The 60,095-nt window shown below is 43.2% G+C and overlaps 2 protein-coding genes across 3 annotated transcripts; one reads left to right on the plus strand and one right to left on the minus strand.

Moving 5' to 3' along the window:
* Positions 1-1,608: 1,608 nt before the first annotated feature.
* Positions 1,609-16,577, plus strand: LOC121580632 (presenilins-associated rhomboid-like protein, mitochondrial). Of its 2 annotated transcripts, none has more exons than XM_041895610.2 (10): positions 1,609-1,724; positions 7,160-7,388; positions 7,665-7,769; positions 10,309-10,441; positions 11,023-11,118; positions 11,427-11,576; positions 13,329-13,435; positions 13,722-13,823; positions 14,099-14,196; positions 15,336-16,577. In XM_041895610.2, the coding sequence occupies exons 1-10, from the start codon at positions 1,645-1,647 to the stop codon at positions 15,481-15,483; spliced, it is 1,248 nt and encodes a 415-aa protein (XP_041751544.2). In that variant the 5' UTR covers positions 1,609-1,644; the 3' UTR covers positions 15,484-16,577. The 2 variants fall into 2 exon arrangements, with proteins under 2 accessions (XP_041751544.2, XP_041751545.2); XM_041895611.2 differs by having other exon boundaries at positions 13,365-13,435.
* Positions 16,578-43,342: 26,765 nt separating this feature from the next.
* On the minus strand, positions 43,343-50,749 carry LOC123492367 (presenilins-associated rhomboid-like protein, mitochondrial). Its single transcript, XM_045224877.1, has 8 exons — positions 50,524-50,749; positions 50,145-50,249; positions 46,804-46,936; positions 46,130-46,225; positions 45,672-45,821; positions 44,122-44,192; positions 43,734-43,835; positions 43,343-43,459 (listed from the first exon to the last, which is right to left on the minus strand). The coding sequence occupies exons 1-8, from the start codon at positions 50,536-50,538 to the stop codon at positions 43,358-43,360; spliced, it is 774 nt and encodes a 257-aa protein (XP_045080812.1). The 5' UTR covers positions 50,539-50,749; the 3' UTR covers positions 43,343-43,357.
* Between the last annotated feature and the right edge of the window lie 9,346 nt (positions 50,750-60,095).

A 60,095-nucleotide genomic window follows, 5' to 3' on the forward strand; every position in this document is an offset into this window, starting at 1 on the left:
TCTCTCTCTCTCTCTGGCAAAGTCACTCTCTCTCTCTCTGGCAAAGTCACTCTCTCTCTCTCCATCGCTTTTCAGTTTTTCATTTTCCTCTCTCACTATCTCTGTCCTAAAGTTTCTCCCGTTCTCTTTTGTATCTGTCCAATTAGTTTCCAACGTCAACTCCTCTCGTCTTTCTTTCCTGTGTCTTTCCCCCTCTTAGATGTCCCGTGTAGCTCAGTTGGTAGAGCATGGCGCTTGCAACGCCAGGGTTGTGGGTTCGATTCCCACAGGGGACCAGTATGAAAACGTATGCACTCACTAACTGTAAGTCGCTCTGGATAAGAGCGTCTGCTAAATGACTAAAATGTCAAAAAATGTACATGTAATTGCCTCGTTTGTTCTTGTTCAACCCAGTCTCTCATTAATTATGTACTATATGTACAAATTAGCACAATGTTTTTATGTACTAATAGCACAAACACACCCTATTCTCTTTCCTGTCCACAACCAACTCATACTAAATGGGGTACATTAAAATAACTCATACTAAATGGGGTTCATTAAAGTAACTAATACTAAATGGGGTACATTAAAGGTTAGCAGAGTGAAAGGATGAAATGTACAGTTAGTTACAGGTAGCAAGCTCTGAACAAGTCATGCATGTGATGTGCAAGTTGTGGGGAAGCACAATTGTGTGGGGCAGTTCCTTTTTCAAAGACTGCAGTGCAGCTAGCCCAGAGGTAAACTCCACCTTCTTTAGCCTACCTATTTCTGGGATCATTGGCAAGCTTTGTGAAAATTTAGTGGAGTCTGTCCAGTTGCCAATAATCAAGCCCAGGGCGGTCGATACTCTTAACCTCGTCCCAGTCGAGTCAACACTCCTCTCCTGGTGGTCCTATGAATAAAGCCTATACCTTTCCCCTCGCTCGACCAACTTCCATATTCTCACATCTCTTTGGTCCTCAGCCAGATGTTGCACGGTTGTTAGAACATATCCCACTAGGGGGCAGTAAAACATGATAAATATCACTAACACGATACTGTGGTTAGACTGTTTACTCTCAGTTCTGTTTTCCTATGTTTTGGGGGGAATGCACAAAGATTACACTGAACATGTCTGATGTCTACACGCGGAAAATGAATTATACTGTAAAGTGTAGCTGCTTGTTCAAGATAGACCTATTTTACGCTGCTGCTACTCTCTGTTTATTATCTATGCATAGTCACTTTAATAACTCTACCTACATGTACATATTACCTGTACCCCATGTATATAGCCTAGCTATTGTTATTTTTGCTGCTGCTCTTTAATTATTTGTTACTTTTATTTCGTATTATTTGATATTGTATTTTTGTGTGTGATTTTTGGGGGTATTCTTTCTTAAAACTGCATTGTTGGTTAAGGGCTTGTAAGTAAGCATTTCACTGTAAGGTCTACACTTGTTGTATTCGGCGCATTTGACAAATAACATGTGATTTGATTTGATTTGACCTACTTACTCAGCACCGAATCCGAATGAAGATGTTCTAGAATTCTTAGATAACCTACCCTTCTCCACTCCGGTCGAATGTAGGCTACAGACTGTGTCTGTAATCTCGGTAAGCATAGGATCTTTGTGCCAACCCGGCAGTGACCGTTGTGGGACTTCGGTTGGGGTCATAAACATGGCGTGGAGAGGATGTTTTGTAAAATGGACCAAAACAGAATGTATCAATTCTGTCTCCCCAGTTTCAAGAGGTAGCAGGTGAGCAATGGAGACCCGGGGTGCGCGATATATTGACGTTGCAACATTGTTGCGAACAACGACGAAGTTACGACATAGGTGGTTATGTTACACTGGTTACCTAACCATCTTCTGACTTGTCATTTTAGATAACTTTACCGCATTAATTGCGGTAGTTAAGTGTTTAAACACTATTGCTACAATTGTAGCTTTGTTCAATATCAAATGCTGTACGGTTGTGTCGTTGTCATTTATTTAGATTGACATTGGCCGTGTTCGAGAGCATCCAATCCATGATGCATTGTGGGTAAATGGTCACTAACTGACTGACCTGCAAATAATAATGAGTAGTTATTTATGATGCAAGGTAATTTGTAGATCAGTCAGTCGGCAGTCTCCAACACTGTCAGCTGCGAGGTCGAAGAAGGCCAATGACAGTCGCATTCAAATCTATTCAACATAAAGACACTTCACTGCATTGTATTTGGCATGGAAGGTTTGGCTATTGCTTTGCAAAATAGGCCTAGTCCGTGACAACGCTGTTATTATCTATCCACGCTTTTTGAGGAATAAATTAATGGCAAACCGCAAAGAAATATCTGCAACATAGACTAGGGAAAGATCTCAATTGCATACACCTCGCGTCCTCGCTCCTCGTCTCCTTCTCAAAACCCATTGGATGAGAAAGCCAGAGATCCCGCCTCTCTGACGTTCTCCTCCAATGGGTTTTGAGAAGGAGACAATTATGCAATATAGTGGCGAGGAGGAGGCGTCTCTGAGTTTATGGTGCGAGAGAGGCAGGTTGAGGTTTGCAGAAGTTGTCGTATGCTGAGGCAGTGAAAGAAAGTAGAGGAAGATAGGTCAAGGGGGAGGAGTGGTGAGAGTAGTAGATCTGTACCAGTACAGAGGGATATAGGCCAACAAGTGATATATGTTTCAGTAAGATTGGATTTTTGGCATTTATAGCAATGGTTATCAACTGTACTGCAGGGATGGAACGAAAGTCGCAGAAAATAGAGGTTGTGGTGGCAGCTGCAGAGAGGTATTTGGGTGTGCGTGACTTGACGTCAGAAGAGTTACAGGGTGTGTTAAGTGGCGGTGTCCCATCCTTTCAGGCTGTTGGCCTGAAGTAGGAAGAAATAGATTTAAATAGTGGAGTATGGTAGTTATTTGTTCTCAATCATGATCAATGATGTATACTCTCAGGTACAGCCGGATATAGGGAGGTGGTTATTTGCAGATGATGGTGCCTTATGGAAGAGGGGAAGAAATGTGCCATACATAGTCAGGAAGGTGCAGGAAGCAATTGATGAGGTAGAGCGGTGGGCATTAATGTGGGGATTCAGGTTCTCTGTAGAGAAAACTCAAACAGTGTTCTTTACCAGGAGGAAGGTGGGAGATGAGGTATGCTTGAGGTTATATGGGAGAAACTTGGAGAGGGTGGGGGCCTTCAGGTTCCTTGGGGTATACTTTGATACTAGACTGACCTGGACAGAACACATTGAGAGAGTGGTGGGAAAGTGTAAGAAGGTGCTAAATGTGATGTGCTGTCTGACGGGGAAGGAGTGGGGGGGCTGGGCGTTCCTCATTGAAGACCATGTATGTTGCATTGATCCGATCTGTAATAGACTATGGCAGTATAGCATATGGTTCGGCAGGCCGGACCTCACTGGAAAGGCTAGATGTCATACAGGGGCAAAGACTCAGAATATGTAGTGGGGCATTTCGGACGTCCCCAGTGGCTGCATTACAGGTGGAGATGGGGGATACGTCGTTGCAGATGAGGAGACAGCAGCTGGCTATTAATTACTGGGTCGTCCTACAAGGACATGGGGTGTCTCATCCTGCGAAAGGGATTTCACAGGCATGCTGGGAACGTTAGCGAAGACAGAACACGAGCTTTGGGTGGGTGGGTAATACCCAGGCGAAGGAGATGGGACTGTATGGAAGGGAGTTTAGTCCAACGGTAGTTATTCCTGTAAATCCACCATGGCTACTCCCGTCTCCAGTAGTTGATCTAGAAGTGTTGGAGAGACTACAGAAAGACAGGGAGGGTGTTGATCCATCTGATTTCTTTAAGAGACTTCTGGAAACGGTATCAGGATCTTGTGGCCATTTACACAGATGGTTTAAAAGATCCAAGGACAGGACGTACTGGGTCAGCATTTGTAGTGTAGGAATGTGGGGTGGAAGTCAGGAAACGTATTACAGATCATCTGGCTGTATATACGGCAGAGCTGATGGCCATACTGTTGGCCTTGCAGTGGGTGGAGGAAGTTAAGCCAGACAGAGTAGTTATTTGCTCTGATTCATGTGCAGTGTTAATGAGTCTCCAGTCCTATAGCTCACGTAGCAGACAAGACCTGCTTTATGAGGTGCTACAAACCCATGGCAGGATTAAACAGATGGGTATTCAGATAAGATTTACTTGGGTTCCAGCCCATGTGGGGCTAGCATGTGGGCTAGCACTTAGTAGTGGCGATGTTGAAGTGTCAATGAGCAAGGCAGAGGCAAAAAGACTGTATACAGTGATGGTGCAGAGATGGCAGGAGCAGTGGAATAGAAATAATAAGGGAAGGCATTTATTTCAGGTACAGCGGAAGTCGGGGAGAGAGGACGGCAGGAAGGGGCAGAAGAGAGGAGGATATTGTTACAAGATTAAGGGTGGAACACAGCCACTTGAATAAGATATTAAACGGCAGGTAGCTTAGTGGTTAAGAGCGTTGTGCCAGTAACTGAAAGGTCGCTCGTTCTAATCCCCGAGCCAACTAGGTGAAAAATCTGTCGATGTGCCCTTGAGCAAGGCACTTAACCCTAATTGCTCCTGTAAGTCGCTCTGGATAAGAGCGTCTGCTAAATGACAAATGTAAATGTACAATAAACATGATAGGAAAGCATCCATCAGGAAAGTGTGATTATTGTCAGGAAATAGAGACCGTGGAGCATGTATTGCTACAGTGTGGGCAGTATCAGAGGGAAAGAGAGAGGCTGAGATCTAGTATGAGGGTGAAGGTGATACAGGAAATTAGTTTAAAGAGTATATTGAGTAGAGCGTCATTAGATATAGTCTCAAATATTTTGTTATCTTTTTAAGAGAAACAGGGTTGGCAGGTAGGATTTAGTTTCTCCTTGTCTCTGGCCCACACTCCAGTACGGTAGGTGGCGGTAATGCACCATAACGTTGGATGCCAACCGCCGATAAACCCCACTGAAGAAGAAGTATGGTAGTTATTATTATTTTGTGTGAGTGTAGTATTAGATGGTAGGGTATTTGTTGTATTTTTTAAAGCAAAGTATAAGGGAGTTATACTCCAGTCAAGTAGGTGTCGGTAATGCAACATTTATTGGATGCCAACTGCCGTTAAACCTCAACAAAGAAGAAGAAGTCTCCGTGTTTTACTATTGACAGTTACAGCTGATTTCGGGATTGTATATGGATTTGCTCTCCTTAAATAATTATTCTGAGTTATTCGTTTCAGTGTCTGAATTGTTTAATCAAACTTTTCGCCGCCAGCTCCTGATATCAGGCCATAAAAACTACAATCCATCTCCGTCTGAATTTGAGGTAGGGAAGGTTGGAGAAGGCGGAAGCAGAAGTATCGTTTGAAGCTGAAAGCACATCGAGATAGATGAGTGGACAACAGTGAAGTCCAAGAATGGAACAAAAATCAAGTGATCTGGAGACACTTATTGTGAAGAAGGTGGATTTTGTAGCATTTATAGCCACGGTTATTAATTGTACTGCACAAGAGTCGAAGAAACTGGACATCATTATATCGGCAGCCGAGAAGTTTTTGGGCCTCCAAGACTTCACAGGCAGAAGCACTGCAAGGATGGACTACTGTCGCCAGGAAATGTCCCGCCATCACAGGATCCTTCTGAGCCTGTGTAGTGACCTGATTAGAACAGAAAAGCAGGCTGATTTTAATTTCGTTATTGATAATTTGTATGGATTAAAAATATAAATATTATTATATATATATAAAAAAAAAATTACACCGCATTTTTTCTTTTGGGATCTTTATTATCCACTTGTACAGTAGGTGGCGGAATACACATACAATTGTTGGGAATGCCATTATACAGAAGAAGACTATCCATCTTCTGAATTAGCCTAACCCAGCTGGTGCACATGCGCAGTAGGCCTGAGCTCGTTTTCCCTGGCTAAGCTAGCTGGCTAAACTAGCTGGCTAAACAAGGTGGCTAAGCTAGCTGGCTAAACAAGCTGGCTAAACTAGCTGGCTAAACTAGCTGGCTAAACTAGCTGGCTAAACAAGCTGGCTAAACTAGCTGGCTAGCTGAACTATGCTAGTTTTCGTCCTCATTGCCAAACTTCATAAATACTGCACCCTCAACTTCAAAACTATTTTGCTAGTTATACAATCCTCCTCACCACTCTGGCGAACGTGCATAAAAATGACAGAATTAAAGATATGGTGTCCTTGTTTTAGCACTATCCACTGAGCTTTTAAACTATGGCGCGCGACATTGGTTTTTCAAATTGCTGGCGTCTTGAAGCTAAAATTGGGGTCATGTATACTCTGCTAATGAACATACAAAAGAAGAGTAACGGAGAGCAATGTACAATATGACGAACTTGGCAAAACAAGGAATTAGTGGTAAGTGTATGTGGGCCGCCATCTTTATGCACCTCCGCTATAGAGCTCACCAGCTTGAAGTCCTAAAACCCGGTAATTAGTTACCTCTGGGTCGTTCAGCCATCCCTATGGGGGAAAATGTTTTGGGATAAACGCTGAAAAAAAGGTTGGAGGTTAACACAGGCTTAGGAGATGTTATGCGTTTTGTTCTATGATATATCAGTCAGTTAACATGACCTTTATGAATTATGAAGAATTTGTGCTTTATGTGCTTGTTTTCATTACATAAATGCTTCAGAATTCACAAAAAGTGATATTAGCTGATGAAGATTGTCATAGAACAAAACGCATTACTCTCCTAAGCCTGTGTCTACCACAGACATTACTCGTTTTACCACAGACATTATTCTCAGTGTTTATCCAAAAACCCCTCAAAAAACGCCATTCATTTCTCCATAGGCTTTGTCCAACGAACCATGGCAGAGTTATTAGTGCCTACAAAAAGACGCCATTACTATTTCTCTCTCTTGAAATCTTCCCTAGGTCTTGACGTACATCGCATTGTGGCTGCCAGGAACTTACTAAACAGGGGGGCGTGGCCAGTGTTAAGGTCAAGGGTGCATCTATAGTAGAGACCTGAAGTACAATGAGAGATAGTATTCCTGCAAAACCCATTTCCTCAACGTTCAATCAGCTGTGCAAATTAGCTCTGCATTTACATCAGAGCTAACTCTCCAATGACCTACTCATCTGGATGAAACCAAGGAAAAGATTCATGAAAACATCCGCAATTATCTGGAGATCTACATGTGTCATCTGTTTCCAACCAAAGCTGTCTTCCTGTGTGCCCTTCTATAGGTTCACCCTCCACCCCCAGCAGAGGTGTGGTTTCCGTAAGGAAGCGAGGAAACCGGAGACATGGAGGAGGGACCGGGGCTCCCCGGGAGAAACAGGCCCTCCGCCCTCTGAGGCTGGCGACGCGGTGGTGGCTCGGAAAGCGGTGACCCCTAAAACAGGACCCCCACCCCCTGGCGCGGCCCCCAGGCGTACAGGGAAGCTGTTCAAACCCCTTATGTTCACAATAGGGGTAGGTTCTACCAAGAAAGCTTTTTTTTTTTTTATTCCCAAAACATTGCGATATGGGAAGTCACCGTTCTATAGTGCTTTTCATGCGTTTATTCATATGTATTCATTGTGTATTCATTGTGTATTCATAGTTCATATTCAGCATAGCGAAACCTATATAACATGCAACTCAATGTCTTTAAAGAGTAACTTACAAGTACATGTTCATCCAGTGGACAAAGCTGCACGGTGGGCAGTCCAAGGAAAAGGAAGGTAAGCTTGTCTGACTCCATGTTAGTTTACAGGGTGCTCCTTTAGTGCGGCGGCCATCTTGCAATACGAGTCTTTGAAGTCACGAGTGCAGACGGCCAGGGACGAGGCTGAGGTGGAGAAAAACGGAAAGGTAAGGGTATGATGGAGATGTTTCTTTTTTTTTTTGTCATCTGTATGTCTCTTTCCTTATTTTATTGCGTTTATCATTAAGTGAAATACATCTTGATAGGCAGGAGGGCTCATCACTGTATGACAATACACCCCATTATTAACACTACAAGTACTCCATAGAGGCTGATAGAGACATGCTTCCATCTCGCTAAGAGTGACAGATTGCAGGGTTTGCACAAGGTGCTTGAATTTGGCACTCTGAAATTCAAGTACTGGAATACCTTGAAAATCTGACATTTTCTCAAGTTGGTACTTGAAAAGTACTTGAATTAAAAGAGGAGAACAGAAAATGATCAAATATGTTAATATGAAAAATATTAGGAAAAATGTAGTGGTTTTGCAAATTAATTTCCAGGCAGACTACTGAGTTTTATTTCCTCACGTGTTTCGCACTCTGGTTGGGTTGCCAGGCGAGCTCGCTCATTCCACCCACCCACACTGCCATTCAACCAGGCAGGTACAGAACTGACTGATTAGGTGCCGCCAAACATCACATCGATAGCTAAACTGCCGGGCAAATGTAGATTCAATCCTGCCTGGCAGGATATTGATGTTTATGAATGGGTTTTGCCAGACCCATCCAGGGATGTAGTGGAGGGTAAACGTCGTTTACTCACCTTTTGTTAACCTCTACTGGATCGGTGTCCCGTCTCACGGGACGGTTGAGCTAACGCGGCGCTAATGTGATTAGCATGACTGTTGTAAGTAACAGCAAACTTTCCAGGACATAGACATGTCTTATATGGGCAGAAAGCTTAAATTCTTGTTAATCTAACTTGACTGTCCAATTTTACAGTAGCTATCTGTAATGATGAGTTTCTGGTATTGAGAAGTTCAAGATGCAAGAATTTACTTAGACACTGTGTGGAGATTTTATACCAAGTATTTATTGGATCACGAGCTTGTGGGTTCATCTAACAAACGGACATAGCTCTGCCCTTTGTCAGTTGAACTGCCCACACACACAAATCTCACCTCCTTTATACTCTTGGTTATCCTTCCTTTCACATACATCTGGCAACCATCATAGCACTCCCTTTCTCTGTTGTTATTACCCTTTGCCCCAGGTCATTATATCATGTCCATCAATCATACTACCATAAACATCACTAATCTCCTTTGACATAAGGAATGTAGACTTCATGGCCCCAAACCAATTATCTCGTAACTCTACCTCAGTCCTCACAATACTATGACATGACATCATTACAAAAATACCATACTATTTGTTTGAGGAGAGTGCACAACAACAAAACTGGTTTGATACATTCACCTCTGAAGGTAAATAATGTACTTACATTCAGTAATCTTGCTCTGATTTGTCATCCTAAGGGTCCCAGAGATAAATTGTAGTGTAGTTTTGTTTGATAAAATCCATTTTTATATTCAAATGTAGGAACTGGGTTCTACAATTTGAACTCCTGCTGTCTCTGGCTCCACACCCACCCCTCCCGGCCATCTAGATGTGTGAAAGTTAGTGTATAAGCTAATGATCCATCATGTATGACATTCCTTGGAGTGTGTAAACTTACATTGTGTATTACCATAATATTTTGGTATGTTCTCTATAGTTATGTACTTGAAAATGTATCAATTGAACAGTTCGGCACATTTGGGTAGACTTGATACAAAATAGTCAATCTGAAACTTTGCACACACCCTGCTGCCATCTAGTGGCCAAAATCTAAATTGTGCCTAAACTGCAGTATTATATTGTGGCCTTTCTCTTGCATTTCAAAGATGATGAAAAAATAAATTAAATAAAAAACGCATGTTTTTTTGTTTGTATTATCTTTTACCAGATCTAATGTGTTATATTCTTCTACATTAATTTCACATTTCCACAAACTTCAAAGTGTTTTAATGCTTAGCAGGACAGGAAAATTGTCCAATTCACACACTAATCAAGAGAACTTCCCTTCTGCCTCTGATCTGGTGGACTCCCTGAACACATGCTTCGTTTGTAAATGATGTCTGAGTGTTGGAGTGTGCCCCTGGCTATCTGTAAATTTAAAAAACAAGAAAATCGTGCAGTCTGATTTGCATAATATAAGGAATTTTAAATTATTTATACTTTGACTTTTGATAAGTATAATTTTGCAATTACATTTAATTTTGATACTTAAGTATATGTAAAACCAAATACTTTTACTCAAGTAGTATTTTACAGGGTGACTTTCACTTTTACTTGAGTCATTTTCTGTTAAGGTATCTAACAATTGGGTACGTTTTCCACCACTGTTATTGAGTAGAACTTGTATGGTAGTGATGAATAGTAGGTTCTAAAAAAATAAAATGTATATGAGGTTGTGGCGATATACTGCCATCTGTTGGCGACTAGAAACAATTGCATAATCGGAACTATTACAAATTGATGGTCCTTGAAAATAAATATTAGTGCTCAAAACAGTATTTGAAAGTCCTTGAATTTGACTTGCCACTGTCTGTACGAACACTGAAAATGACACCTGTGTGTCTCCTCTGTATTTGGATCCTAGGCATCACAAGACATGACATACTGGCACAACTGGTGGAACCAGCTAACAGACTTCCAGAAACAGGTCATCCTGCTCATGTCGTTTGTGGATGATTTCTGGAACAGCCTGACCGAGGGTCAGCAGATGGCCACTGGTAAGGTATCCCCGAAAGGGTGATGGATGACGGGGAGGAATGGGCAACTATGGCCCGGAAGGACCACAGTGTGCTTCAGATGTTGTTCCAGCCAAGCTCTAACATGCCTCATTTTAAAGTGGTCTATTGTGGAAATTTAAAGGCCATGATTAGTTGATTTGTAGTGTGTTAGAGCTGGGATGGAACAAAAGCTTGCACAACGAATTGAGAGGGTATTACGGTCAACGAGATAGAGAGGCTGCCTTACGACCAGCAAAGGCATAAAATGTTCAAAGCTTGAGTTGAGAATTAGTTGCATCATACCATGGAATTAAAGTTGTGTTCATTAGGGTCACGGCTTAGAACGAAAAAATGATAATGAGCGTTTCTTATTAGACATGTTCAGATAATAAACGTTGGACATCGTTTTCTTACATTTCATGCCTACCAAACATGACCCTATGCTTGCATTATACAGTCTGTACTAGCTATATCTGTAAGTGTTCTCTCTGTCCAGATGTGGTCCTTTCTCTGTTAGCTACCTTCTTAATATCCTCTCCTTCTAACCCTTTGTTCCCATCTCTCCATCTCTCTTGTCATAGGGATCATAGCGGTCAATGCTGTGGTGCTCTGCTGTTGGCGAATACCCTCTATGCAACGATCCATGCTCAAGTACTTTACTGCCAACCCAGCCTCCAGTAAGTACTGTATCTCTTTGTGAGTGTGGTGGTGGTCCGTAGGGTCATTTCAATGACGCTGAATAATGTAGTTATTTTTGGTCGGTTAGAAATCCCTCCCAACTCTACATTAATTTGTTTTAATAGTCACACTCCCTCCTCCGTATAGTTCCCCCGTGATGCTGTCTAAAACCCTGCATTATCAACACAAGTCAAGGGCCACATTTTCCTGGAGAGATAGAGCAGATCTGAGCAGAAAATACAGTTAACCTCCATTTTCATTTTGCTCAATGGTAAGACTCACGCTTGTCCCTTCCTATTCCTCCCAGAGACGCGGTGCCTTCCCATGCTCCTCTCCACCTTCAGCCATTACTCTATAATCCACATGGCAGCCAACATGTACGTCCTGTGGACCTTCTCCTCCAGCATCGTCTCTCTCCTGGGGAAGGAGCAGTTCCTCGCTGTCTACCTCTCTGCTGGTACCAGCCTACATAGTGTGTGTGTGTGTGTGTGTGTTTGTGGCTGGGGTGTGTGTGTGTGTGGCTGGGGTGTGTGTGTGTGATGTGATGTCAATTTGCGTGCGTGTGTGTGTGTGTGCCTTGTGTTTGAGTGTATACAGTGGTGTGAATAAGTGTTTGCCCCCTTCCTGATTTGTTTGCATGTTTGTCACACTTAAATGTTTCAGATCATCAAACAAATTTAAATATTAGTCAAAGATAACACAAGTAAACACAAAATGCAGTTTTGAAATGAAGGTTGTTATTATTAAGGGAAAACAAAATCCAAACCTACATGGCCCTGTGTGAAAAAGTGTTTGCCCCCCCTGTTATAACACAACTCAACTGTGGTTTATCACACCTGAGTTCAATTCCTCTAGCCACACCCAGGACTGATTACTGCCACACCTGTTCTCAATCAAGGAATCACTTAAATAGGACCTGCCTGACAAAGTGAAGTAGACCAATAGATCCTCACAAGCTAGACATCATGCAGAGATCCAAAGAAATTCAGGAACAAATGAGAAAGAAAGTAATTGAGATCCATCAGTCTGAAAAAGGTTATAAAGCCATTTCTAAAGCATTGGGACTCCAGCGAACCACAGTGAGAGCCATTATCCACAAATGGCGAAAACATGGAACAGTGGTGAACCTTCCCAGGAGTGGCCGGCCGACCAAAATTACCCCAAGAGCGCAGCGACGACTCATCCAAGAGGTCACAAAAGACCCCACAACAACATCCAAAGAGCTGCAGGCCTCACTTGCCTCAGTTAAGGTCAGTGTTCATGACTCCACCATAAGAAAGAGACTGTGCAAAAATGGTCTGCATGGCAGAGTTCCAAGACGAAAACCACTGCTGAGCAAAAATAACATTAAGGCTTGTCTCATTTTTGCCAGAAAACATCTTGATGATCCCCAAGACCTTTGGGAAAATACTCTGTGGACTGACGAGACAAAAGTTGAACTTTTTGGAAGGTGTGTGTCCCATTACATCTGCCGTAAAAGTAACACTGCATTTCAGAAAAAGAACATCATACCAACAGTAAAATATGGTGGTGGTAGTGTGATGGTCTGGGCCTGTTTTGCTGCTTCAGGACCTGGAAGACTTTGTGTGATAAATGGAACCATTCATTCTGCTGTCTACCAAAAAATCCCGAAGGAGAATGTCCGGCCATATGTTCGAGACCTCAAGCTGAAGCGAACTTGGGTTCTGCAGCAGGACAATGATCCAAAACACACCAGCAAGTCCACTTCTGAATGGCTGAAGAAAAACAAAATGAAGACTTTGGAGTGGCCTAGTCAAAGTCCTGACCTGAATCCTATTGAGATGCTGTGGCATGACCTTAAAAAGGCAGTTCATGCTCGAAAACCCTCCAATGTGGCTGAATTACAACAATTCTGCAAAGATGAGTGGGCCAAAATTCCTCCACAGCGCTGTAAAAGACTCATTGCAAGTTATTGCAAACGCTTGATTGCAGTTGTTGCTGCTAAGGGTGGCCCAACCAGTTATTAGGTTGTAGGGGGCAATCACTTTTTCACACAGGGACATGTGGGTTTGGATTTTGTTTTCCCTTAATAATAACAACCATTTCAAAACTGCATTTTGTGTTTACTTGTTATCTTTGACTAATATTTAAATTCGTTTGATCTGAAACATTTAAGTGTGACAAATAAGAAATCAGGAAGGGGGCCAAACACTTTTTCACACCACTGTATGTGTTTGGTTATTTTAAGAGACTGCTGCTGACCCTCATCTCTCTACATTGTCAGGCGTGATCTCCACTATGGTGAGCTACGTGTGTAAGACCGCCACGGGACGCCTGCATCCCTCGCTTGGGGCGGTAAGAGTCCTCACACCCCATTGTGGTACACTTTACTTTACAATACTGTCCACTTGTTCATTACTGTAGGACCAAAGAATATCATACTGTGATTTCTTTAAACCAGGAAACATACACACATTATTACATTATTGTTATGATTATTGCATGACAAAATAGGAGTTGGTGGTTAAGTGACGATCAGCATTACTCACGTCTCCTCTGTTTTATTACTGTGGTCGGTCCTGGCTCTGATGTCACTTCCTGATCCTGGCTGTGATATCACTTCCTGTGATTTGACTTCCAGTCAGGGGCCATCATGACGGTCCTGGCGGCGGTCTGCACCAAAATGCCAGAGGCCAAACTGGGCATCATCCTCCTGCCCATGGTCAGCTTCACTGCAGGCAACGTGAGTGATGTGATGTGTGTGTTTGTGGCATGGGTGCCTGTGTACGAACACCTCAAGCCAAGCAGTGGTAACAACATTCCATTCATATTCACTGAGGGAAACAGGAGACCAATAAAGTGTCTGTATGAAAGACCAGGGGGGTAACAACAGAGCGTAGAGTTCATCTGCACTCAACACGTCTATTCATTGTAATTTAATGTGTGTATAAACATATGTTGTGTGTCGTCTGTATGGTTGTGGGATGCAGCGTCTTACCGCCCATTGCTCTTTTCTAGGCCTTGAAAGCTATCGTTGCCATGGATGCAGCGGGGCTCATTATGGGATGGAGGCTGTTTGATCATGCGGCTCACCTTGGAGGAGCCCTCTTCGGAGTGTGAGTAATCTGATCACTGCAAAAATGGGCGACTGGACTCACCAGAGCCCAAATGGCGCATCTGTGGCGTATCTGTAAAGCAACTGATTTCATGTATCATGCATAGCCGTATCCCCAAGCCAATATTAGTGAGGTGATTCATATCCACAAGTGAGAGATGGGGGAAAATGTGACTTCTGTTTGACTGTGAAATTACATTTTGTATCCTTTTTTAATTATGACAACAGTTTCCATAAATACTTGAACATTCAAAGACTGTTAAGACAGTGATTTCTGGACCTTTCAGGGCATAGAGCTGGTCAAAGTAGAAATAGTCTTATAATACCATAATTCCCCTATATCTCCATATTATCATCCATGATTAGACTAGTTGTTTTGCATTCATTTAAAGCCATCTTCATTAGACTAAATGTCACTGGATATAACACATTTATAATAGTAATGAATTCAAATACAATAGTGGTCCTATTTTAGTTTAGTAGTAAGTTATTAAAGTAATATTGTTGTCCTGTATGGCTCAGTTGGAACTTGCAACGTCAATATTGTGGGTTCGATTCCCAGGGCCACCCAAAAGTAAAAGGTTGCTTTGGTTAAAAGCATATGCTAAGGGCCTCCCGAGTGGCGCAGCGATCTAAGGCGTCACTACAGACCCGGGTTCGATCCCAGGCTGTGTCATAGCTGGCCGTGACCAGGAGACCCATGAGGCGACGCACAATTGGCCCAGCGTCGTCCGGGTTTGGGGAGGGTTTGGCCGGCCGGGATGTCCTTGTCCCATCGTGCTCTAGCGACTCCTTGTGGCGGCCTGGGCGCCTGCAAGCTGACTTCGGTTGCCAGTTGTGCAGCGTTTCCTCCGACACATTGATGCGGCTGGCTTCCGGGTTAAGCATGCAGTGTGTCAAGAAGCAGTGCGGCTTGGCAGGGTCGTGTTTCGGAGGACGCATGGCTCTCGACCTTCGCCTCTTCCGAGTCTGTAGGGAGTTGCAGCGATGGGACAAAACTGTAACTACCAATTGGATATCACAAAATTGGGGAGGAAAAGGGGTAAAAAACTAACAAAAAAAGCTTCTGCTAAATGGTATATGTTGTTATTATTAAATAATATTGATAAATCAATATAATACATACTGTCTGTCCTGCAGGTGGTATGTAGCATACGGCCACAAGCTCATGTGGAGGAAACGAGAGCCACTGGTCAAGGCATGGCACAGCATGAGATCTCAGGCCCCTGGTGGACGGGGCAGGCCAGGGGGTTCGGGCAGCGACGGGGGCAGACCTGGTCCTGTGTAGGACCCCAACATGGCACCCTGTGAAGTTGGCCCATAACCACTGATCACGGGTCAGATATTCTTCATCCCCCGATTGGTTAGGATTGGCTATAGGGGTATCTGATACTATATCTATGGTTAGGGGGAATCTTCTACCTCAAGAAGCCTTTTTTTGGTACTTTTGCCTGGTGACCGCTGTGGAGGGTGGGACCCAGCACTCCAAACCTCTGTTCTTCTAATTGGCACGTTCCTCTGCCCAGGCGTTGCTGACGCATGCCAGATCTTACAACGTCTGGATAGGTATTTTAAGTATCAGCCAACCACATCATGTTATAGAGCCCGACGGCACAGTCAATGACGTGGCACGCAACTAATGGTTGACGCATGCAACGTCTGTGCAGGGGAACGCAACCAATCTCATCAGGGACAGCAGACATATGTGACTAAGACAGCAGCCATTTTGAAAAACGAGACGTTCGGAATGTGCACATATATTAAGAGACTGTATAAATGCACCTTGTGTTCATGTTGTGTGAGTGAGTCAGGGTTTGTGTGTGAGTGAGATTGTTCATGTTGTGTGAGTGTGCTACCTATGCAGACATGATGTCTTGTTTTAGCAGGATTTCAAGACAGTACTCTATTGTAACTAAGTCCTAAGGGATGATGAATTTGGTTTGATAACAGTGACTGTACTCTAGTACAGATGATGATGATGTTGGCTTTATCATTATGGGGTAGTTTCTATGAGAATGAAGATGTGAGATGTTACCATAGAGATATTGTATTACATAATTTATTCATATTCTATGTCTATGGATGATACAGAGACTGCTTCCTGTTCTCTAATCCTCACTTCCTGTTTGTAAGGAAGTGGTTAACGGAGAATGACCATCCTGGACTAAAACAACAAACTTCCTCATTGACCATAAGAACTTCAGCTTCCTAGTAGTTTGTAGGTGGGCCGGCGCTGCCAGAGGTTTCTGAAAGGTTGAGGTGCTTATCTGGGTAAAACATGTGTAAATCCTGAGCCTTACAAAAAAGGTAGGTAACAACACCTCCAAAAATGTCCTCAACACTGCGGTACTCATTTCATTAAAAAGGTCACCTTAATCTTCAGTACATTTGGGTTTAAAGGGATACTTCAGGATTTTGTCAATGAAGCCCTTTATCTACTTCCCCAGAGTCAAGATTAACTCATGGATATCATTTTTATATCTCTGCATGCAGTACAGGTAGTTTTGCTGCACGCAGCACTGGTGCAATGCAGTTTCTCTGGACCCCTGTAAGGTTGGAGTTCGCCCCCCCTCCCCTCCTTAAAATAGAAATTGAATGCGACAGATTTCTGTCTGTGGTGCTGAAATTGTGACATGTCTATGCAGGGGGCTGATCGAATCAACCTGGTCTCAGAGTATTTCATATTATTCTGTAAATCCAAGACACTCCATTTTAGTATGATATGTTACCAATTACAATTCGTATTATATGTTACGAATTTGCAGAACGTACAATGTTACGAATTTGCAAAACGGATATGTTACGAATTTGCAAAACATGATATGTTATGAATTCTAGCTAGGTGGCTAACGTTAGTTAGCTCTTTAACATTAGCTAGGCTAGAGGTTAGGGGAAGGGTTAGCTAACATGCTAAGTAGTTGCAAAGTAGCTAAAAAGTAGTAAGTAGTTAAAGTTTCTAAAATACTGAAGTTCTCCGTGATGAGATTCGAACTCGCAACCTTTGGGTTGCTAGACGTTCGCGTTGTACGCCCAACCAACCACCCTACTTTCTTTTTTACCTTAAGTAACCATCTATCTTATGTAACCATACGAAACGTAACATATCATACTAAATGGAGTATCCCAGATTTACATACAGAATAATAAGAAATTCTCTGAGACCAGGCTGATCGAATTGATAGGCTTTCTGTGGTGCCAGGGCATGTAGCCTATAGCTTTGCTTTAGCTAATGGATCATGTTTATTGGTAGAAATAACTATTTGGTCTTCATTTTCTCATGTTAAGCCTAACATTTCACTAAGCTATACACTGTGTCGCAAGGCTGCCATGATTTAGACTGCTGGTTGGCGACGATAATATAATTACTTGTTCTCTGTAATTAATGTTGGAAATTCAAACATTGCAGATTGGTCAAATACATTTTCGGTACAACAGAATACTAATCGGCAACCAATAGATACATAAAAATAAAAATAAATTGTCCAGTATAGCTTACCTGAACCTGCATGACATGAGCCGTCCTCGCACTCTCTCCCAACTTGGATAGAAAGTTGCTGTGTGTAAAACCAGTCTATTCATGCCAAATAATACAGTCAGTTCACCCTCAAAACACTAGCTTACTATGTTTCATTAAGCAGTGTAGCCTACTAGCTATAGCTATATACAGTATTTAGCTGCTATTTATAAACTCTTTATAAAAATTACACATCAAATAGCCTAACAATGAGGAAAAATCCTTGGCTTGGGATACATTTTACCACTATTTATTGTTGAACTTAAACAAATGGGCTACAATCAAGGTAAATTAAATTAAATCCAATTTGAGACTCCCATGGGCTTCTGAGACATTGTGCATTATACAGTGGGGAAAAAAAGTATTTAGTCAACCACCAATTGTGCAAGTTCTCCCACTTAAAAAGATGAGAGAGGCCTGTAATTTTCATCATAGATACACGTCAACTATGACAGACAAATTGAGAAAAGAAAATCCAGAAAATCACATTGTAGGATTTTTAATGAATTTATTTGCAAATTATGGTGGAAAATAAGTATTTGGTCACCTACAAACAAGCAAGATTTCTGGCTCTCACAGACCTGTAACTTCTTCTTTAAGAGGCTCCTCTGTCCTCCACTCGTTACCTGTATTAATGGCACCTGTTTGAACTTGTTATCAGTATAAAATACACCTGTCCACAACCTCAAACAGTCACACTCCAAACTCCACTAAGGCCAAGACCAAAGAGCTGTCAAAGGACACCAGAAACAAAACTGTAGACCTGCACCAGGCTGGGAAGACTGAATCTGCAATAGGTAAGCAGCTTGGTTTGAAGAAATCAACTGTGGGAGCAATTATTAGGAAATGGAAGACATACAAGACCACTGATAATCTCCCCTCGATCTGGGGCTCCACGCAAGATCTCACCCCGTGGGGTCAAAATGATCACAAGAACGGTGAGCAAAAATCCCAGAACCACACAGGGGGACCTAGTGAATGACCTGCTGAGAGCTGGGACCAAAGTAACAAAGCCTACCATCAGTAACACACTACGCCGCCAGGGACTCAAATCCTGCAGTGCCAGACGTGTCCCCCTGCTTAAGGCAGTACATGTCCAGGCCCGTCTGAAGTTTGATAGAGTGCATTTGGATGATCCAGAAGAGGATTGGGAGAATGTCATATGGTCAGATGAAACCAAAATATAATTTTTTGGTAAAAACTCAACTCGTCGTGTTTGGAGGACAAAGAATGCTGAGTTGCATCCAAAGAACACCATACCTACTGTGAAGCATGGGGGTGGAAACATCATGCTTTGGGGCAGTTTTTCTGCAAAGGGACCAGGACGACTGATCCGTGTAAAGGAAAGAATGAATGGGGCCATGTATCGTGAGATTTTGAGTGAAAACCTCCTTCCATCAGCAAGGGCATTGAAGATGAAACGTGGCTGGGTCTTTCAGCATGACAATGATCCCAAACACACCGCCTGGGCAACGAAGGAGTGGCTTCGTAAGAAGCATTTCAAGGTCCTGGAGTGGCCTAGCCAGTCTCCAGATCTCAACCCCATAGAAAATCTTTGGAGGGAGTTGAAAGTCCGTGTTGCCCAGTGACAGCCCCAAAACATCACTGCTCTAGGGGAGATCTGCATGGAGGAATGGGCCAAAATACCAGCAACAGTGTGTGAAAACCTTGTGAAGACTTACAGAAAACGTTTGACCTGTGTCATTGCCAACAACAGGTATATAACAAAGTATTGAAAAACTTTTGTTATTGACCAAATACTTATTTTCCACCATAATTTGCAAATAAATTCATTAAAAATCCTACAATGTGATTTTCTGGATTTTTTTTTCTCATTTTGTCTGTCATAGTTGACGTGTACCTATGATGAAAATTACAGGCCTCTCTCATCTTTTTAAGTGGGAGAACTTGCACAATTGGTGGCTGACTAAATACTTTTTTCCCCCACTGTATGTCCATTGCGCTGCACACAATTTATACTTAGTCTTGAATGATGCATGCTAAGATATACCAGAGATAATGGACTGTTGATATTGCAACCACACAACTCAAACGCCGGTTCAACAGTAGCCGCTAAAGATGATAATCTGTTTGCATCTGCCAATTTATTGGCTGTCCAGTATCCAGACGACCTGTCCCCAGAGCTTCCTATACAGTTCATCTCTTTCCGGCAATTAAAGAGAATGAGAGGCTCATGTAAAGGTGCTGCAGAACTGCTGTATTTGAATCACCACTCCCTTCTGTTGCTATGGCAATCAAGCTGTTTTTAACCATTCCTGTAACTGTCGCTTCTGCGGAGAGATAGTTTTCTAAACTAAAACTCATAAAGAACTACTTAAGCATTAGGGTCTCAGTCTGATATGCGCTTTTGAACACCTGCCCATTTGTCAAAACCTGGTTGAAAAGACGTCAGTATGACGTCTATTTATGACTGCTTATTCTGGTCGCAAACTGGTTGGAAAATGATGGTTTTTTTTAAACGTATTTGCCTGACCACCATACGACCAGTTGGTCATAATTCTGTAGCATGCTGGTCATAGTTAAGACCATCATAACCTGGTAATGACCACCTGACCACAGCTTATTACCTACTGTAAAAAGTATTGCAGAGAATAAATGTGGATATTGAAAACAGTGTTCATTACATTTCTATTTGTTTCCATTGTCACCAATTTAAAGTTTAAATCTGCAAAATATTCTTACAGTTTTAAAATAGATCAAGCAATAGCAAAAACAAATCTACATCACCATTTTTTGTACATCTTCATACAGTAATTGTTTCATAATTCACCCACAGACATTACATGCATAGAAAGACTGGGACACAGAGTGTATAAGAGTGGTGTGATGGGGTAGGTCCTCATCAAGGACCTCTGAGCACAAAAGGCGATCTGGAGCGTAGTGGCCCTCTTGAAGAGTGGTGTGATGGGTCAGATCTGAAGTGAAGAGATTTTTAAAGAAAACATTCATTAAGAAACTTTGTGGACTCAGCTGGCTATAAGTATTTCCATGGTACTAGTTGAAGACATTTGTGGCAGTTATAGCTTAGAGATGTCTTTAAAAAAAGAGCAACTTGCTCATATACATACGTTGCGTCCTCCTCCACCACGGCGATCAGGGGCATATTTTAGGACTTTCCAGTGGGCCCGCAACACATCAACCTCCTGAGTTTTCTGGATTTTCGTGACACTTTAAGCATAACAAGAGAAGAAAATAAATGAAGGATTGGCATAATGTGGGCATGGAGGACACGACAGAACAGTAACGCACAGTAAAATATCTTTAACAGTCAGAATCTACTAAAAATGTCTGATTGTCTATGTCAAATGTCTCAACTGCTCACGTTTACTTAGCAACTACAATGGAGCACACCCAAATGGTAACAAAGGCATGTTGTCTCCTCTGTCCCTTCATGTTGAAGTGGGACAGTAATTCATTGGTCATCAATCTGAAACATTTTAAGAGGATATCAAAATTAGACAGTAGTTGGATAATGATAATTTTCTACGCATTTCTAAATTGTAAAGTTTTGCTTAATCCTAATACATGTAATATTCAAAACAACTTTTTATAAACACACCGCTCCATAATCCTGAGGACATTGTCCCGGACAGAGGTTCCCCCATTTGATGACAGCTTGGCAGTCTTAAAAAAAGAAAAGTATGTGTAAAGAGGCAATAAAGAGACAAAAAATATATATTTTTCAAAAGATGTGTCTGTCAAATAATTCCTGCAACAAACATTGTTAGAAATTGATGTAATTGGCAAATCTCTTCCTCTTCTCTGCAACTGCACAAGTGTGAGTTTGACTGACAGGGAGAATGAGCAAGAAAGGAATGGGAGAGTTAAAATATATATATTTTTGCTTTAGAAACGTATATTATTAGAAGCGGTGCTATTTCAACTGGATCTACTTCCACTACACTCATAGAATAAAGGGTTCCAAAAGGGGTCTTTGGCTCTCCCCATAGGAGAACCCTTTTGGGTTCCAGGTAGAACCCTTTTGGGTTCCATGTAGAATCCCTTTGTGACATACAGTGGGGGGAAAAAGTATTTAGTCAGCCACCAATTGTGCAAGTTCTCCCACTTAAAAAGATGAGAGAGGCCTGTAATTTTCATCATAGGTACACGTCAACTATGACAGACAAATTGAGAAAAAAAAATCCAGAAAATCCCATTGTAGGATTTTTAATGAATTTATTTGCAAATTATGGTGGAAAATAAGTATTTGGTCACCTACAAACAAGCAAGATTTCTGGCTCTCACAGACCTGTAACTTCTTCTTTAAGAGGCTCCTCTGTCCTCCACTCGTTACCTGTATTAATGGCACCTGTTTGAACTTGTTATCAGTATAAAAGACACCTGTCCACAACCTCAAACAGTCACACTCCAAACTCCACAATGGCCAAGACCAAAGAGCTGTCAAAGGACACCAAAAACAAAATTGTAGACCTGCACCAGGCTGGGAAGACTGAATCTGCAATAGGTAAGCAGCTTGGTTTGAAGAAATCAACTGTGGGAGCAATTATTAGGAAATGGAAGACATACAAGACCACTGATAATCTCCCTCGATCTGGGGCTCCACGCAAGATCTCACCCCGTGGGGTCAAAATGATCACAAGAACGGTGAGCAAAAATCCCAGAACCACACGGGGGGACCTAGTGAATGACCTGCAGAGAGCTGGGACCAAAGTAACAAAGCCTACCATCAGTAACACACTACGCCGCCAGGGACTCAAATCCTGCAGTGCCAGACGTGTCCCCCTGCTTAAGCCAGTACATGTCCAGGCCCGTCTGAAGTGCATTTGGATGATCCAGAAGAGGATTGGGAGAATGTCATATGGTCAGATGAAACCAAAATATAACTTTTTGGTAAAAACTCAACTCGTCATGTCTGGAGGACAAAGAATGCTGAGTTGCATCCAAAGAACACCATACCTACTGTGAAGCATGGGGTTGGAAACATCATGCTTTGGGGCTGTTTTTCTGCAAAGGGACCAGGACGACTGATCCGTGTAAAGGAAAGAATGAATGGGGCCATGCATCGTGAGATTTTGAGTGAACACCTCCTTCATTCAGCAAGGGCATTGAAGATGAAACGTGGCTGGGTCTTTCAGCATGACAATGATCCCAAACACACCGCCCGGGCAACGAAGGAGTGGCTTCGTAAGAAGCATTTCAAGGTCCTGGAGTGGCCTAGCCAGTCTCCAGATCTCAACCCCATAGAAAATCTTTGGAGGGAGTTGAAAGTCTGTGTTGCCCAGCGACAGCCCCAAAACATCACTGCTCTAGAGGAGATCTGCATGGAGGAATGGGCCAAAATACCAGCAACAGTGTGTGAAAACCTTGTGAAGACTTACAGAAAACGTTTGACCTGTGTCATTGCCAACAAAGGGTATATAACAAAGTATTGAGAAACTTTTGTTATTGACCAAATACTTATTTTCCACCATCATATGCCAATAAATTCATAAAAAATCCTACAATGTGATTTTCTGGATTTTTTTTTCTCATTTTGTCTGTCATAGTTGACGTGTACCTATGATGAAAATTACAGGCCTCTCTCATCTTTTTAAGTGGGAGAACTTGCACAATTGGTGGCTGACTAAATACTTTTTTTCCCCACTGTAAGCTAAACATCTAGCTGGCTAGCTCATCATGTCTCAGTCTAAACTGTACACTCAAAAATACAGAAAGGAGAGGGAATCAAACCCTGAATTCAAAGGCTGGTTGAAGCCGTTTATTGGAGATGATACACGGGCATACTGCCTGTATTGTGAGGCTGATTTCTACGCCAAACTTAGTGATGTAAAAAAACACATGACAACTCAAAAACATACTCAAAAGGCAAAGCCTTATAACAGTTCCACCCAAAACAAGCTGCCATTTATGGTTAAAAATTGACTGCAAAAAAGGCTGAAGCCACCATGGCATTAGCTATCGCTGAACACTGTTCCATGCTGGCATGTGATCACATTGGAGAAGCATGTAGAGCTGCTTTCTCAGACTCCACTGCTGCTACCCACTTCAAAATGCACAGGACAAAGTGCACAGAAATGATTAATGGTGTTCTAGCACCATACTTTCTGAAAAAGTTGGTCGTATATGTGGGTGACCAGCGTTTCAGCCTCCTCGATGAGTCCACGGATGTAAGTGTTTCTAAGTACCTGGGGGTTGTGATAAGGTACTTTAGTGACACCAAGCAAACAATTGTATCAACATTTCTGGGGCTTGTTGAGTTGGAGGGAGGAGATGCCAAATCTATAGCCCGTGCTGTTGTGGCTTTCCTCGAGAAGTGTTGTCTTAAAAAAGAGAAACTCCTGGGGATATGGACTGACAATGCCTCTGTTATGACGGGGATTAACAATGGGGCCCATAAAGTGCTGAAGGAAGAGTATGGCCTCAAAGATCTGGTTCTTATTCGCTGTGTGTGCCACTCTCTGCAGCTTGCTGTTAAGTCATGCTTCCAATGACACCATCCCCCATAATGTGGAGTACTTGGTACGAGAGACTTATAACTGGTTTTCAGTGTCTCCAAAGCGCAAGGAGGCCTACAAGGCCATATATGAGACCAACTGTGGGGAGAAACCTTTACAGATAACCAAGGTGTGTGCCACACGTTGGCTCTCCATTGAATCCGCAGTTTCACGCATTTTGGACCAGTGGAAGGAGCTTAGGCTGCATTTCGCAGTCACCAAGTCCAGTGAACACTGCTACATGGCTGAGGTTTTATACTCCATGTACAGTGATCCTCAAAACATATTGTATCTGACTTTTTTGAAGTCAGTGCTGTGTGAGGTACAGTTGGCCATCATGTCTTTTGAGGGAGATCAAGTAGATCCTCTTAAGCTACTTGACAGCTTGGTTAGCCTGATCAAGTCTGTGAGCAGCAGGGTGCTGAATCCACTGGCAAATGTTGATGTACTCAAAGGGCCAATAGATGGATACATCAGTTCCAAACCATACCTTGGTTACCTTTTTGAGTCAAAGGCAGCTGAGCTCCACCTTGCGCCTGAGGATGAAAACAATGTCCAAAAGCGGTGTGTAGCCTTCACCATCTCCCTCACTAATGGGTTGAGGGTGAGACTGCCGGACAACATCGAAGCATTGCAGTACATGTCAGTTTTCAATGTGGAGAAAACTGGAGAAATATTAAAAAAATAGCCAAGCTCCTTGGCTACTCCCCTGCAGAGATAGACAAGATTGTCCAGCAATGGCGTGCCATCCATCTTAGTAAAAGGAATGAGACTAAAAACACACTGGGCTTCTGGAGTGAGATCTGGAAGTTCAGGGATGCAGCTGATATCAACCAGTTTCAAGAACTTGCCATGGCTGCTGTGTCTGTGTTGTCCTTGCCACACTCGAATGCTGAACTCGAGAGAGTATTCAGCCAGATGAGTGTGGTAAAAAGCAAACTTAGAATCGGATGTCCTTGCAGACCCTTAACTCCATCCTGTACATTCGATATGGACTGAAGCTGTCTGGTGAGGCTTGCTATGAGCACCAGCTGCCTGATAATGTTTTGCAGCTTTTTGGCACATCAGCTGCTTCCTCATTTAAGTCAGCTCCCTCAGTTGCTGAACCTGCCATAGAGAGCCTTGACCAAAATGACGATGACACACACTTTCTGTGAGCCAGCTCAGCCTGTGTGTGTGTGGAGGGGGGTCAAAAAATAAATAAAAAATTACCTGAATTAGGGCCAGACAAGTTACCATCATTTTCTCACATTGCCATTGACAGTTTTTTCTATTGTCTCTTTTTGGTCCATTTAGATGGTTAATGTAGATTGTATACAAAAAAATGTAAAAAAATCTTATGGTTAAAAATGTTAATGTTTTACTGTGACTTGTTGTAGGCTCCTAAGTGGACCATAAGGTTAAAAACCAAACTTAAGAAAAATTAAATAAAAAATAAACAAACAAAAAATTAAATAAAATAAAAAATTAAATAAAAAACTAAGTAACTCCGCCAGAGTGTCTCTTTTGTGTCACTTTTGCCAGTCCCAAGCCCGGATAAAGGAGGAGGGTTGGAATTGTGACATAAAAAAAACAAGAATCGACAGAAGAAAGTTCATTTGTAGTTCTAAACATATTTAGGGTGTTTTTTTACTCACTTTTTGTCTCTCCCACAACGTTATTCCTCTCTCCTACAGCGTCCATCACAATTACATGCACATGGCCAATTATGCAAATTAGGCGATGACGTCATTTAGCGACTTCCATCGACTTTTAGGACAGCCAATAGCTACTTTCCTTACTGAGGAGTTGGCAACACTGACATGGGTTTCTAATACGATTAGGATAAACCCTTTGGCTGCTAGACAACGCATAATGAGTAAGTCTTTATAAAAAATAATTGCCTCCACGTTTCTATGGTGGGATTTTGGCTATAGACTACTTCGAAGCAAGGTAAGCCATGCCTCATAATATGAAAAAAATAAAAAAATAAAAAAATAAAAATATATGAAGTAAAACGTCCAGGTTTCAAACAATTAAGGACCAGGAAAAATAGAGATGCTAATGATAGTCCTAACTGTCTTCTGGTAGATGGAAAGGCTTTCCCCAAAACCTTCTCTATTAAATGGTATCTAGCTACAAAGTAGCCTATGCCTACCTGTCAGAATGATTTCATGATTATTTGCACCAATCCAGTGGCCATTTCTTTTGCAAATTCCATCTCATATGCTACAGAAACACAGCTAATCAAACAATAGTGCTAGGTGCCTGCACACAAATTAAAGGGTAACTACTCTACCCACATGTACATATTACTTCAACTACCTCAACTAGCCGGTGCCCCCGCACATTGACTCTGCACCGGTACCCCCCTGTATATATACAGTGGGGAAAAAAAGTATTTAGTCAGCCACCAATTGTGCAAGTTCTCCCACTTAAAAAGATGAGAGAGGCCTGTAATTTTCATCATAGGTACACGTCAACTATGACAGACAAAATTAGATTTTTTTTCTCCAGAAAATCATATTGTAGGATTTTTTAGGAATTTATTTGCAAATTATGGTGGAAAATAAGTATTTGGTCACTTACAAACAAGCAAGATTTCTGGCTCTCACAGACCTGTAACTTCTTCTTTAAGAGGCTCCTCTGTCCTCCACTCGTTACCTGTATTAATGGCACCTGTTTGAACTTGTTATCAGTATAAAAGACACCTGTCCAGAACCTCAAACAGTCACACTCCAAACTCCACTATGGCCAAGACCAAAGAGCTGTCAAAGGACACCAGAAACAAAATGGTAGACCTGCACCAGGCTGGGAAGATTGAATCTGCAATAGGTAAGCAGCTTGGTTTGAAGAAATCAACTGTGGGAGCAATTATTAGGAAATGGAAGACATACAAGACCACTGATAATCTCCCTCGATCTGGGGCTCCACGCAAGATCTCACCCCGTGGGGTCAAAATGATCACAAGAACGGTGAGCAAAAATCCCAGAACCACACAGGGGGACCTAGTGAATGACCTGCAGAGAGCTGGGACCAAAGTAACAAAGCCTACCATCAGTAACACACTACGCCGCCAGGGACTCAAATCCTGCAGTGCCAGACGTGTCCCCCTGCTTAAGCCAGTACATCTCCAGGCCCTTCTGAAGTTTGCTGTGCATTTGGATGATCCATAAGAGGATTGGGAGAATGTCATATGGTCAGATGAAACCAAAATATAACTTTTTGGTAAAAACTCAACTCGTCGTGTTTGGAGGACAAAGAATGCTGAGTTGCATCCAAAGAACACCATACCTACTGTGAAGCATGGGGGTGGAAACATCATGCTTTGGGGCTGTTTTTCTGCAAAGGGACCAGGACGACTGATCCGTGTAAAGGAAAGAATGAATGGGGCCATGTATCGTGAGATTTTGAGTGAAAACCTCCTTCCATCAGCAAGGGCATTGAAGATGAAACGTGGCTGGGTCTTTCAGCATGACAATGATCCCAAACACACCGCCTGGGCAACGAAGGAGTGGCTTCGTAAGAAGCATTTCAAGGTCCTGGAGTGGCCTAGCCAGTCTCCAGATCTCAACCCCATAGAAAATCTTTGGAGGGAGTTGAAAGTCCGTGTTGCCCAGCGACAGCCCCAAAACATCACTGCTCTAGAGGAGATCTGCATGGAGGAATGGGCCAAAATACCAGCAACAGTGTGTGAAAACCTTGTGAAGACTTACAGAAAACGTTTGACCTGTGTCATTGCCAACAAAGGGTATATAACAAAGTATTGAGAAACTTTTGTTATTGACCAAATACTTATTTTCCACCATAATTTGCAAATAAATTCATAAAAAATCCTACAATGTGATTTTCTGGATATTTTTTTCTCATTTTGTCTGTCATAGTTGACGTGTACCTATGATGAAAATTACAGGCCTCTCTCATCTTTTTAAGTGGGAGAACTTGCACAATTGGTGGCTGACTAATTACTTTTTTTCCCCACTGTAGCCTCCCTACTGTTATTTTATTTTACTTCTGCTCTTTTTTTTCTCAACACTTTTTTTGTTGTTTTATTTTGTACTTTTTTTGTTAAACATAAATGCACTGTTGGTTAAGGGCTGTAAGTAAGCATTTCACTGTAATGTCTGCACCTGTTGTATTCGGCGCATGTGACCAATACAATTTGATTTGATTTGATACTCTCAACAACAACAACAAATCTTAGATTTTTCACAGACCTCAAAAGTGGTCTCCTGATGTGGTTTAAGCATTGTTATGGACTTAGAACATACCATTTTGTTGTTTTTCTATTAACAAACCTGGAAAAATCTGCAACCTGTGAATTTCTGACTAAGTTTATCTGTTTCAATAGTAGGCCTACTAATAGCCTACTGCACAGTACAGCTTGAGTTGGCCTGACTGTGAAAGACCAATATGGGATTTATTATTTTAGGTCATTCAGAGTGTATGTCACTGTTTCTCATGGAAATGTTCACACAGGGTCCCTTTGGATTTTTTTGTGCAAAATTAGAGTATACCCACTTCATCTCTGCCACAGAAAGTCAGGACTGCCGTTTAACGTCCCATCCGAAAGATGGCACCCTACACAAGGCAATGTCCCCAATCACTGCCCTGGGGTATTGGGATATTATTTTTTTTGACCAGAGGAAAGAGTGCCTCCTACACCACTTCCAGCAGCACCTGGTCTCCCATCCAGGGACCGACCAGGACCAACCCTGCTTAGCTTCAGAGGCAAGCCAGCAGTGGGATGCAGGGTGGTATGCTGCTGGCTTGTAATGAGGAATTGATAAAAAATAAACAATCAAAGGGAAAACAATTCACAGAATGAAACAATGAATGCGCAAGAATTGGTGGGAGACAGCTGAGTGCATTCTGGAGAGAGACACGCCATATCTTCGCCACACACCCCTGCCCTTCGTCTTGTTGCAAGATTTTTATTATACTCAAGACACATTATCTTCACACACATTTTAGATGCTTTTCACTGACAGCCACAACTCAATCAGCTAGACATATTGCAACAGGAGCTGCCCAAATTGCAGACTTCCCAAATAGGCATAGGGTGGCTGGAGTCTTTGACAATTTTTAGGGCCTTCCTCTGACACCGCCTGGTATTGAATTCCTGGATGGCAGGAAGCTTGGCCGCAATGATGTACTGGGCCGTACACACTACCCTCTATAGTGCCTTGCGGTCGGAGGCCGAGCAGTTGCCATACCAGGCAGTGATGCAACCAGTCAGGATGCTCTCGATGGTGCGGCTGTAGAACTTTTTGAGGATCTGAGGACCCGTGCCAAATCTTTTCAGTCTCTTGAGGGGTATTAGGCTTTGTCGTGCCCTCTTCACGACTGTCTTGGTGTGTTTGGACCATGATAGTTTGTTGGTGATGTGGACACCAAAGAACTTGAAGCTCTCAACCTGCTCCACTACAGCCCCGTCGATGAGAATGGGAGCGTGCTCTGTCCTCTTTTTCCTGTAGTCCACAATCATCTCCTTAGTCTTGATCACGTTGAGGGAGAGGTTGTTATCCTGGCACCACATGGCCAGGTTTCTGACCTCCTCCCTATAGGCTGTCTCTTCGTTGTTGGTGATCAGGCCTACCACTGTTGTGTCGTCGGCAAACTTAATAATGGTGTTGGAGTCGTGCCTGGCCATGCAGTCATGGGTGAACAGGGAGTACAGGAGGGGACTGAGCATGTACCCCTGAGGGGCCCCCGTGTTGAGAATTAGCGTGGCAGATGTGTTGTTACCTACCCTTACCACCTGGGGGCGGCCCGTCAGGAAGTCCAGGATCCAGTTGCAGAGTCAGGTGTTTAGTCCCAGGGTCCTTAGCTTGTGGTGGTATGCAAATTGAAGTGGGTCTAGGGTTTCTGGGATAATGGTGCTGATGTGAGCCATGACCAGCCTTTCAAAGCACTTCATGGCTACAGACGTGAGTGCTACGGGTCGGTAGTAATTTAGGCAGGTTACCTTAGTGTTCTTGGGCACAGATTCATCACTCTAGAGAATGTGTTTCCACTGCTCCAGAGCCCAATGGCGGAGAGCTTTACACCACTCCAGCTGACGCTTGGCATTGCGCATAGTGATCTTAGGCTTGTGTGCCGATGCCATCCTCCTCTTTCATGTTGCCTGAACGGTCTATCACTGTCAGACATGCATTTTTGTTGTTTGTTTTTTGTTTTTTTAGGTGGTAGATCAGCTTTAATATTGCAGATATATTATATACAGTGAGGGTACAGTGAGGGAAAAAAGTATTTGATCCCCTGCTGATTTTGTACGTTTGCCCACTGACAAAGAAATGATCAGTCTATAATTTTAATTGTAGGTTTATTTGAACAGTGAGAGACAGAATAACAACAAAAAAATCCAGAAAAACTCATGTCAAAAATGTTATAAATTGATTTGCATTTTAATGAGGGAAATAAGTATTTGACCCCCTCTCAATCAGAAAGATTTCTGGCTCCCAGGTGTCTTTTATACAGGTAACGAGGTGAGATTAGGAACACACTCTTAAAGGGAGTGCTCCTAATCTCAGCTTGTTACCTGTATAAAAGACATCTGTCCACAGAAGCAATCAATCAGATTCCAAACTCTCCACCATGGCCAAGACCAAAGAGCTCTCCAAGGATGTCAGGGACAAGACTGTAGACCTACAAGGCTGGAATGGGCTACAAGACCATCGGCAAGCAGCTTGGTGAGAAGGTGACAACAGTTGGTGCGATTATTCGCAAATGGAAGAAACACAAAAGAACTGTCAATCTCCCTCGGCCTGGGGCTCCATGCAAGATCTCACCTCGTGGAGTTGCAATGATCATGAGAACGGTGAGGAATCAGCCCAGAACTACACGGGAGGATCTTGTCAATGATCTCAAGGCAGCTGGGACCATAGTCACCAAGAAAACAATTGGTAACACACTACGCCGTGAACGACTGAAATCCTGCAGCGCCCGCAAGGTCCCCCTGCTCAAGAAAGCACATATACAGTGGGGAGAACAAGTATTTGATACACTGCCGATTTTGCAGGTTCTCCTACTTACAAAGCATGTAGAGGTCTGTAATTTTTATCATAGGTACACTTCAACTGTGAGAGACGGAATCTAAAACAAAAATCCAGAAAATCACATTGTATGATTTTTAAGTAATTAATTTGCATTTTATTGCATGACATAAGTATTTGATACATCAGAAAAGCAGAACTTAATATTTGGTACAGAAACCTTTGTTTGCAATTACAGAGATCATACGTTTCCTGTAGGTCTTGACCAGGTTTGCACACACTGCAGCAGGGATTTTGCCCCACTCCTCCATACAGACCTTCTCCAGATCCTTCAGGTTTCGGGGCTGTCGCCGGGCAATACGGACTTTCAGCTCCCTCCAAAGATTTTCTATTGGGTTCAGGTCTGGAGACTGGCTAGGCCACTCCAGGACCTTGAGATGCTTCCACTCCTTAGTTGCCCTGGCAGTGTGTTTTCGGGTCGTTGTAATGCTGGAAGACCCAGCCACGACCCATCTTCAATGCTCTTACTGAGGGAAGGAGGTTGTTGGCCAAGATCTCACGATACATGGCCCCATCCATCCTCCCCTCAATATGGTGCAGTCGTCCTGTCCCCTTTGCAGAAAAGCATCCCCAAAGAATGATGTTTCCACCTCCATGCTTCACGGTTGGGATGGTGTTCTTGGGGTTATACTCATCCTTCTTCTTCCTCCAAACATGGCGAGTGGAGTTTAGACCAAAAAGCTCTATTTTTGTCTCATCAGACCACATTACCTTCTCCCATTCCTCCTCTGGATCATCCAGATGGTCATTGGCAAACTTCAGACGGGCCTGGACATGCGCTGGCTTGAGCAGGGGGACCTTGCGTGCGCTGCAGGATTTTAATCCATGACGGCGTAGTGTGTTACTAATGGTTTTCTTTGAGACTGTGGTCCCAGCTCTCTTCAGGTCATTGACCAGGTCCTGCCGTGTAGTTCTGGGCTGATCCCTCACCTTCCTCATGATCATTGATGCCCCACGAGGTGAGATCTTGCATGGAGCCCCAGACCGAGGTTGATTGACCGTCATCTTGAACTTCTTCCATTTTCTAATAATTGCGCCAACAGTTGTTGCCTTCTCACCAAGCTGCTTGCCTATTGTCCTGTAGCCCATCCCAGCCTTGTGCAGGTCTACAATTTTATCCCTGATGTCCTTACACAGCTCTCTGGTCTTGGCCATTGTGGAGAGGTTGGAGTCTGTTTGATTGAGTGTGTGGACAGGTATCTTTTATACAGGTAACGAGTTCAAACAGGTGCAGTTAATACAGGTAATGAGTGGAGAACAGGAGGGCTTCTTAAAGAAAAACTAACAGGTCTGTGAGAGCCATAATTCTTACTGGTTGGTAGGTGATCAAATACTTCTGTCATGCAATAAAATGCAAATGAATTACTCGAAAATCATGCAATGTGATTTTCTGGATTTTTGTTTTAGATTCCGTCTCTCACAGTAGAGATAGCCTGCAGAGCTCTATCATACTATCCAGGTCTGTGCCCAAACAGTTTGAGCTTCTACTTCTAAAAATCCACCTTTCCAGAAATATGCTTAACACCCCGGCCATCCTACAATCTAAACTAGATGCCCTCAATCTCACACAAATTATCAACGAACCTACCAGGTACAACCCTAAATCCGTAAACATGGGTACCCTCATAGATATCATCCTGACTAACGTACCCTCTAAATACACCTCCGCTGTCTTCAACCAGGATCTCAGCGATCACTGCCTTATTGCCTGCGTCCGTAACGGGTCCGCGGTCAAACGACCACCCTCATCACTGTCAAACGCTCCCAAAAACACTTCAGCGAGCAGGCCTTCCTAATTGACCTGGCCCAGGTATCCTGGATGGATATAGATCTCATTCCGTCAGTAGAGGATGCCTGGTTGTTCTTTAAAAGTAATTTCCTCTCAATCTTAAATAAACATGCCCCATTCAAAAAATACAGAACTAAGAACAGATATAGCCCCTGGTTCTCCTCAGACTTGACTGCCCTTGACCAGCACAAAAACATCCTGTGGCGTACTGCATTAGCATCAAATAGCCCCCGCGATATGCAACTTTTCAGGGAAGTTAGGAACCAATATACACAAGCAGTTAGGAAAGCAAAGGCTAACTTTTTCAAACAGAAATTTGCATCCTGTAGCACTAACTCCAAAAGTTTTGGGACACTGTAAAGTCCATGGAAAATAAGAGCACTTCCTCCCAGCTGCCCACTGCACTGAGGCTAGGAAACACTATCACCACTGATAAATCTACAATAATAGAGAATTTCAACAAGCATTTTGCTACGGCTGGCCATGCTTTCCACCTGGCTACCACTACCCCGGCCACCAGCTCTGCACCCTCCCCTGCAACTTGCCCATGCCCCCCGCTTCTCCTTCACACAAATCCAGACAGCTGATGTTCTGAAAGAGCTGCAAAATCTGGACCCCTAAAAATCATCTGGGCTAGACAATCTGGACCCTTTCTTTCTAAAACTAGCCACCGAAATTGTCGCAACCCCTATTACTAGCCTGTTCAACCTCTCTTTCGTAACGTCTGAGATCCCCAGAGATTGGAAAGCTGCCGCGGTCATCCCCCCTCTTCAAAGGGGGGTGACTCTAGATCCAAACTGTTACAGACCCATATCCATCCTGCCCTGCCTTTCAAAAGTTTTTGAAAGCCAAGTTAACAAACAGATCACCGACCATTTCGAATCCCACCGTACCTTCTCCGCTATGCAATCCGGTTTCCGAGCTGGTCATGGGTGCACTTCAGCCACGCTCAAGGTCCTAAACGATATTATAACCGCGATCGATAATAGACAGTACTGTGCAGCCGTTTTCATTGACCTGGCCAAGGCTTTCGACTCTGTCAACCACCGCATTCTTATTGGCAGATCGGAGGGCCTGTTGTCTGGACCTATGGCAGTCTCTATGGGGGTGCCACAGGGTTCAATTCTTGGGCCGACTCTTTTCTCTGTGTATATCAATGACGTCGCTCTTGCTGCTGGTGACTCTCAGATCCACCTCTACGCAGACGACACCATTTTGTATATATCTGGCCCTTCATTGGACACTGTGTTAACAAACCTCCAAACGAGCTTCAATGCCATACAACACTCCTTCAGTAGCCTCCAACTGCTCTTAAACACTAGTAAAACTAAATGCATGCTCTTCAACCGAACGCTGCTTGCACCCGCCCACCCGACTAGAATCACTACTCTCGACGGGTCTGACCTAGAGTATGTGGACAACTACAAATACCTAGGTGTCTGGTTAGACTGTAAACTCTCCTTCCAGACTCACATTAAGAATCTCCAATCCAAAGTTAAATCTAGAATCGGTTTCCTATTTCGCAACAAAGCCTCCTTCACTCATGCTGCCAAACATGCCCTCGTAAAACTGACTATCCTACCGATCCTTGACTTCGGCGATGTCATTTACAAAATAGCCTCCAACACTCTACTCAGCAAATTGGATGTAGTCTATCACAGTGCCATCCGTTTTGTCTCCAAAGCCCCATATACTACCCACCACTGTGACCTGTACGCTCTTGTTGGCTGGTCCTCACTACATATTCGTTGCCAAACCCACTGGCTCCAGGCCATCTATAAATCACTGCTAGGCAAATCCCCGCCTTATCTTAGCTCATTGGTCACCATAGCAACACATAGTATGCGCTCCAGCAGGTATATCTCACTGGTCATCCCCAAAGCCAACACCTCCTTTGGCCGCCATTCCTTCCAGTTCTCTGCTGCCAATGACTGGAACAAATTGCAAAAATCTCTGAAGCTGGAGACACTTATCTCCCTCACTAACTTTAAGCATCAGTTGTCAGAGCACCTTACCGATCACTGCACCTGTACACAGCCCATCTGAAATTAGCCCGCCCAACTACCTCATCCCTATATTGTTATTTATTTTGCTCATTTGTACCCCAGTATCTCTATTTGCACATCATCTCTTGCACATCTATCATTCCAGTGTTAATACTAATTGTAATTATTTTGCACTATAGCCTATTTATTGCCTTACCTCCATAACTTGCTACATTTGCACACACTGTATATATATTTATTTCTGTTGTATTTTTGACTTTGTTTTGTTTTACCCCATATGTAACTCTGTGTTGTTGTTTTTAATCGCACTGCTTTGCTTTATCTTGGCCAGGTCGCAGTTGTAAATGAGAACTTGTTTTCAACTGGCTTACCTGGTTAAATAAAGGTGAAATAAAATAAATAAAAAAAGTGTACCTATGATAAAAATTACAGACCTCTACATGCTTTGTAAGTAGGAAAACCTGCAAAATCGGCAGTGTATCAAATACTTGTTCACCCCACTGTACATGCCCATCTGAAGTTTGCCAATGAACATCTGAATGATTCAAAGGAGAACTGGGTGAAAGTGTTGTGGTCAGATGAGACCAATATCGAGCTCTTTGGCATCAACTCAACTCGCCGTGTTTGGAGGAGGAGGAATGCTGCCTATGACCCCAAGAACACCTTCCCCACCGTCAAACATGGAGGTGGAAACATTATGCTTTGGGGGTGTTTTTCTGCTAAGGGGACAGGACAACTTCACCGCATCAAAGGGACGATGGACGGGGCCATGTACCGTCAAATCTTGGGTGAGAACCTCCTTCCCTCAGCCAGGGCATTGAAAATGGGTCGTGGATGGGTATTCCAGCATGACAATGACCCAAAACACACGGCCAAGGCAACAAAGGAGTGGCTCAAGAAGAGGCACATTAAGGTCCTGGAGTGGCCTAGCCAGTCTCCAGACCTTAATCCCATAGAAAATCTGTGGAGGGAGCTGAAGGTTCGAGTTGCCAAACGTCAGCCTCGAAACCTTAATGACTTGGAGAAGATCTGCAAAGAGGAGTGGGACAAAATCCCTCCTGAGATGTATGCAAACCTGGTGGCCAACTACAAGAAACGTCTGACCTCTGTGATTGCCAACAAGGGTTTTGCCACCAAGTACTAAGTCATGTTTTGCAGAGGGGTCAAATACTTATTTCCCTCATTAAAATGCAAATCAATTCATAACATTTTTGACATGCGTTTTTTGTTGTTATTCAGTCTCTCACTGTTCAAATAAACCTACCATTAAAATTATAGACTGATCATATCTTTGTCAGTGGGCAAACGTACAAAATCAGCAGGGGATCAAATACTTTTTTCCCCTCACTGTAATTGTCTGCATCATTTCCAATCCCCCCTAACCCTACCACCCCTCACCTAATTGGAGTAAACTAATGGACAACAATTCATAGGCTTCTACTTCCAGCCTATGCATACTAGATACATTTTACGGACAGTATATTTTACATTAGTTATCTTGTTTGTTTTTAGTCCCAGCCTTCAGCTACCCTCAACCCCTCCCATCAATCTCTGAAGACCATCCATTTTTTTTTTCTAGCTGCCATATATTTTCCCACTGTGCTGTGATGTTTCACAAAGCCTTTCTATTCTCATAGTTTAGAGATTGTAAATTAAAGATAAACCTTTTTGCTAAGAGTTATTATATTATTGATCGACTTTTCAAATCACCCAGCAGTTAGCTCCAAGTAAATGTTGCAATTTTTCAGCCATTCCTGACCAAAACAAGCTACATATAAATACATATACAGTGGGAAAAAAGTATTTAGTCAGCCACCAATTGTGCAAGTTCTCCCACTTAAAAAGATGAGAGAGGCCTGTAATTTTCATCATAGGTACACGTCAACTATGACAGACAAATTGAGAAAAAGAATTCCAGAATTTATTTGCAAATTATGGTGGAAAATAAGTATTTGGTCACCTACAAACAAGCAAGATTTCAGGCTCTCACAGACCTGTAACTTCTTCTTTTAAGAGGCTCCTCTGTCCTCCACTCGTTACCTGTATTAATGGCACCTGTTTGAACTTGTTATCAGTATAAAAGACACCTGTCCACAACCTCAAACAGTCACACTCCAAACTCCACTATGGCCAAGACCAAAGAGCTGTCAAAGGACACCAGAAACAAAATTGTAGACCTGCACCCGGCTGGGAAGACTGAATCTGCAATAGGTAAGCAGCTTGGTTTGAAGAAATCAACTGTGGGAGCAATTATTAGGAAATGGAAGACATACAAGACCACTGATAATCTCCCTCGATCTGGGGGCTCCACGCAAGATCTCACCCCGTGGGGTCAAAATGATCACAAGAACGGTGAGCAAAAATCCCAGAACCACACGGGGGACCTAGTGAATGACCTGCAGAGAGCTGGGACCAAAGTAACAAAGCCTACCATCAGTAACACACTACGCCGCCAGGGACTCAAATCCTGCAGTGCCAGACGTGTCCCCCTGCTTAAGCCAGTACATGTCCAGGCCCGTCTGAAGTTTGCTAGAGTGCATTTGGATGATCCAGAAGAGGATTGGGAGAATGTCATATGGTCAGATGAAACCAAAATAGAACTTTTTAGTAAAAACTCAACTCGTCGTGTTTGGAGGACAAAGAATGCCGAGTTGCATCCAAAGAACACCATACCTACTGTGAAGCATGGGGGTAGAAATATCATGCTTTGGGGCTGTTTTTCTGCAAAGGGACCAGGATGACTGATCCGTGTAAAGGAAAGAATGAATGGGGCCATGTATCGTGAGATTTTGAGTGAAAACCTCCTTCCATCAGCAAGGGAATTGAAGATGAAACGTGGCTGGGTCTTTCAGCATGACAATGATCCCAAACACACCGCCCGGGCAACGAAGGAGTGGCTTCGTAAGAAGCATTTCAAGGTCCTGGAGTGGCCTAGCCAGTCTCCAGATCTCAACCCCATAGAAAATCTTTGGAGGGAGTTGAAAGTCCGTGTTGCCCAGCGACAGCCCCAAAACATCACTGCTCTAGAGGAGATCTGCATGGAGGAATGGGCCAAAATACCAGCAACAGTGTGTGAAATGTTTGACCTGTGTCATTGCCAACAAAGGGTATATAACAAAGTATTGAGAAACTTTTGTTATTGACCAAATACTTATTTTCCACCATAATTTGCAAATAAATTCATAATAAATCCTACAATGTGATTTTCTGGAGAAAAAATATCTATTTTTGTCTGTCATAGTTGACGTGTACCTATAATGAAAATTACAGGCCTCTCTCATCTTTTTAAGTGGGAGAACTTGCACAATTGGTGGCTGACTAAATACTTTTTTTCCCCACTGTATGGCCAGTACCAAAACAAGTGATCTAATGATTCTGTGTCTTTGCAGCAAAATCTGCAGAGTTGGGATGGTTGTATCCCCTATATGGATGGGGAGCGTCGCTGCACAGCTATTTTCAGGTCTCTCCAGAGATGTTAGATCGGGTTCAAGTCCGGGCTCTGGCTGGGCCACTCAAGGACATTCAGAGACTTGTCCTGAAGCCACTCCTGTGTTGTCTTGGCTGTGTCCTTAGGTTCGTTGTCCAGTTGTAAGGTGAACCATCGTCCCCAGTCTGAGGTCCTGAGTGCTCTGGAGCAGGTTTTCATCAAGGATCTCTCTGTACTATGCTTCGTTCATCTTTCCCTCGATTCTGAATAGTCTCCCAGTCCCTCCGCTGAAAAACATCCCCACAGCATGATGCTGCCACAACCATGCTTCACCGTAGGGATGGTGCCAGGTTTACTCCAGGCGTGACGCTTGGCATTCAGGCCAAAGTGTTAAATCTTGGTTTCATCAGACCAGAGAATCTTGTTTCTCATGGTCTGAGAGTCTTTAGGTGCCTTTTGACAAACTCCAAGCGGGCTGTCATGGGCCTTTTATTGAGGAGTGGCTTCCGTCTGGCCACTCTACCATAAAGGCCTAATTGGTGGTGCTGCAGAGATGGTTGTCCTTCTGGAAGGTTCTCCCATCTCCACAGAGGAACTCTAGAGCTCTGTCAGAGTGACCATCAGGTTTTTGGTCACCTCCCTGACCAAGGCCCTTCTCCCCCGATTGCTCAGTTTGGCCGGGCGGCCAGCTCTAGGAAGAGTCTTGGTGGTTCCAAACTTCTTCCATTTAAGAATCATGGAGGTCACTGTGTTCTTGGGGACCTTCAATGCTGCAGAAATGTTTTGGTACCCTTCCCCCAGATCTGTGCCTCGACACAATAATGTCTCGGAGCTCTACGGACAATTCCTTTGACCTCATGGCTTGGGTTTTGCTCTGACATGCACTGTCAACTATGGGACCTTATATAGACAGGTGTGTGCCTTTCCAAATCATTTTTTATTTAATTTGTTCTGTCATTTTAGCAGACGCTCTTATCCAGAGCGACTTACAGTTAGTGAGTGTATACATAATATATATATATTTTTTTTTCATACTGGCCCCCCGTGGGAATCGAACGCCATGCTCTACCAACTGAGCTACATCCCTGCCAGCCATTCCCTACCCTACCCTGGATGACGCTGGGCCAATTGTGCGCCGCCCCATGGGTCTCCCGGTCACGGCCAGCTACGACAGAGCCTGGATTTGAACCAGGATCTCTAGTGGCACAGCTAGCACTGCGATGCAGTGCCTTAGACCACTGCGCCACTCAAGTTGTAGAAACATCTCAAGGATGATCAATGGAAACAGGATTTCTTCTCCCCTTTCCACTTGCCTCTTGCATTTTTGCGGTAATGCTGCAATCAGTTGGTTGTAATTTTGGATAGAGCAGACATTTCCATATATTTTTGTTAACTGCATGTGTGACATAAATCCACCAGTCCTATTTATGATATCAAATACAAAGATGATACAATTTTTTTATTTAAAAAAAATCAATTATACTGAACAAAAATATAAAATAAACTCAACATGGAAAGTGTTAGTTCCATGTTTCATGAGCTGAAATAAAATATCCCAGAAATGTTCCATACGCACAAAAAGCTTATTTCTCTCAGATTTTGTGCACAAATTTGTTTACGTCCCTGTTAGTGAGCATTTCTCCTTTGCCAAGATAATCCATCCACCTTACAGGTGTGGCATATCAAGAAGCTGATTAAACAGCATGATCATTACACAGGTGCACCTTGTGCTGGGGACAATTAAAGGCCACTCTAAAATGTTTTGTCACACAACACAATGCCACAGATGTCTCAAGTTTTGAGGAAGCGTGCAATTGGCATGCTGACTGCAGGAATGTCCAGAGAATTGAATGTTAATTTCTCTACCATAAGCCGCCTCAACATCATTTCAGGGAATTTGGCAGTACGTCCAACCGGCCTCACAACCACAGACCATGTTTATGGCGTCGTGTGGGCGAGCGGTTTGCTGGTGTCAACGTTGTGAACAGAGTGCCCCATGGTGGCGGTGGGGTTATGGCATGGGCAGACGTAAGCTGCGGACAACGAACACAATTGCATTTTATCGATGGCAATTTGAATGCACAGAGATACCGTGACGAGCTCCTGAGGCCTTGTCATGCCATTCATCCGCCACCAGCACCTCATGTTTCAGCATGATAATGCACAGCTCCATGTTGCAAGGATCTGTACACAATTCCTGGAACCTTAAATTGTCCCAGTACTTCCATGGCCTGCATATTCACCAGACATGTCACCCATTGATCATGTTTGGGATGCTCTGGATCGACGTGTACGACAGCGTGTTCCAGTTCCCGCCAATAATGAGCAACTTCGCACAGCAATTGAAGAGGAGTGGGACAACGTTCCACAGGCCACAATCAACAGCCTGATCAACTCTTAACGAATCAGATGTGTCGTGCTGCATGAGGCAAATGGTGGTCACACCAGATACTGACTGGTTTTCTGAGCCACGCCTCTACCTTTTTTTAAAGGGGTCTGTGACCAACAGATGCATATCTGTATTTCCAGTGATGTGAAATCCATAGATTAGGTCCTAATGAATTCATTTCAATTGACTGATTTCCTTATATGAACTGTAACTCAGTAAAATCGTTGAAAATGTTGCGTTAATATTTTTGTTCAGTGTAATATATTGGAGTTCAACCATAATATTTGTTCTGATATTTGTTCTGTCTTTTCTGGTGGATTAAACTGATATTGCAACCAGCTTTCTATTGCTTGTTTTAAAATAGCGATATTTTGGAGATGATTTCCTTTTCAAAACTGAATGTGAGAGGTTGTAATCTGAATGAAGGGAAAAAAGGCCATTCTAGAACACAGGGTGAGCCATTCTTACTAATCTGCTAGAGAACCAGTTTGGATTTAACTATAGTTTTTGTATGACTGAAGCCTTTAGGGAGAGGTCTAATGCTTTAATATTTAATAATTTCTGCCCTCCGAATTCATATTCATATGTTTAATTTTGTCTGGCTTGCCTTTCGAAATAAAGTGGGATCATTTTTTGCTCATATAATTTTAAAAAGTCATTAGGTGCAGGCAGTGCCATAAGTACATCGGTAAACAGGGATATTACTAAAGAGTTAATCATGGTGATTTTTCCACAATAGACAGGTGTTGTCCTTTCCAAGGTAGCAAAACCTTATCTAATTTGGGTAACTTTCTATTAAAATGTATTGTAGTGAGATCATTTCTTTCTTTCGAAATATGAATACCAAGTATGTCTACTTCACCGTCGGATCATTTTATTGGTCAACTGCACGGTAATGTAAAAGTTGTATTTTTTTGTGATCCAAGACATAATATGCACCATCAGTTTTTATCCAGAGAGGTTAGAAAAATGATCTAGGTCCTTTATGAGGCTGTGCATGGATCCAAATTGCGGATTTAAAAGAAAACATGAATCGGCAGCGTACAATGACGCCTTTGTTTTTAAGGCCTGGATTTCTAATCCCTTGATATTATTGTTGGATCTGATTTGAATAGCTAACATTTCAATGGCCACAATAAATAGATATGCCGATAGTGGACACGCATTTGGTTTTTGTTGTCCTAGGCTACCTGGCTAAAATGCTTGCTCGCTAGCCTAACTTCCTTTCATGGCCAACGATACGCCAGGCCAGCTAGTTAACATTAGCCTAACGTTACTACATCTAGCTACATGTTGAACTTCCATCCTCTCAGGCCAGGGGCAGAATGTATGAATTTATGGTTGGATCAGAATCGCCGTTATAATCATTGGCCAGTACGGAGAATTAAGTAAAACCACAAGTCCAAATCCTTATCTCCATCCGTGGCTAATTTAGGAAATTGACAATTTTAGATAGCTAGCTAGCTAGCCACAGGAGGACAACAACACAACGAGATGCAACAATTCAATTTCTGTCAATGATGTTTGGCTTCTAACGTGATGTGATTGGTGTGAAGCCAAATCCAAACTGGCTTCCCTTGACACTTTTCCTTGGTGAGCCAGGACCATTCACAGCTGAGCTCACTCAGTTTAGCTCAATGCTGATTGGCTATTATTTTATTTATTTTCTATCAGGGAAGCCAAATGCTCACTGGCCTCCCTTGTATTCAATGCTACGGGCGGCAACAATGTCATCCTCTTTTTGACCAGACAGCATAGATGGACTACACATACAGAGACAGCGGGACGCTGTTTCGTTCGCTTGGCTGCTTTTTCCAGTGAGATACATTCAGCCTCTTGTGAATTGAAGGACATGTATGAAACACAGAGAGATGAAAGATAAGCTATTTTATATGTTGTTTTTTTTCTTGGTCATTTCGTTGGTGAAGCCTGGCTTCCATGAATCCATGACACTGGGTAGGATCCCCTGAGGCCCATCCATAACGCCAGCCCTGACAACCATTATTTCATTGTACTGCAGATTTCATGCATTTTAACAGAAGTACAATTTTCTAAGGGTATCCTGTATTGTTGTGCATGTTTATCTTACATGCTGGTAGCCTAGAGACATAGGTTATGGAAGTGAATGTGCACTTTTCAATTGGGTGGACTGCAACTATGAAAAACCCTGCTATAGCCTTTAGTAAAAGAAAAAGCATTTATAGCATCAGAGATTATCTAAATTAGGGACCATCTCTGATAGCTATAGGACCGCAAAGACTGTCACAAATGTTGGCTTTTAATGACCTAGTAAATTCATTGACTTGGAGGTGAAATATATCACATTTATTTTTCTTTTTTTATGTATATTTATAACATTTCCCCCCCCCCCCATCTCTCACTTGTGGATATGAATCACCTCACTAATATTGGCTTGGGGATACGGCTATGCATGATACATGAAATCAGTTGCTTTACAGATACGCCACAGATGCGCCATTTGGGCTCTGGTGAGTCCAGTCGCCCATTTATGCAGTGATCAGATTACTCACACTCCGAAGAGTGCTCTTCCAAGGTGAGCCGCATGATCAAACAGCCTCCATCCCATAATGAGCCCCGCTGCATCCATGGCAACGATAGCTTTCAAGGCCTAGAAAAGAGCAATGGGCGGTAAGACGCTGCATCCCACAACCATACAGACGACACACAACATATGTTTATACACACATTAAATTACAATGAATTGACGTGTTGAGTGCAGATGAACTCTACGCTCTGTTGTTACCCCCTGGTCTTTCATACAGACACTTTATTGGTCTCCTGTTTCCCTCAGTGAATATGAATGGAATGTTGTTACCACTGCTTGGCTTGAGGTGTTCGTACACAGGCACCCATGCCACAAACACACACATCACATCACTCACGTTGCCTGCAGTGAAGCTGACCATGGGCAGGAGGATGATGCCCAGTTTGGCCTCTGGCATTTTGGTGCAGACCGCCGCCAGGACCGTCATGATGGCCCCTGACTGGAAGTCAAATCACAGGAAGTGATATCACAGCCAGGATCAGGAAGTGACATCAGAGCCAGGACCGACCACAGTAATAAAACAGAGGAGACGTGAGTAATGCTGATCGTCACTTAACCACCAACTCCTATTTTGTCATGCAATAATCATAACAATAATGTAATCATGTGTGTATGTTTCCTGGTTTAAAGAAATCACAGTATGATATTCTTTGGTCCTACAGTAATGAACAAGTGGACAGTATTGTAAAGTAAAGTGTACCACAATGGGGTGTGAGGACTCTTACCGCCCCAAGCGAGGGATGCAGGCGTCCCGTGGCGGTCTTACACACGTAGCTCACCATAGTGGAGATCACGCCTGACAATGTAGAGAGATGAGGGTCAGCAGCAGTCTCTTAAAATAACCAAACACATACAGTGGTGTGAAAAAGTGTTTGCCCCCTTCCTGATTTCTTATGTCACACTTAAATGTTTTAGATCAAACAAATTTAAATATTAGTCAAAGATAACACACTCCAAAGTCTTCATTTTGTTTTTCTTCAGCCATTCAGAAGTGGACTTGCTGGTGTGTTTTGGATCATTGTCCTGCTGCAGAACCCAAGTTCGCTTCAGCTTGAGGTCTCGAACATATGGCCGGACATTCTCCTTCGGGATTTTTTGGTAGACAGCAGAATGAATGGTTCCATTTATCACACAAAGTCTTCCAGGTCCTGAAGCAGCAAAACAGGCCCAGACCATCACACTACCACCACCATATTTTACTGTTGGTATGATGTTCTTTTTCTGAAATGCAGTGTTACTTTTACGGCAGATGTAATGGGACACACACCTTCCAAAAAGTTCAACTTTTGTCTCGTCAGTCCACAGAGTATTTTCCCAAAGGTCTTGGGGATCATCAAGATGTTTTCTGGCAAAAATGAGACAAGCCTTAATGTTATTTTTTGCTCAGCAGTGGTTTTCGTCTTGGAACTCTGCCATGCAGACCATTTTTGCACAGTCTCTTTCTTATGGTGGAGTCATGAACACTGACCTTAACTGAGGCAAGTGAGGCCTGCAGCTCTTTGGATGTTGTTGTGGGGTCTTTTGTGACCTCTTGGATGAGTCGTCGCTGCGCTCTTGGGGTAATTTTGGTCGGCCGGCCACTCCTGGGAAGGTTCACCACTGTTCCATGTTTTCGCCATTTGTGGATAATGGCTCTCACTGTGGTTCGCTGGAGTCCCAAAGCTTTAGAAATGGCTTTATAACCTTTTCCAGACTGATGGATCTCAATTACTTTCTTTCTCATTTGTTCCTGAATTTCTTTGGATCTCTGCATGATGTCTAGCTTGTGAGGATTTTTTGGTCTACTTCACTTTGTCAGGCAGGTCCTATTTAAGTGATTCCTTGATTGAGAACAGGTGTGGCAGTAATCAGGCCTGGGTGTGGCTAGAGGAATTGAACTCAGGTGTGATAAACCACAGTTGAGTTGTGTTACAACAGGGGGGCAAACACTTTTTCACACAGGGCCATGTAGGTTTGGATTTTGTTTTCCCTTAATAATAACAACCTTCATTTCAAAACTGCATTTTGTGTTTACTTGTGTTATCTTTGACTAATATTTAAATTTGTTTGATGATCTGAAACATTTAAGTGTGACAAACATGCAAACAAATAACAAATCAGGAAGGGGGCAAACACTTATTCACACCACTGTATACACTCAAACACAAGGCACACACACACGCACGCAAATTGACATCACATCACACACACACACACCCCAGCCACACACACACACACCCCAGCCACAAACACACACACACACACACACACACACACACACTATGTAGGCTGGTACCAGCAGAGAGGTAGACAGCGAGGAACTGCTCCTTCCCCAGGAGAGAGACGATGCTGGAGGAGAAGGTCCACAGGACATACATGTTGGCTGCCATGTGGATTATAGAGTAATGGCTGAAGGTGGAGAGGAGCATGGGAAGGCACCGCGTCTCTGGGAGGAATAGGAAGGGACAAGCGTGAGTCTTACCATTGAGCAAAATGAAAATGGAGGTTAACTGTATTTTCTGCTCAGATCTGCTCTATCTCTCCAGGAAAATGTGGCCCTTGACTTGTGTTGATAATGCAGGGTTTCAGACAGAATCACGGGGGAACTATACGGAGGAGGGAGTGTGACTATTAAAACAAATTAATGTAGAGTTGGGAGGGATTTCTAACAGACCAAAAATAACTACATTATTCAGTGTCATTGAAATGACCCTACGGACCACCACCACACTCACAAAGAGATACAGTACTTACTGGAGGCTGGGTTGGCAGTAAAGTACTTGAGCATGGATCGTTGCATAGAGGGTATTCGCCAACAGCAGAGCACCACAGCATTGACCGCTATGATCCCTATGACAGAGAGATGGAGAGATGGGAACAAAGGGTTAGAAGGACAGGATATTAAGAAGGTAGCTAACAGAGAAAGGACCACATCTGGACAGAGAGAACACTTCCAGATATAGCTAGTAGACTGTATAATGCAAGCATAGGGTCATGTTTGGTAGGCATGAAATGTAAGAAAACGATGTCCAACGTTTATTATCTGAACATGTCTAATAAGAAACGCTCATTATCATTTTTTCGTCCTAAGCTGTGACCCTAATGAACACAACTTTAATTCCATGGTATGATGCAACTAATTCTCAACTCAAGCTTTGAACATTTTATGCCTTTGCTGGTCGTAAGGCAGCCTCTCTATCTCGTTGACCGTAATACCCTCTCAATTCGTTGTGCAAGCTTTTGTTCCATCCCAGCTCTAACACACTACAAATCAACTAATCATGGCCTTTAAATTTCCACAATAGACCACTTTAAAATGAGGCATGTTAGAGCTTGGCTGGAACAACATCTGAAGCACACTGTGGTCCTTCCGGGCCATAGTTGCCCATTCCTCCCCGTCATCCATCACCCTTTCGGGGATACCTTACCAGTGGCCATCTGCTGACCCTCGGTCAGGCTGTTCCAGAAATCATCCACAAACGACATGAGCAGGATGACCTGTTTCTGGAAGTCTGTTAGCTGGTTCCACCAGTTGTGCCAGTGTGTCATGTCTTGTGATGCCTAGGATCCAAATACAGAGGAGACACACAGGTGTCATTTTCAGTGTTCGTACAGACAGTGGCAAGTCAAATTCAAGGACTTTCAAATACTTTTTTGAGCACTAATATTTATTTTCAAGGACCATCAATTTGTAATAGTTCCGATTATGCAATTGTTTCTAGTCGCCAACAGATGGCAGTATATCGCCACAACCTCATATACATGTTATTTTTTTAGAACCTACTATTCATCACTTCCTTACAAGTTCTACTCAATAACAGTGGTGGAAAACGTACCCAATTGTTAGATACCTTAACAGAAAATGACTCAAGTAAAAGTGAAAGTCACCCAGTAAAATACTACTTGAGTAAAAGTATTTGGTTTTACATATACTTAAGTATCAAAATTAAATGTCATTGCAAAATTATACTTTTATCAAAAGTATAAATAATTTCAAATTCCTTATATTATGCAAATCAGACTGCACGATTTTCTTGTTTTTTTTTTAATTTACAGATAGCCAGGGGCACACTCCAACACTCAGACATCATTTACAAACGAAGCATGTGTTTAGGGAGTCCACCAGATCAGAGGCAGAAGGGAAGTTCTCTTGATTAGTGTGTGAATTGGACAATTTTCCTGTCCTGCTAAGCATTAAAACACTTTGAAGTTTGTGGAAATGTGAAATTAATGTAGGAGAATATAACACATTAGATTTGGTAAAAGAGAATACAAACAAAAAAACATGCGTTTTTTATTTAATTTATTTTTTCATCATTGAAATGCAAGAGAAAGGCCACAATATAATACTGCAGTTTAGGCACAATTTAGATTTTGGCCACTAGATGGCAGCAGGGTGTGTGCAAAGTTTCAGATTGGTCCAGCGAAGCGTTGCAATACATTTACATTTATGTCATTTAGCAGACGCTCTTATCCAGAGCGACTTACAAATTGGTGCATTCACCCTATAACCAGTGGGATAACCACCTTTTTTTTTTTTAAGAGGGGGGGGGGTAGAAGGATTACTTTATCCTATCCCAGGTATTCCTTAAAGAGGTGGGGTTTCAAATGTCTCCGGAAGGTGGTGAGTGACTCCGCTGTCCTGGCGTCGTGAGGGAGCTTGTTCCACCATTGGGGTGCCAGAGCAGCGAACAGTTTTGACTGGGCTGAGCGGGAACTATGCTTCCGCAGAGGAAGGGGAGCCAGCAGGCCAGAGGTGGATGAACGCAATGCCCTCGTTTGGGTGTAGGGACTGATCAGAGCCTGAAGGTACGGAGGTGCCGTTCCCCTCACAGCTCCATAGGCAAGCACCATGGTCTTGTAACAGATGCGAGCTTCAACTGGAAGCCAGTGGAGTGTGCGGAGGAGCGGGGTGACGTGAGAGAACATGGGAAGGTTGAACACCAGACGGGCTGCGGCATTCTGGATGAGTTGTAGGGGTTTAATGGCACAGGCAGGGAGCCCAGCCAACAGCGAGTTGCAGTAATCCAGACGGGAGATGACAAGTGCCTGGATTAGGACCTGTGCCGCTTCCTGTGTAATAGGCAATACTTGACTATTTTGTATCAAGTCCACCCAAATGTGCCGAACTGTTCAATTGATACATTTTCAAGTACATAACTATAGAGAACATACAAAAATATTATGGTAATACAAAATGTAAGTTTACACACTCCAAGGAATGTCATACATGATGGATCATTAGCTTATACACTAACTTTCACACATCTAGATGGCCGGGCGGGGTGGGTGTGGAGCCAGAGACAGCAGGAGTTCAAGCTGTAGAACCCAGTTCCTACATTTGAATATAAAAATGGATTTTATCAAACAAAACTACACTACATTTTATCTCTGGGACCCTTAGGATGACAAATCAGAGCAAGATTACTGAATGTAAGTACATTATTTACCTTCAGAGGTGAATGTATCAAACCAGTTTTGTTGTTGTGCACTCTCCTCAAACAAATAGTATGGTATTTTTGTAATGATGTCATGTCATAGTATTGTGAGGACTGAGGTAGAGTTACGAGATAATTGGTTTGGGGCCATGAAGTCTACATTCCTTATGTCAAAGGAGATTAGTGATGTTTATGGTAGTATGATTGATGGACATGATATAATGACCTGGGGCAAAGGGTAATAACAACAGAGAAAGGGAGTGCTATGATGGTTGCCAGATGTATGTGAAAGGAAGGATAACCAAGAGTATAAAGGAGGTGAGATTTGTGTGTGTGGGCAGTTCAACTGACAAAGGGCAGAGCTATGTCCGTTTGTTAGATGAACCCACAAGCTCGTGATCCAATAAATACTTGGTATAAAATCTCCACACAGTGTCTAAGTAAATTCTTGCATCTTGAACTTCTCAATACCAGAAACTCATCATTACAGATAGCTACTGTAAAATTGGACAGTGCAGTTAGATTAACAAGAATTTAAGCTTTCTGCCCATATAAGACATGTCTATGTCCTGGAAAGTTTGCTGTTACTTACAACAGTCATGCTAATCACATTAGCGCACGTTAGCTCAACCGTCCCGTATACGGGACACCGATCCAGTAGAGGTTAACAAAAGGTGAGTAAACGACGTTTACCCTCCACTACATCCCTGGATGGGTCTGGCAAAACCCATTCATAAACATCAATATCCTGCCAGGCAGGATTGAATCTAGATTTGCCCGGCAGATTAGCTATCGATGTGATGTTTGGCGGCACCTAATCAGTCAGTTCTGTACCTGCCTGGTTGAATGGCAGTGTGGGTGGGTGGAATGAGCGAGCTCGCCTGGCAACCCAACCAGAGTGCGAAACACGTGAGGAAATAAAACTCAGTAGTCTGCCTGGAAATTAATTTGCAAAACCACTACATTTTTCCTAATATTTTTCATATTAACATATTTGATCATTTTCTGTTCTCCTCTTTTAATTCAAGTACTTTTCAAGTACCAACTTGAGAAAATGTCAGCTTTTCAAGGTATTCCAGTACTTGAATTTCAGAGTGCCAAATTCAAGCACCTTGTGCAAACCCTGCAATCTGTCACTCTTAGCGAGATGGAAGCATGTCTCTATCAGCCTCTATGGAGTACTTGTAGTGTTAATAATGGGGTGTATTGTCATACAGTGATGAGCCCTCCTGCCTATCAAGATGTATTTCACTTAATGATAAACGCAATAAAATAAGGAAAGAGACATACAGATGACAAAAACAAAAAAAACATCTCCATCATACCCTTACCTTTCCGTTTTTCTCCACCTCAGCCTCGTCCCTGGCCGTCTGCACTCGTGACTTCAAAGACTCGTATTGCAAGATGGCCGCCGCACCAAAGGAGCACCCTGTAAACTAACATGGAGTCAGACAAGCTTACCTTCCTTTTCCTTGGACTGCCCACCGTGCAGCTTTGTCCACTGGATGAACATGTACTTGTAAGTTACTCTTTAAAGACATTGAGTTGCATGTTATATAGGTTTCGCTATGCTGAATATGAACTATGAATACACAATGAATACACAATGAATACATATGAATAAACGCATGAAAAGCACTATAGAACGGTGACTTCCCATATCACAATGTTTTGGGAATTTAAAAAAAAAGCTTTCTTGGTAGAACCTACCCCTATTGTGAACATAAGGGGTTTGAACAGCTTCCCCGTACGCCTGGGGGCCGCGCCAGGGGGTGGGGGTCCTGTTTTAGGGGTCACCGCTTTCCGAGCCACCACCGCGTCGCCAGCCTCAGAGGGCGGAGGGCCTGTTTCTCCCGGGAAGCCCCGGTCCCTCCTCCATGTCTCCGGTTTCCTCGCTTCCTTACGGAAACCACACCTCTGCTGGGGGTGGAGGGTGAACCTGTAGAAGGGCACACAGGAAGACAGCTTTGGTTGGAAACAGATGACACATGTAGATCTCCAGATAATTGCGGATGTTTTCATGAATCTTTTCCTTGGTTTCATTCAGATGAGTAGGTCATTGGAGAGTTAGCTCTGATGTAAATGCAGAGCTAATTTGCGCAGCTGATTGAACGTTGACGAAATGGGTTTTGCAGGAATACTGTCTCTCATTGTACTTCAGGTCTCTACTATAGATGCACCCTTGACCTTAACACTGGCCACGCCCCCCTGTTTAGTAAGTTCCTGGCAGCCACAATGCGATGTACGTCAAGACCTAGGGAAGATTTCAATAGAGAGAAATAGTAATGGTGTCTTTTTGTAGGCACTAATAACTCTGCCATGGTTTGTTGGACAAAGCCTATGGAGAAATGAATGGCGTTTTTTGAGGGGTTTTTGGATAAACACTGAGAATAATGTCTGTGGTAAAACGAGTAATGTCTGTGGTAGACACAGGCTTAGGAGAATTAATGCGTTTTGTTCTATGACAATCTTCATCAGCTAATATCACTTTTTGTGAATTCTGAAGCATTTATGTAATGAAAACAAGCACATAAAGCACAAATTCTTCATAATTCATAAAGGTCATGTTAACTGACTGATATCTCATAGAACAAAACGCATAACATCTCCTAAGCCTGTGTTAACCTCCAACCTTTTTTTCAGCGTTTATCCCAAAACATTTTCCCCCATAGGGATGGCTGAACGAACCAGAGGTAACTAATTACCGGGTTTTAGGACTTCAAGCTGGCGAGCTCTATAGGAGGTGCATAAAGATGGCGGCCCACATACACTTACCACTAATTCCTTGTTTTGCCAAGTTCGCCATATTGTACATTGCTCTCCGTTACTCTTCTTTTTGCAGGAATACTATATCTCATTGTACTTCAGGTTCATGTCAGATTTTCAAGGTATTCCTGTGGAGCATGTATTGCTACAGTGTGGGCAGTATCAGAGGGAAAGAGAGAGGCTGATATCTAGTTTGAGGGTGAAGGTGATACAGGAAATTAGTTTAAAGAGTATATTGAGCAATACATGCCCCAGGTCATTATATCATGTCCATCAAGTTAGGAGAAACTAAATCCTACCTGCCAACCCTGCTTCTCTTAAAAAGATAACAAAATATTTGAGACTATATCTAATGACGTTCTACTCAATATATACTCTTTAAACTAATTTCCTGTATCACCTTCACCCTCATACTAGATCTCAGCCTCTCTCTTTCCCTCTGATACTGTCCACACTGTAGCAATACATGCTCCACAGTCTCTATTTCCTGACAATAATCACACTTTCCTGATGGATGCTTTCCTATCACGTTTAATTGTACATTTACATTTATGTCATTTAGCAGACGCTCTTATCCAGAGCGACTTACAGGAGCAATTAGGGTTAAGTGCCTTGCTCAAAGGCACATCGACATATTTTTCACCTAGTTGGCTCGGGGATTAGAACGAGCGACCTTTCAGTTACTGGCACAACGCTCTTAACCACTAAGCTACCTGCCGTTTAATATCTTATTCAAGTGGCTGTGTTCCACCCTTAATCTTGTAACAATATCCTCCTCTCTTCTGCCCCTTCCTGCCGTCCTCTCTCCCCAACTTCCTCTGTACCTGAAATAAATGCCTTCCCTTATTATCTCTATTCCACTGCTCCTGCCATCTCTGCACCATCACTGTATACAGTATTTTTGCCTCTGCCTTGCTCATTGACACTTCAACATCCCCACTACTAAGTGCTAGCCCCACATGCTAGCCCCACATGGGCTGGAACCCAAGTAAATCTTATCTGAATACCCATCTGTTTAATCCTGCCATGGGTTTGTAGCACCTCATAAAGCAGGTCTTTGTTTGCTACGTGAGCTAAAGGACTGGAGACTCATTAACACTGCACATAAATCAGAGCAAATAACTACTCTGTCTGGCTTAACTTCCTCCACCCACTGCAAGGCCAACAGTATGGCCATCAGCTCTGCCGTATATACAGCCAGATGATCTGTAATACGTTTCCTGACTTCCACCCCACATTCCTGCACTACAAATGCTGACCCAGTACGTCCTGTCCTTGGATCTTTTAAACCATCTGTGTAAATGGCCACAAGATCCTGATACCGTTTCCAGAAGTCTCTTAAAGAAATCAGATGGATCAACACCCTCCCTGTCTTTCTGTAGTCTCTCCAACACTTCTAGATCAACTACTGGAGACGGGAGTAGCCACGGTGGATTTACAGGAATTCCATACTCTCCACCATGGCCAAGACCAAAGAGCTCTCCAAGGATGTCAGGGACAAGATTGTAGACCTACACAAGGCTGGAATGGGCTACAAGACCATCGGCAAGCAGCTTGGTAAGAAGGTGACAACAGTTGGTGCGATTATTCGCAAATGGAAGAAACACAAAAGAACTGTAAATCTCCCTCGGCCTGGGGCTCCATGCAAGATCTCACCTTGTGGAGTTGCAATGATCATGAGCACGGTGAGGAATCAGCCCAGAACTACACGGGAGGATCTTGTCAATGATCTCAAGGCAGCTGGGACCATAGTCACCAAGAAAACAATTGGTAACACACTACGCCGTGAAGGACTGAAATCCTGCAGCGCCCGCAAGGTCCCCCTGCTCAAGAAAGCACATATACATGCCCGTCTGAAGTTTGCCAATGAACATCTGAATGATTCAGAGGAGAACTGGGTGAAAGTGTTGTGGTCAGATGAGACCAAAATCGAGCTCTTTGGCATCAACTCAACTCGCCGTGTTTGGAGGAGGAGGAATGCTGCCTATGACCCCAAGAACACCATCCCCACCGTCAAACATGGAGGTGGAAACATTATGCTTTGGGGGTGTTTTTTCTGCTAAGGGGACAGGATAACTTCACCGCATCAAAGGGACGATGGACGGGGCCATGTACCGTCAAATCTTGGGTGAGAACCTCCTTCCCTCAGCCAGGGCATTGAAAATGGGTCGTGGATGGGTATTCCAGCATGACAATGACCCAAAACACACGGCCAAGGCAACAAAGGAGTGGCTCAAGAAGAGGCACATTAAGGTCCTGGAGTGGCCTAGCCAGTCTCCAGACCTTAATCCCATAGAAAATCTGTGGAGGGAGCTGAAGGTTCGAGTTGCCAAACGTCAGCCTCGAAACCTTAATGACTTGGAGAAGGTCTGCAAAGAGGAGTGGGACAAAATCCCTCCTGAGATGTATGCAAACCTGGTGGCCAACTACAAGAAACGTCTGACCTCTGTGATTGCCAACAAGGGTTTTGCCACCAAGTACTAAGTCATGTTTTGCAGAGGGGTCAAATACTTATTTCCCTCATTAAAATGCAAATCAATGTATAACATTTTTGACATGCGTTTTTCTGGATTGTTTTGTTGTTATTCAGTCTCTCACTGTTCAAATAAACCTACCATTAAAATTATAGACTGATCATTTCTTATAGGCTGTGATGTTTCACAAAACCTTTCTATTCTCATAGTTTATAGAGATTGTAAATTAAAGATAAGCCTTTTTGCTAAGAGCATTATTATATTATTGATCGACTTTTCAAATCAACCAGCAGTGCTATTTGCAGAGTTAGCTCCAAGTAAATGTTGCCATTTTTCAGCCATTCCTGACCCTGCGACCAAAAACAGGCTACATATAAATACATATACAGTGGGGAGAAAAAGTATTTAGTCAGCCACCAATTGTGCAAGTTCTCCCACTTAAAAAGATGAGAGAGGCCTGTCATTTTCATCATAGGTACACGTCAACTATGACAGACAAATTGAGAAAAAAAAATCCAGAAAATCACATTGTAGGATATTTTATGAATTTATTTGCAAATTATGGTGGAAAATAAGTATTTGGTCACCTACAAACAAGCAAGATTTATGGCTCTCACAGACCTGTAACTTCTTCTTTAAGAGGCTCCTCTGTCCTCCACTTGTTACCTATATTAATGGCACCTGTTTGGACTTGTTATCAGTATAAAAGACACCTGTCCACAACCTCAAACAGTCACACTCCAAACTCCACTATGGCCAAGACCAAAGAGCTGTCAAAGGACACCAGAAACAAAATTGTAGACCTGCCCCAGGCTGGGAAGACTGAATCTGCAATAGGTAAGCAGCTTGGTTTGAAGAAATCAACTGTGGGAGCAATTATTAGGAAATGGAAGACATACAAGACCACTGATAATCTCCCTCGATCTGGGGCTCCACGCAAGATCTCACCCCGTGGGGTCAAAATGATCACAAGAACGGTGAGCAAAAATCCCAGAACCACACGGGGGGACCTAGTGAATGACCTGCAGAGAGCTGGGACCAAAGTAACAAAGCCTACCATCAGTAACACACTACGCCGCCAGGGACTCAAATCCTGCAGTGCCAGACGTGTCCCCCTGCTTAAGCCAGTACATGTCCAGGCCCGTCTGAAGTTTGCTAGAGTGCATTTGGATGATCCAGAAGAGGATTGGGAGAATGTCATATGGTCAGATGAAACCAAAATAGAACTTTTTGGTAAAAACTCAACTCGTCGTGTTTGGAGGACAAAGAATGCTGAGTTGCATCCAAAGAACACCATACCTACTGTGAAGCATGGGGGTGGAAACATCATGCTTTGGGGCTGTTTTTCTGCAAAGGTACCAGGACGACTGATCCGTGTAAAGGAAAGAATGAATGGGGCCATGTATCGTGAGATTTTGAGTGAAAACCTCCTTCCATCAGCAAGGGCATTGAAGATGAAACGTGGCTGGGTCTTTCAGCATGACAATGATCCCAAACACACCGCCCGGGCAACGAAGGAGTGGCTTCGTAAGAAGCATTTCAAGGTCCTGGAGTGGCCTAGCCAGTCTCCAGATCTCAACCCCATAGAAAATCTTTGGAGGGAGTTGAAAGTCCATGTTGCCCAGCGACAGCCCCAAAACATCACTGCTCTAGAGGAGATCTGCATGGAGGAATGGGCCAAAATACCAGCAACAGTGTGTGAAAACCTTGTGAAGACTTACAGAAAACGTTTGACCTGTGTCATTGCCAACAAAGGGTATATAACAAAGTATTGAGAAACTTTTGTTATTGACCAAATACTTATTTTCCACCATAATTTGCAAATAAATTCATTAAAAATCCTACAATGTGATTTTCTGGGGAAAAAATTATCATTTTGTCTGTCATAGTTGTCTGTCATCACAGGCCTCTCTCATCATTTTAAGTGGGAGAACTTGCACAATTGGTGGCTGACTAAATACTTTTTTTCCCCACTGTATGGCCAGTACCAAAACAAGTGATCTAATGATTCTGTGTCTTTGCAGCAAAATCTGCAGAGTTGGGATGGTTGTATCCCCTATATGGATGGGGAGCGTCGCTGCACAGCTATTTTCAGGTCTCTCCAGAGATGTTAGATCGGGTTCAAGTCCGGGCTCTGGCTGGGCCACTCAAGGACATTCAGAGACTTGTCTTGAAGCCACTCCTGTGTTGTCTTGGCTGTGCCCTTAGGTTCGTTGTCCAGTTGTAAGGTGAACCGTCGCCCCCTGTCTGAGGTCCTGAGCGCTCTGGAGCAGGTTTTCATCAAGGATCTCTCTGTACTATGCTTCGTTCATCTTTCCCTCGATCCTGAATAGTCTCCCAGTCCCTCCGCTGAAAAACATCCCCACAGCATGATGCTGCCACAACCATGCTTCACCGTAGGGATGGTGCCAGGTTTACTCCAGACGTGACGCTTGGCATTCAGGCCAAAGAGTTAAATCTTGGTTTCATCAGACCAGAGAATCTTGTTTCTCATGGTCAGAGTCCTTTAGGTGCCTTTTGGCAAACTCCAAGCGGGCTGTCATGGGCCTTTTATTGAGGAGTGGCTTCCGTCTGGCCACTCTACCATAAAGGCCTGATTGGTAGAGTGCTGCAGAGATGGTTGTCCTTCTGGAAGGTTCTCCCATCTCCACAGAGGAACTCTAGAGCTCTGTCAGAGTGACCATCAGGTTTTTGGTCACCTCCCTGACCAAGGCCCTTCTCCCCCCGATTGCTCAGTTTGGCCGGGCGGCAAGCTCTAGGAAGAGTCTTTGTGGTTCCAAACTTCTTCCATTTAAGAATGATGGAGGTCACTGTGTTCTTGGGGACCTTCAATGCTGCAGAAATGTTTTGGTTCCCTTCCCCCAGATCTGTGCCTCGACACAATAATGTCTCGGAGCTCTACGGACAATTCCTTTGACCTCATGGCTTGGTTTTTGCTCTGACATGCACTGTCAACTATGGGACCTTATATAGACAGGTGTGTGCCTTTCCAAATCATTTTTTATTGAATTTTTTCTGTCATTTTAGCAGACGCTCTTATCCAGAGCGACTTAGTGAGTGTATACATAATTTTGATTTTTTTCATATTGGCCCCCCGTGGGAATCAAACCCACAACCCTGGCGTTGCAAACGCCATGCTCTACCAACTGAGCTACATCCCTGCCAGCCATTCCCTCCCCTACCCTGGTCACTCCCGGCTACGACAGAGCCTGGATTCGAACCAGGATCTCTAGTGGCACAGCTAGCACTGCGATGCAGTGCCTTAGACCACTGCGCCACTCATGTCCAATCAATTTAATTTACCACAGGTGGACTCCACTCAAGTTGTAGAAACATCTCAAGGATGATCAATGGAAACAGGATTTCTTCTCCCCTTTCCACTTGCCTCCTGCATTTTTGCGGTAATGCTGCAATCAGTTGGTTGTAATTTTGGATAGAGCAGACATTTCCATATATTTTTGTTAACTGCATGTATGACATAAATCCACCAGTCCTATTTATGATATCAATTACAAAGATTATAAAAAAAATGTATTTAAAAAAAATCAATTTTACTGAACAAAAATATAAAATAAACTCAACATGGAAAGTGTTAGTTCCATGTTTCATGAGCTGAAATAAAATATCCCAAAAATTTTCCATATGCACAAAAAGCTTATTTCTCTCAGATTTTGTGCACAAATTTGTTTACGTCCCTGTTAGTGAGCATTTCTCCTTTGCCAAGATAATACATCCACCTTACAGGTGTGGCATATCAAGAAGCTGATTAAACAGCATGATCATTACACAGGTGCACCTTGTGCTGGGGACAATTAAAGGCCACTCTAAAATGTTTTGTCACACAACACAATGCCACAGATGTCTCAAGTTTTGAGGGAGCGTGCAATTGGCATGCTGACTGCAGGAATGTCCAGAGAATTGAATGTTAATTTCTCTACCATAAGTCGCCTCAACATCATTTCAGAGAATTTGGCAGTATGTCCAACCGGCCTCACAACCACATACCATGTGTATGGCGTCGTGTGGGCGAGCGGTTTGCTGGAGTCAACGTTGTGAACAGAGTGCGGTGGGGTTATGGCATGGGCAGACGTAAGCTGCGGACAACGAACACAATTGCATTTTATCGATGGCAATTTGAATGCACAGAGATACCGTGACGAGCTCCTGAGGCCTTGTCATGCCATTCATCCGCCACCAGCACCTCATGTTTCAGCATGATAATGCACAGCTCCATGTTGCAAGGATCTGTACACAATTCCTGGAACCTTAAATTGTCCCAGTACTTCCATGGCCTGCATATTCACCAAACATGTCACCCATTGATCATGGTTGGGATGCTCTGGATCGACGTGTATGACAGCGTGTTCCAGTTCCCGCCAATAATCAGCAACTTCGCACAGCAATTGAAGAGGAGTGGGACAACGTTCCACAGGCCACAATCAACAGCCTGATCAACTCTATACGAATCAGATGTGCTGTGCTGCATGAGGCAAATGGTGGTCACACCAGATACTGACTGGTTTTCTGATCCACGCCTCTACCTTTTTTAAAAGGGGTCTGTGACCAACAGATGCATATCTGTATTCCCAGTGATGTGAAATCCATAGAATAGGTCCTAATGAATTCATTTCAATTGACTGATTTCCTTATATGAACTGTAACTCAGTAAAATGTTTGTTCAGTGTAGTATATTCAAGTTCAACCATAATATTTTTTCTGATATTTGTTCTGTCTTTTCTGGTGGATTAAACTGATATTGCAACCAGCTTTCTATTACTTGTTTTAAAATAGCGATATTTTGGAGATGATTTCCTTTTCAAATAACTGAATGTGAGAGGTTGTAATCTGAATGAAGGGAAAAAAGGCCATTATCAAATCAAATCAAATTTTATTGGTCACATGCGCCGAATACAACAGGTGCAGACATTGCAGTGAAATGCTTACTTACAGCCCTTAACCAACAGTGCATTTATTTTAAACAAAAAAAGTAAGAATAAAACAACAACAAGAAAAGTGTTGAGAAAAAAAGAGCAGAAGTAAAATAAAGTGACAGTAGGGAGGCTATATATACAGTAAAATAAAGTGACAGTAGGGAGGCTATATATACAGGGGGGTACCGTTGCAGAGTCAATGTGCGGGGGCACCGGCTAGTTGAGGTAGTTGAGGTAATATGTACATGTGGGTAGAGTTAAAGTGACTATGCATAAATACTTAACAGAGTAGCAGCAGCGTAAAAAGGATGGGGTGGGGGGGCAGTGCAAATAGTCCGGGTAGCCATGATTAGCTGTTCAGGAGTCTTATGGCTTGGGGGTAGAAGCTGTTGAGAAGTCTTTTGGACCTAGACTTGGCACTCCGGTACCGCTTGCCGTGCGGTAGCAGAGAGAACAGTCTATGACTAGGGTGGCTGGAGTCTTTGACAATTTTGAGGGCCTTCCTCTGACACCGCCTGGTATAGAGGTCCTGGATGGCAGGGAGCTTTGCCCCAGTGATGTACTGGGCCGTACGCACTACCCTCTGTAGTGCCTTGCGGTCAGAGGCCAAGCAGTTGCCATACCAGGCGGTGATGCAACCAGTCAGGATGCTCTCGATGGTGCAGCTGTAGAATTTTTTGAGGATCTGAGGACCCATGCCAAATCTTTTTAGTCTCCTGAGGGGGAATAGGCTTTGTCGTGCCCTCTTCACGACTGTCTTGGTGTGTTTGGACCATGATAGTTCGTTGGTGATGTGGACACCAAGGAACTTGAAGCTCTCAACCTGTTCCACTACAGCCCCGTCGATGAGAATGGGGGCGTGCTCAGTCCTCTTTTTTTTCCTGTAGTCCACAATCATCTCCTTTGTCTTGGTCACGTTGAGGGAGAGGTTGTTGTCCTGGCACCACACGGCCAGATCTCTGACCTCCTCCCCTATAGGCTGTCTCATCGTTGTCGGTGATCAGGCCTACCACTGTTGTGTCGTCGGCAAACTTAATGATGGTGTTGGAGTCGTGCCTGGCCATGCAGTCATGGGTGAACAGAGAGTACAGGAGGGGGACTGAGCACGCAC

This window comes from Coregonus clupeaformis, chromosome 14, assembly GCF_020615455.1.
Source record: "Coregonus clupeaformis isolate EN_2021a chromosome 14, ASM2061545v1, whole genome shotgun sequence".
In the NCBI taxonomy this organism is placed as follows: Eukaryota; Metazoa; Chordata; class Actinopteri; order Salmoniformes; family Salmonidae; genus Coregonus; species Coregonus clupeaformis.

What these genes read in the sequence shown, in the direction of transcription:
- LOC121580632 (XM_041895610.2), top strand. Translation starts at nt 1,645, where the DNA reads ATGGCGTGGAGAGGATGTTTTGTAAAATGGACCAAAACAGAATGTATC. An exon ending in CCCTTATGTTCACAATAGGG is followed by an intron (nt 7,389 to 7,664) that starts GTAGGTTCTACC and finishes ACTCCATGTTAG; the next exon opens with TTTACAGGGTGCTCCTTTAG. An exon ending in TGCATCCCTCGCTTGGGGCG is followed by an intron (nt 13,436 to 13,721) that starts GTAAGAGTCCTC and finishes TTTGACTTCCAG; the next exon opens with TCAGGGGCCATCATGACGGT.
- LOC123492367 (XM_045224877.1), bottom strand. An exon ending in AGGTGGAGAAAAACGGAAAG is followed by an intron (nt 46,937 to 50,144) that starts GTAAGGGTATGA and finishes TTTGGATCCTAG; the next exon opens with GCATCACAAGACATGACACA. An exon ending in GGGTCAGCAGATGGCCACTG is followed by an intron (nt 46,226 to 46,803) that starts GTAAGGTATCCC and finishes TCTCTGTCATAG; the next exon opens with GGATCATAGCGGTCAATGCT.